The sequence below is a fragment of the Poeciliopsis prolifica genome, unplaced genomic scaffold (assembly GCF_027474105.1).
Source record: "Poeciliopsis prolifica strain line A6 unplaced genomic scaffold, Auburn_PproV2 SCAFFOLD005, whole genome shotgun sequence".
Lineage (NCBI taxonomy): Eukaryota > Metazoa > Chordata > Actinopteri > Cyprinodontiformes > Poeciliidae > Poeciliopsis > Poeciliopsis prolifica.
The window spans coordinates 5,605,846-5,663,484 of NW_026562380.1; the positions used below are offsets into that span (position 1 = coordinate 5,605,846).

At 37.9% G+C, this 57,639-nt stretch overlaps 3 protein-coding genes across 4 annotated transcripts; 1 reads left to right on the forward strand and 2 right to left on the reverse strand.

The window, feature by feature from the left end:
- Positions 1 to 352: 352 nt before the first annotated feature.
- Positions 353 to 3,005, reverse strand: mrps6 (mitochondrial ribosomal protein S6). Its single transcript, XM_055029607.1, has 2 exons — positions 2,517 to 3,005; positions 353 to 448 (listed from the first exon to the last, which is right to left on the reverse strand). Exon 1 carries the CDS (start codon positions 2,883 to 2,885, stop codon positions 2,553 to 2,555), a length of 333 nt encoding a protein of 110 aa, XP_054885582.1. The 5' UTR covers positions 2,886 to 3,005; the 3' UTR covers positions 353 to 448; positions 2,517 to 2,552.
- A 370-nt stretch (positions 3,006 to 3,375) lies between these two features.
- nolc1 (nucleolar and coiled-body phosphoprotein 1) lies at positions 3,376 to 10,356 on the forward strand. The gene is made up of 13 exons (XM_055029580.1): positions 3,376 to 3,572; positions 3,817 to 3,872; positions 4,886 to 5,024; positions 5,115 to 5,235; positions 5,315 to 5,415; positions 5,499 to 5,637; positions 5,880 to 6,023; positions 6,096 to 6,185; positions 6,267 to 6,638; positions 7,120 to 8,775; positions 9,155 to 9,285; positions 9,362 to 9,445; positions 9,541 to 10,356. Exons 1-13 carry the CDS (start codon positions 3,462 to 3,464, stop codon positions 9,697 to 9,699), a joined length of 3,303 nt encoding a protein of 1,100 aa, XP_054885555.1. The 5' UTR covers positions 3,376 to 3,461; the 3' UTR covers positions 9,700 to 10,356.
- A 3,423-nt stretch (positions 10,357 to 13,779) lies between these two features.
- micu1 (mitochondrial calcium uptake 1) lies at positions 13,780 to 49,319 on the reverse strand. 2 transcript variants are annotated; one of them, XM_055029595.1, is made up of 13 exons: positions 49,164 to 49,319; positions 44,890 to 45,054; positions 43,967 to 44,144; positions 41,182 to 41,344; positions 38,580 to 38,623; positions 35,879 to 35,890; positions 27,653 to 27,767; positions 25,520 to 25,602; positions 24,484 to 24,684; positions 21,766 to 21,903; positions 18,626 to 18,734; positions 15,969 to 16,058; positions 13,780 to 14,480 (listed from the first exon to the last, which is right to left on the reverse strand). In XM_055029595.1, exons 2-13 carry the CDS (start codon positions 45,051 to 45,053, stop codon positions 14,320 to 14,322), a joined length of 1,458 nt encoding a protein of 485 aa, XP_054885570.1. In that variant the 5' UTR covers position 45,054; positions 49,164 to 49,319; the 3' UTR covers positions 13,780 to 14,319. The 2 variants fall into 2 exon arrangements, with proteins under 2 accessions (XP_054885570.1, XP_054885571.1); XM_055029596.1 differs by lacking the exon at positions 35,879 to 35,890.
- Between the last annotated feature and the right edge of the window lie 8,320 nt (positions 49,320 to 57,639).

A 57,639-nucleotide genomic window follows, 5' to 3' on the forward strand; every position in this document is an offset into this window, starting at 1 on the left:
TCCAAATAAAAAAAAAAGAACTAAAAAACAAAGGCATATCTTGTAAGTACATCTACCTGGGTGTCACGGTTATGCTTTTTAAGGTGTGGCTTTCATCAAGCGTCACAACTGCCTGGAAACTTTCTTGGAAAACCCCAAGCAAAGCCCGGTTCATAATTAGCAAGACTGGTTTTCTTGAGGAAATTCTGAGGCAGTTTTTTTAAAAATCATTTCTTGAACAACTGTCATCTGGTATGGATGTCTACTAGCAGAGTCTTACATTTACAAAAAAGAACTACCCACAGAGTGTGTGAAAACATGAACTGGCTAAATATCACATGCCCCACACTGTCTGCAATAAACTTCAATCAGAGAAAAGGAAATAGTAATTTATTTCATTACATATGCAATAATATCACATCCAACAGCTGTGGGCAGCATGTTCTTCCATCCTCATGAGCAGTGAAGCCTGTGAAACAAACATTACATATAGTTAAAGAATAATAATCAGCACAGAATAAAGTAACAGCAGGTAAGAAAACATGTAAACATTTCTGTATAAATCCGTTTCTACAAGTGATTCAAAGTGAGCAACATGTTCATTTATAGTGCAGCACAAGAACTTCTTATTCTCAACAGCATAGGACGGTAAGTACATCTAAATTAAAACTGTGCAAAGAATATGATGAAGGGATGTGGTATCTGAAAATAAGAACAGCAACATGTGCTCCATTGTGGCTTAATTAAGAAGAAAACATCTTCCTGTTTCTTGAGGAGAGATTTGGTTTTCTCACATTTCTAAATCTGTCACAGCTGAGGTCATCTCTGCTTAGTGAGGCATAAAAGTCAGAAGAAACAGGAAATGTTGAATAAAATAGTCCATCTTGTCCCCATGTGTTTTTCAAACAGAAAAATTAGCTTTTTATAAATCAGGTAAAACTGCATCAATACATATTAATGACTGACAATCTCAGTTTAAACATAATTGTTTGATCTGAAAATATAAGTTTAGGTCCATTGTCTTTCTTATATTTGAAGAATGTCTCCATAACATTATGCTGATGGTAGAAGACGAATAAAGCTTGAGCATAATCTTCAAGGAAGCCGTATTTATATTAAACCAAATGTGAGTCAGTTTCACTCGGACTCCCACACTAAACCTTTTCAAAACATCTGCAAGCAGAAATTACATTTAGAAAGACTGTTAGCCTTGTACAGATGTTTATATTTTGATCAGCTTTAGAAGGAAAAATCTTGTAAATTATGATACACAGCTTGATACAATTAATCCCTCTGGCTGAGCTTTTCACATTGTTCACAGCCTAATAGTTTTTTGTTTTGTTTTTTATTTGCATCAGCTGATCACAGATTATACAGTTAAATGCCTTTTAATTATGTTTCTAAACCTGAAATATATTAAAAAAAAGAGATTAATGTGTGCCATGTTTACAAAATGCTTTACATAATTTCAAAGCAAATCTTTTAGACATAAATTCTGTATTTTAATTCAACGTTATGTGTGCCGTTTACCATCAAGCAAGCATATAGTTTACGGTTTCTACAGTTACAGATCAGATCACCCGCAAAAGCCTGCATGTCCGCCTCTGGCAGAGTTCTGATTTTTCAGCTTTGAGAGACTCAGATTATTTTTCTAAGGACCAAAACCGCAATCAAGCTCACTTCTATGTTGATCTGATAAAAAAAATTAAAGAATGTGCTGAAAGTTCCTTGATAGAGCTGATAAGAAAAACAAGAAATTACATTATTCGCTATTTATGCATTAAAGCAAACATTACTTTTATTTGACTTTGACTCAACTCAAAAGAAAGCACAACAAAGAACATATTGGTTTTTGATCTATTTATAGATTAAAATCAGTAGGAGTTTTAGTTTTGATCTATTCAAATGAAAAAAAAGGACAAAAATCTGATTATTTTGAATTTAATCTGTCGATCACTGATTTGAGCCTATCAATGGAAACTTGGATAATGCCGGGGATAAGTAAACATATTATAGGTTTCACTCTATATTTTTACCTCAGTTTATGCATCAAATATGAATAAAATATACATGTTAATGGTTACATTATTCCTACTGTTCAATAGATTAAACATTAACCATTAAAGGGCAGTGTAACTTGTAATATTTATTATTTTACTGATGTTCATCATAACTTGAGCATCTTATACCAGACCAAATTTGAATTTAAGAACTCAAGGAACACGAAATAAACACAAAATAAAAACTGAAAAGTGAAGAGAAAATTGTGTGCCTTTTTTTCTAAATAAAGTGCAAAATATATATAATTTGAGGGGAAATCTAAACAATTTTTTGAGGTAGTGTTGAGAAAATACAACTCTTTGCATAAAAATAATATAAAATGATATAATTCTATTTTATATCATTTTTATTATTATTTTTATCAATCCCCACACCTCTAAGGCAAGAGTTAAATTGGGACTTTCCACTTTTCTTCAATAGTTAACATCTACACAACTCAAATTAATCATTGTTTGTTGCTATGCGCAATTCATCACCTGCGTTATTGGAGAGATAAAAAAAAGTGAATGACGTTATTGTGAGGGGCCACAGCAGCTGCTTTTGGGCTCCTGCTCTTCCTTCTTCATCACCGTAGATCTCACCACGTCCACGTCACGATGCAGGTGGTTGAGCAAGTGGTCGAGGATGTTTGGAGAACAATAAAAGTCCACCAGAAAGTAAGTCCCTCTGCTGTGCCTCTGATTGTGTTTTGTCATCTTGTAAGGCAGCAGCCTCTCTCCCAGGCTCTCCAGGTCCCTCACCACCGCGCCGCGCTCCATCAGGGTCTCCACCGAGCGCCGGACGGCGGCCGCCGTCTCCGGTCGCTGCATCGCCTTCAGGATCAGAGCCAGCTCATAGCGAGGCATGGCTGCTGTGAAGTGGTCCTCTTTTCAAGGTTTCAGTCTGGTTAACAGCAAGTAGGTGTCATTGCAGTGAAGGCGACCATGTTGTGACACGAGGGACTCGGAAGGACTTCCGAAACACGCATGCGCATAACCTCCAAAGAGCACAAATAATTATAAAAATAAAAATGGAATTTGAAAAATTATATCAAACTAGTAAAAATGTATATCTAAGTAAAATCCTGCAGTAAAAATGTACCTATTGGAATAAAAATACATTCTGTGACATTCTTTGAAGTTCGGAAAATAAACTAGCGGTTGAGGTCTCACTCTGTCCGAAATAGAAAGAAACAAAACTTTTAAGAGATACTTCAAATAGAAAAAAATATTAAAGGCATCTTACATATTTTATTGAATGTGAAACACTGTTTGATTAATTTTAATACCACACTGTCAGCAAGAACTGTTACCAGTTTTCTGAAAATGTTTTTTTTTTCTCGAAAGGAGGCAGCCATCGCCTCAGAGAGTCGTCTGTTTACGTCATCTTGAGGCGCCTGCGCGCTTCGGTCACTTCCTCTCTGTCCTAAGAGCGTGGTAAAGATGGCGGAGCCAAACTCTGTCCCGAGTGATCTCTATAAATGCGTTTATTCGTTCCTGCTGGAGAACAAGTTCACCAAGGCGGCTCAGCAGTTCCTCAAGCAGACTAAAGTTGTAAGTATCTCACGTCTGTTGTTTTGCAGGGTTGAGGGTTTATAAACTGAACGCACAGGTAACGTGGGGGGCCTGGTGGAATTAACACGTGCAGCTGTGTTGTAGTCTCCACCTGTTTTAGAGAAAATGCATTAATTTTACGTATTTGTGAAAGTATGAAAAAGAAACGAGTCGATATGTGTAGTTGTGATTGAGACAATTCTTTGAAATGAAAAACCATGTTGCATTTTCTTGCTTCTTCCAGATTCCACAAGATCAAAATGAAGAAAGTCTGGTCAACATCTACAACTTCTGGGTGAAGTGAGTTGCCTTTCATTTTTACATTCTTTTTTATCAGTATTTCCTTTCTACTGAGAAAAGTCATCTTAGATCATACTGGCAATATCATTACTGCACTCTATTTGTTAAATATGGTAGAAAATTGCTGGTGCGCCCTTCATTTTCAGATTTATAAACTATCAAGAATGCTTGAATAAAATGCTACTGTTTTTCAGTTACTTTTGTAATAAAAATTCCAAAAATATTTCTCTGTAAAGTTAAATTTAAGTCCAAGTAAATACATTTTAATGCAGAAATTGTATGTTATGGCCATATTATGACCTGACAGTCTTCTTACAGGTTGACATTGACGCCATGTCTGTCTCACTGGTCCAATTAATGAAAAGCATCGTGGAAGGAAAAAAAAGTATGGCATGGAGAACCGCAGTCTTTAGAGCAAGAGTTTCAAGAGCCACAAGCCTCAACTATTACTTTTCTTTTTCTGAATTTTGGGGGTTTCATTGGCGCTAAATTATCGCCAATGAAACCAGATAAATTAGCGCTGGGTTTCAAAATTAGCGAAAAAAAGGACTTTCAGTATATGTAATGTTTTGAAGTACTGAATTGAAAGTCTCTTGTAATTTATCTGTAGCTTGCTGTATAGACTTGTGGACCTGAGGATATAACTCACTAAGGCGTTCTGTTTGAGCGTACCCCAATGGTTATAATTGGTGGTATTGAGTGAAATGAGTTAGTTGGAGCACCACAGGGTGCAGTGTTATTGTTGATGTATACAATGAATTGTAGAACCATTATGATCATTTTAAAATATTTGACAATACAAAAATTCCTAATGTGGGAGCTATATATTTTACAAATGGAGTGAATCATTTGAAAATTAAATTTTTTACTGATTTTATTAATGTGTTGAAAATCTGACGGTTTTGCCTCTTCTAAGGTTTCAACTTCGAGAAGTAGGAGATTGTGTAAATTCAAGATTTCCTGGTGAATAATCTAATTTCTCAGGAGTAATGGCATTCATTTTCCTCGATAAGGTCTCCTGAGGCCAGGAAACGGAAAGCAGCTCCAGCATCTGTTAATGGACCATCAGCCAAGAAGGCCAGGCCCACCGCAGAAAGCTCCAGCAGTGAGGACTCAAGTGACTCTGAAGAGGAGAAGAAGGCTCCTGCAAAGGTGGGAATCAAAACTTTGATTCTGAAACTCAACATTTTTGCAGGATTTTCAACTGCACTCAGTTTCTAAAATTAAATTTTACGTATGCAGACTGCGGTTAAGGCTGCGCCTGCTGCTGCAGCGGCTAGCAGCACGAGGAAGAAGGACAGCAGCTCTAGCAGCGAAGAGTCGGACTCTGAAGATGAGCAACCTGCCAAAGCTCCTGCAGCGAGTAAGTCAGAAGATGGCAAGAGTTAAACAGCGTAAAGCTCATAATGGAAATGACTTTGCATGCATTTTGCTTTTAACAGAAGTCGTTGCAGCAGCTAAAGCAGCTGCTCCTGCTCAGAAGAAGCAGGAGAGCAGCAGTGAAGACAGCTCCTCTGAGTCTGAGGATGAACCACCAGCAAAGGTAAACAGGAAAAAAGTTCTCCAACCATCATTGTAGAAATGTATTGAAACATTTAATAATGGTTGAGTGTGTGTTTCTGTAAGGCTCCTGCTAAAGCTGCTCCAGTAAACAAAGCTGCAGCTAAAGCTGCTCCAGTAAACAAAGCTGCAGCTCCTGCTGAGTCCAGCAGTGAAGACTCTTCATCTGAAGACGAAACTCCACCAAGCAAAAAACCCAAACCAGGTTTGATTTTGTTTTTAAACTTTTATTTACTTACAAACAACAATCTGTCCATCCATCCAATTTTTTTCCATCTACTCCATCATCGACTTCTTTACAGTTTTGCAACTTCCATAATAGAAGCTTAACCACTAGAGACACATCTGTGATAAATAAATATTAATGTCGATATGAAAAATGTAAAGGATGTTTGTTCCTGCAGTCCTTTGTGACCTGATAGTAAATGTCCACCTCTGTCCTGTCAGGACCGTACAGCGCTGTCCCTCCTCCTGCCTCCATCCAGAAGGCTTCTGCTGCAGCTGCTGCTAGCAAAGCCAAGGCCAGTGAGTCCTCAGAGAGCAGCGATGACAGCAGTGATGAAGAGGAGGAGAAAAAGAAGAAGGTGGCTGGTAAGTTTCTCAGCTTTCTCAGTCTGACTTGTCAAGAATTTAACTAGTGACTAAACGGTTACATAATTACAGTAAAACCTGCTCCTGTGAAGAAAACCACCACAAAACCTGCAGCGACCAAACCTCCAGCAAAGAAGCAAGAGTCCAGTTCAGAGAGCTCCGGTAATGATCCCAGAACCCAAACGTTTTGTACTCTAGTTCATGTGAAGCTCAACAGATGAAATACATTTTTTGTATTCTTAGATTCAAGCTCAGATGAAGAAGAAGCCAAGAAGCCTGCGGCTAAAGCAACGCCGGCTAAAGCAACGCCGGCTAAAGCAAAGGCGGCTAAAGCAAAGGACTCTGAGGAAGACTCAAGTTCAGATGAGGAGGAAGACGAGGTGAAGAAACCTGCAGCAAAGACTCCTCCTGCCAAACCTGCTGCTGCTAAAGCTGCTGCTACGAAAGCTGCTGCCAGGAAAGCTGCTGCTACGAAAGCTGCTGCTAAAAAGGATTCCTCCTCTTCCTCAGAGGATTCCAGCTCAGAGGAGGAACAGAAGGCGGTTAAAAAACCAGCAGCCAAAGCTCCTCCTGCAAAAACCGCTGCAGCAAAGAAAGACAAGACCTCGAGCTCAGGTGACGAATGCTGAGAAGGAGCAGTTTAGAGCTGCAACTAACAATTAGTTTAATAATCGATTGTTAAAATTGACACATCTGCTAATTTTTTTTTTCCTGATTTTTTTTCACCTCTTAAGCTATTTTATACAATTTTAGAAATGCATTAAAAGAGGCAGTTAAACAAATTTCCTTTGAAACTAAATATTTTATTTTCCTGCTCCGGGTGAAGCTAAAACTATGAAGCCACTTGAAGAGTTAATGATAGAACATATTTACAGACAAAAGGCATTTTTATCTTAAATTTGTAATGTGTATATATTTTGTACAGTTTTGGCTTAATTACTTCTGAGTGTGTTTTTTAGCAACTTGCATTTTTTAAAATCTGTATAGTTGAGGTAACGATTAATTGATTACCTAATTATTTACCAAGCATTAATCATTTCAGCCGTAGAGTATTTCATGTCAGCCTCGTTTTGATGCAAATGTTTTGTCTCCCCAGAAAGCAGCTCTGAAGATGAGGCTCCAGCAAAGCCGCCCACTAAGGCCGTGATGCCGAAGGCCCGTCTTGCTGCCTCTAAACCCCCCGTCAAGGCAGCAGAGACGAGCTCAGACTCAGAGGATTCCTCTGACGAAGAAGACAAACCCCCAAAATCTAAGCCAGCTACTAAAGCAGCTGCTACTGCCCCAAAACCTGCTGCCCCAAAATCCGCTGCCCCAGCTGCAAAGCCTGCTGCGGCAGCAGACAGCAGCTCCGACTCTGACTCCTCCTCTGAAGATGAGCCGGCGAAGACCAAACAAACAACCCCTAAAGTGGCAACACCAGCTCCAAAAGCTTCAACTCCCGCAGCCAAATCTGCAGCAGCAGCAGAGAGCAGCTCAGACTCTGACTCATCAGACGAAGAAGAAGAGCCAGCTAAGGCGAAGCCAGCGTCAAAACCTGCAACACCTGCAGCCAAGACAGCTACCCCAGCCTCAAAGCCTGCAGGAAAACCTGCAGCTGAAAGCAGTTCTGACTCTGACTCTTCTGAAGATGAAGAACCAGCCAAGGCTAAACCAACAGCAACAAAAGCACCTACTTCAGCCTCGAAGCCTGCAGCTAAAACTGCAGCTGGAGGATCAAAACCTGCAACACCTGCAGGAAAACCTGCAGCAGAAAGCAGTTCTGACTCTGACTCTTCTTCTGAAGATGAAGAACCAGCCAAGGCTAAACTTACAGCAACTAAGACATCTACTCCAGCCTCAAAGCCTGCTGCTAAAACTGCAGCTGGAGCATTGAAGCCTGCAACACCTGCAGCTGAAAGCAGTTCTGACTCTGACTCTTCTGAAGATGAAGAACCAGCCAAGGCTAAACCAACAACAACAAAAGCACCTACTTCAGCCTCGAAGCCTGCAGCTAAAACTGGAGCTGGAGCATCGAAGCCTGCAACACCTGCAGGAAAACCTGCAGCATCCTCTGAAAGCAGCTCTGACTCTTCCTCTGAAGACGAAGAAGCAGCTAAACCCAAAATTGCAGTGACCAAAGCAGCAACCCCGGCTTCAAAGGCTGTGACTCCTGCAGCAAAAACTAGTAAAACAAAGAGCAGCTCAGAGTCTGACAGCTCAGAGTCATCAGAGGATGAAGTAGCCAAGAAACCAGCCTCCAAACCTGCTGCCACTGGGAAGGCCTCCAAACCTGCTGCCACTGGGAAGGCCTCCAAACCTGCTGCAACTGGGAAGGCCACCAAACCTGCTGCAGCGAAAAAGGCAGAAGAGAGCAGCTCTGACTCTTCAGATAGCTCTGACTCAGAAGAAGAGGCCTCTCCTGCTAAACCTGCAGCCACCAACGGCAAAGCTGCGACTCCTAAAGCTGCGACTCCTAAAGCAGCGACTCCTAAAGCTGCGACTCCTAAAGCTGCGACTCCTAAAGCTGCGACTCCTAAAGCAGCAGCAACTGTGGCGAAGGCAGCTGGTAAGCCTGCCGAGTCTTCGTCCAGTGACAGCAGCTCTGAGGAGGAAGCAGTTAGTAAACCTAGTCAAGTTAAAGCTGCTGCTGCACCAAAGAGCAAGACGACGGCGGCAGCCAAAGCCAAGGAGAGCAGCAGCTCCTCAGACAGTTCCTCAGAAGACGAAGCTCCGCGGAAAGCAGCCACGACTCCCCCCACTCCCACAGCCAACAGTGAGTTCTCTGCATGTTTGTCTCCAGCATCACATCATTTTGATCATCACTTGATCACTCAGGTGTACAAAAACATTCATACTTCTAAACCATCTAACCCCTCACTTCTTTATTTCTATCTTCTAAATTTGCTTTAAATGTATTAAAAACATTAAAACCTGTCTGTTGTGCTGCTTGGTCTTCATAAAGCTGATTATTTTTTTCTGTGGGCATTTGGAGCACAGGATTTAATTTTGCGGCATCAGAGTTAAAGGGATCTGAACATAAATGTACAGCACTGTTGGAGAAAACAATCCAAACTGCAAAGATTGAGCATAATCACAAGGTATCAAGAAAAATCCAAGTTTGAGAATAATGCTGAAGCCTCTGATTCATCCAGATACAAATGGAAAGAGGAAACATGATGAAGAGTCATCAGAAAGCGAAGAGGAGGAAGAGGCATCTGCAAAGACGCCAAAAAATAAGAAAGTAACGACCACACCGCAGACTTTCCCCAAAGCCAACAAGAAGGTAAAACCCGTGAAACTGATGGCGATACATTCAGATTTTATTGATGAGAAAATTGATGGAAATAACTTTGTTGCAGTCCTCCAATGTACCGTTTCGTAGAATAGTCGAAGAACATGTAGAAGTCGATCCCCGACTGGCAGATAACTCCTTTGAAGCTAAGGTGAGTTGAGATTTTTCTCAACGCTTCAATTTACCGTGGAAGTCTCTTTTTTTTTTTCCTAGTTTTTACGTTTTCATTTCTGCTTCTTCTCCCAGCATGGAGCCAATGGGGACTGGGGACAGAGAGCTAATGAGACTCTCAAGTTTACCAAAGGAAAGTCATTCCGCCACGAAAAGACAAAAAAGAAGAGAGGGAGCTACCGCGGCGGAGCCATTTCCACCTCAGTCAACTCCATCAAGTTTGACAGTGATTGATCTCTCTTAATCCAGCTGAAACCCAGCTGTGTGCTCAGGAATCTCTTGTTTGGTCCCTCAGCCCTTTGAGACGGTCTGATGAGCATCACCTGAGCAACTGAGCCCAGTTGGCACTTACTGTACTCATCTACCTTTGGTCTTTGATCTGATTCAAGGTGTGATATTACTTATGGCCACTAGGTGGCTGCAGGCCACCAATTGATGGTACAGAGCTGACAGTTATGTTAACCTGCCCCTCTGTCTCAAACGATTCGTGTCCTGTAACTTTCATTCTATATATTTAATTGTCAATGATCTCTCAGTGAATGACAGCCATCCAACCTATCAGGCTCAGTATGTGGTTATTTTTTTTGGTAATGGATCTGAGGTATAGTTAAATTTAGATTTGGAGCAGGGAGTGTCTGGGCTTTTCCCCTCTTACAATCACAGTAAACATTAAAGTTTTATACTGTATTTATAGTAAAATTTTATTCCATGTGGGATTATTAGAGCCATCAATTTCTGCTCCATGCTTTTTCTAGAGGAACTTTTGTTTGGATCCTGTTTGTTTTGATGAGAGGATGCTCGTTAACCCTCCATTTTGTTCATTAGTGATAATGAATTCCTAGTAAAGTTGAGATCCATCTTTTCAGTGTAATGTTGGCGCTTCTATGTTTAGTTTAGTTTTTTTTTTTTTTTTTTTTTTTTACTATTCTAACTTTAAATAAAAGTCTGACATTCAAATATTTTAAGGGATTCTGATGCTTAAAAATGTATTTTTCATACTGAAACGAATTGAACAATTGTTCGAAACAAAAACGTCAGAATTGAATCAAATCTTTAAAATGAAATTTTATTTTTTATTTTTCAGATATCAAAATTTGACATTTAGTTTCAGTTTTTACTTCATATTTAACAATTAAAAAAATAATAATGCCTCTTTCCTGGCTCTCTTTCCTAGTTAGAGCAACCAAACACTGTTCTGAACAGTAGCAGTACTTCAAAGTAATGCATGAGTAAAACAAGTACCCTGCATTAAAACTGCTCAAACAGCTTTATTTTTCCAAAAATTACTCATGAAATGTACATAGTCACTAGCAGCCTTTGCACTGAACCTGTCATCTACAAGGTAACATGGTGGCAGAAATTATGTTGTGTGAATTATTGTCTTTATCAGGAACAGAAGATGAATTGGACTAAATAGTGTTTCCTGCACAAAAACCTAATGGTTGCGAAAAACTTGAGCTGCAGAGGAGGTTCACCTGCCAGCAGAACAATGCCACTAAAACTAGATTACATTAATGGTTTATCAAAGCATGTTCATATGTAAACCAAAGACATGGTCAAAGTCCAGACCTATATTTATTTGAAAATCTGTGGGAAATATTTCAGCCTCCAGATGTCTAGTGAAGAGTTGCAGCTGTTACTGCAACAAAATATCGTTATACAAAGTATAAGTTCCCTTCCATTTTGAAGTTACGCACCATTTTGATGTCCTATATGATGTAAAATTTTATGAAAAATTGTGGCTGTGACCTGACAAAATGTGAAACACTTCAAAAAGTGTAATAGTTCTTCAGGGAACATTAAATGTCTATTCTACAGTCTCACACTAAAAGAAAAACGAGAAGTTTTCATGGAGAAAGTACAAAATAATTTTAGGTCATTAAATGGAACCGTTTGGGTTTGTTTCCATTGGAGCCTCCAGGTGGCAGCAAAGCACTTCTGTGTTTCTGTTTACATGTGGACCAGAGAGTACAGCATGAACTCTGTTACCGGATGCCAGGGAGAAGCTCTGAGTGGGTTTCTGGGTCCAGAAACCCAAACTGTCTGGTTTCTCTTTCACTAACAAGCCTGTCAACACGTGACAGTACTCCTTTAGCATTTCACTTTAGTAAAACGAATAATTTGACCGGATCTCCATGACATTTACAGTTCCTGTCAGTCAGAATATCAGCACCTCGGCTGCTTTTCCTTCAATATTAAATGAGTATTTAGCATTAGATTGCACATTAAGCCACATATAGGTATAAACAGGTTTAATTCTCATCAGCATCATCTTCTCATTATACATGTTATTTCTGATGATGGGGCTCTGCTATCATGAAAACATGGACAACTTGACGGCTCTCCCTCCAGGATGTTTAATTTTGGGTGCAGCGGAGTGTTTTGCAGCACCACAGTGGAAAATCCACAATTATGCTGGCAGATCCTGTCACTCATCGCCCACGCAAAGCATATAAGTGGGAAAATTTCAGCGTTAAAAGTAAGATGTTGGCAAGTTCAGACAGGAATAGTTGTGAAATGTGATGCTTTATCAGAAAATGTTTCCCAGTTATTTAAGAGAATAGGTTTTGTGTTGATGGACTCAAACGAGATGACTGATCAAGAACCTAACTGCTTTACTGTGAAACTAAAGCCTTCCCATAAATTTTAGAAGCTATTAAGATCATTATTGTCACTACATCATCAAGCCAGGATACCATGGTGGCCCCGGTTTGACCAATTCTCCCAGATGAGCTTTGGCTGCCAGCGGGGCCTCCAGTTTCATGGTGTTTGATTTCTGTGTTCAGGTGACAGTTTTTGAGATGCTCAACGCCAAACCCAGTCTTAAATATCGCAAACCTTTGAATATCTGATCTTTCCTTTGTCTTCATGATGCCATTTGTTCTCCAACAAATCTCTGAGCCCTTCACAAAACAACTGGATTCACTAACCTTACATTAAATACAGCTGGACTCTATCAATTAGGTAGAATCTGAAGGTAGGCCAGTTGGTATCACTGGATTATATTTATGGGTATAATGGGTAGTTTTACCGAGAACAAGGAAATGCCAATTTCTCAGCCGGAAAAATCAATTGAAGCCGGAATTCCCAGTGGAAAAAAACTCTACTACCCCCAGTTACAACCTGTAAAAACTTTGTGTTTCAATATGGCCGCTTCTTACGTCAACAGTTGCTGTGGTGTAAATATATTTCACAAGACACATGTAATAATGGATGTGAAATATTTGTTACATGTAGCACCAGCAACTCTAAACACATTAAGTGGTATTTGCTTATGGAAACTTAAGATATGAGGTACTGCAAACATGGGCGTCGCCATTTTGAAATTTGACTTCTTCACTGTCTGCTACCTGTTAATATCTGAGTTCCAAGGTAACTGGAGTGCAGCTCAGGAGTAAAGGGCCGGGCACTGAATACAAATGGTATAAAATCTCAAATTTCTGGAAAGAATGTGGTTGAAACAGAACAGTTATAGTATTATAATTAATTCAAGAAAAGATCCTGGTGAGACACGTCTTCCTCATTGTAAATTAAAAAGCCATTAGCATTTCAAAAACAGTATTATTAATGTGTATCAGGGGTTTACTGATGTGAATGAACATGATGTAATTACACAAATGAGCTGGGCTGGCTCCGACTCAGAAAGCAGCTCCAGTGAGCAGTGAAACTTGACCGACCGTCCGTCCTTGCTCAGGGTTTACATGAATGGCTTCTTGAAATTCACTCTTCAGATGTGACTGTGTGCTCCCATTTCTGGGAGTTTTTGCACATCGGTTTCTCTAAAGTGATTTTTTGGGGGGGAATAAATGCCATGAAGTGAACACAATTTGAAATGAAACATTTTAATTTCAATGTGATTGGGATTCCAGACGTAAACTCCTGGAAGAAAACAGCTGAGGAATAATGATGAGAGGCCCCTGAACCTAATCTCCTGCCTCCCAATCACTGCTGAGCACCACTTCCGCCTGTCAGCGGTAAAACGTGCGAGAGAGAGCAGAGCGGCGTGTTTCAGGCCGATGGTGCAGTGCGTGTGTGAGGAAACTGCAGGACAATCTTTTAATGGGCAGCAGAGGCCGAGGACTGCCCATCCTATTCCACTTCAATTAGACAAAACTGCTGACTGTTTCCACACACACATCCATCGCTTTTATGTTTCTGAGTGTATGAGTTGGCAGATGTGAGCAAAACACAAAATTTTCGCATAAACATGTTATAGTACACTCCATTATGCGTGACGAATGACTCCAGATATTGGTGCCGTTAATCCCTCGCTGAGCTTTCCCTAAAATTCAGACTGAAAAGAAGAACGACGCATTCACATTATGAAAAAATCTTTAATAGGATTTTCTTTGAAGATTTATCTTTACAGAAAAATGTGTATATTTTTTATTCAACAAACTGGTCAGGAATATTAAGATAGGAGAAGCTGTGTGACTTGATTTGCTTTGTGCAGAACAAACTGAGCGGCTGGTGTCAGCCCTGAACAAACATATGTGGGGAAAAACAAAACTGACTTCCCTTTTACTGTAAATTGCAATCAAAAAGGAAACAAAATAGTTTCTTTTAGTGTTTTTAAGTCAGATAATTCAAAAGTTTGAATATGGAAAAAAAAAAAGCAGAAACTTTGCAATATTCTGAAAAATACAAGTACAATGCAATGCCTCAGAAAGGCACAAGAGCAGGAGCCGTTCAGGATGTTTCAGTCACGGTGGGTTGATAGCTTGAAGTACAGCAGCATGCAGTAATGACTGATGATCGTCCTCAGAGCTGCAGCCTCACTGAGTTCATGTCGATTCTCCTGAACAAGAGCGTCTTTGTCTCTCGCCACACAAAACGCCTCCGAAATGGTGTCCATTACGTCTTCGGAGCGGCAAAGTCCCAGGCGGTGTCCTGGGCGCATTTCCACATGGCGCGCACCAGCCGGGTGAAGCCCATGTCTTTGGGTTTCTCCAACCCACGCATCAGCCGCTGCTTCATGATGGCGATGAACTCCTTGTTGCTAAGCTCCCCGTTCCCTGGAGGAGACGGACAGGAGGGAGGTGATGAAATAATGAAGGAAGGAGAAGTAAGAGGACTTCCAATTTTCTCAACTCCGGAGGCGACGCGACACGGAAAATAATCACACCCTTTGAAGAGCACAACATTTTGTCACATTCAAACTGCAACGTATTCTATTCAGATTTGATCACAAAGTCGTCAATACCGCTAATTGCAAAATGATAAATGTAAAAATAAGCGGGTCGAGGCATACCCAAAACATGACATGGCAACCAAATTACTGACTCAGGTTGGCCAAACAAGATTTTTAAAACCATTTTTAAAAACATGTTTTTCATGTCTGATGAAAAACATTTTCGTCAAAATGTTCACAATAAGGAGATGCTTCACTCCTAACATTTTGCTGTCACACTGATATTTATCATCATTCACCCTTGGTGACAGAAACTGCCATCAAGCATTTGTGATACCTGGGAATGAGCCTTACCTCACAAAGGAGAAACTTTGTCTTTGGTTATTGTTTCAAAAATATTGAAGGGTTTCTACTACGATCGGTTTGTCTGAGGTCGTACTGCATCATCTCAGTTGGATTTAAGTCCAGACTTAGACTAAGGCTGCTTAAAAACCCTCCTGATTTGTTGTTTTTTGTTGGATCGTTGTCCAACTGAATCACCCAAAAGGCTGGATGTTCTCTCTCTTTTTTAGAAACTTTATGCATTTGATCAGAATTCATGGCTCTGTCAGTTATTTCAAGCGGTCAAAGATCTGAAGATGCAGACCAGCTGCAGACCACCACACCTCCACTGTACTTGACTCTAGTTTTGTTATATTTTCATTCCAGCTGCAGTAACAGGATATAAATCCTAAACAAAGTTCCACTTTTCTCTGGAGGATATTTTACCAGAGATTGGTCATTGTGTTCTTTTGGGTCAGATCTGGATTCTACCTTGGAAGTGTCATGGAGGCCATTTTGCTTCAGTATCTTTCTTATGGTTAATGAAAAGTGAACTTGACTGAGGGAAGTGAAGCCCTGCAGAGCTGGAGATATTCTTGGATAAATTTTGTTGGATTGCAACTCCTGGGAAGGTTTATTGCTTTTTGATGTTTTCTCTTTGGATTTCCAGACTGTTAGATGTCAATTACTGTGTTTCCGATTAATTTCTTCAGACTGATGTATGAGGTGTTGCTTTTTGAGATCTTTTGGGCTGCAACTCCATGATATCAAAATGGATGTAACTGTTGAATCTACAGGTTTGGTCGACATAAAGGGTGTGGCTAGTGAAATTGAACCAAAATTAATCAGAGTTAATTCAGTTTCTTTTCCACACAGGGTTGATTTGGATACCTGTTAAAATAAGCTAACACTGTAATGCAACTAAAATGTGACGAGTTCAAGGGGTGTGAAAGCTCCCATGACTTCAGTTTCTTCGTATCTAGAGGGACTATATGCCGTGTTTAATTATCTCCAGTGGAGGGATACGATAATGAAACTGTCGTGTGCTTACCGTCGCAGTCGAAGAGAGCAAACACAACGTCGCACACATGATCCGACAGCTCCACCTTGGCAACGGTGCGGGCCACCTGCTTCATGGTAACTGAGAGGGGGAGAGATTTCACAGCAACAAAGGTCTGAGCGAGTTCACATGGAGAGCATTGTGTACACAAGTCAAACTGCAGTGGATCAATACTAGGCAGGCTTTTCCATTCAGCAGAGACAGGAGAGAGGCTGAGAACGGGGAGAATCGAGAGAAAAGAAATATGGAGGCTGTGAGGAGATAAAGATGTTTGGGATTAGAAGCAGGTGAGAAACTGGCATGTGGTGCTCCGTAAAAGCAGTTTCAATTATGCTGGAATATTATGGAATCGATCAAAAAAAGTGGAGAAAAAATATACACAATTTTCAATATTTTCTACAAATGAAAGTATCCCTTCACTATAATACTTCTAAATATTATAATTTTCAAACTATTGCCTTTTTATGTTGCCTAATTATTAGATAGAGTCCACCTGTGGTGGCACTAGGGCTGTTGTAAATTACTATTTTAGCAATCAAATAACATCAATTATTATGACGAGTTACCGTCTAATTGCACAAAAAATTGTCTTGTTCTGCTGCGTAAGCTAGTTATTACTGTCAGGTAGCAGCATTATGCTGTGGGAAGGCTTTTCTTCAGAAATCACAGGGAAGCTCAGAAATGAGAGTTTACACCAATTCAGTGGCCTATTCAAAGCCTAAAATCAAATACAGAATGGAGGAATAAATTACAAATTGCAGGTCAAAGAGGCTTTTCATCCAATCCAACTGAATTTTAGCAAGACTGCAAAGAAGAAACATTTTAGTCTATAAGTATTCAAAGCTGGTAGAAAAAAAAACTAAATAGCAGTATTTAGTTAAAAAAAAAAACCCAATAAAAACATGTTTATCATTTTTGTAAATGACATTGTACCTGGGAAAGGAAAGATATAATAAATTGTAATCTTCCTTCCACATTACAATGACGCAATAGCGTCATGTGTTAGTCTGTCACATGAAATTAATATTTCAGCAAGTCAATGTAATTAGTAAAATAAAATGATAAAAAAGGTCCATCATAATGGAAAAAAAGGCAAAGCAAATGGTGAAAAAAAAAAAAAAAACCTGAGATAATTCCCACCAAGAAGCCCATTAGCGACCTTCTTTTGTACCTTTCAGAGAGCCATTGTGCAAGTTCCTCACTTAACACCCACATAGGAGAGAGAGAGCAGGGGAAGGGTGTGAAGTTGTTGGATTTGAGAGTGAGATTAGAGAGATGAAAGCAAAAAGGAGAAACAGGAAAAAAAAAAAAGATATAGAAAAGCAGCAAACGATCTGAGAGCTCCTGTAGGCGGGAAGAGCAGGGAGTTGGTTTCAGAGTGGACAACAGAGGGGAGAGGATAAGTTGCAGACTCATGCCTGGCAGCAGGCTGATGGTTTCAGATAGACGCTGGTGAGTTAATGTGAGTCCGAACTGTGGCACCTCGGGGCAGACTCCTCACCGCGTTAACGCAGTTGCTGCTGCTGCTTTTTCCATCAGTGAATAGATATGCAGACAGAAAACATAAGGAGGTTTATTCATTGTCTCCTGACAATAAACGCAGGAGACAATGAATCATCAAACAGTTTCCATATTAGAAAGCTGCAGATTCTCAGGTGCTGATGTCAAACTGTTCTAATTAGCATTTAACAATAAAACGTTCAGAAATTCAAATAACCTAATCAGTGATGAGTAATTCAGCCTCCACACTGATTAGAAACTCTGCTACAGATGAAGGAAAAGTTTTCAGCATCCAACATTTGGGAAAAACCAGTTCAATAAAATCACTGGTGCTATAAATATTTGCACCCTAATACCAGCAGGACAACACGTCTCCTTGAAGATTTTCCAAGGTGGAGCAAACAGAAAGAAAAATGATTCTTCTCCAATTCTTTCTGCTGGCCTCCTCTCTTCAGCTCGCCACGAGTTTAACAGGATTTTTATCTGAGGACTGTGAAAGGTTAGCTTCGTGTCCGGTGAACCACCTTTGTAAATATGGACATATGTTCTGGATCATTATCCAGCGGAAAGAGCAACTGATGACCCATTCCTGGTTTTCTGGCAGAGGTCACAGGTTGTATGTTTTTTCACTGAGGTTCATGATGCAGTGCATTTTAAAAAGGTTTCCCGTCAAAACAAAGTGAGTAGTGAACCCAAGAGGAACGTGTATGATTAATAGTGATGTATCTGAAAACCTGAGGTGGGTGTTACAAGTGCATTTTGGGGCAGTCTCCTCCTCTCTGTCTTTCCTGTACTGCTACTCATTTAAAAGCTGCTTTGACATGACTTCTTCTACTAATTGCTGCAAAATAAAAGCTTCATTTTAAAAATGCTTCATTTATTCTAAAGAGAAATTAAATGTTGTTGTAATCACATGACAGAAGGAAGTCATCTGTCATGTGTGGATAAGCAGGACCTGGATTTAAATGTGCTCACAGCTGCAGTCTTAAAGAGAAGTGGTAGATAAACAGACAGATAGAGAAACGAATGACAGAGAGCTGAGTGATGGTGGGAATGAAGCCAAGCTGAGAGTAGATTTGGTTTGCAGGGTTCTAACATCTCAGCGGGTAAAAGTGATAGTCAGACAAGTTGAAGCCAGGGGGGCGTACCTTTATCTATTGAAGCTCCAGCCATGTGGTAGAAACTAAGTGCTGTGTCCACATCGTTCACATTCTTTAGGAAGGTAAAGAAATTCTCCACCTCCTCAAAAGTGATTCCCTGTGTAGGAAAAAATAAATAAAAATTAGGGAAGGACAAAGTTTAGTCTGGCCAAAAAGAAAGAAAACCTGCCACAAACTGTCACAATAAGATCTGCAACCGTAACCGAGAGCAGCTCTGCGGGGTGACACAAATGACAAGAGGAAGCGGGCAGAAGCTTTAGACACACATGGATGATCAGCGTGTGGTGAACGAACAGGAGAACAGACGGTGTTAAACACACATGCATACAAACACAAACTCCCAGAATCACCACCAGACAGCTGCTGCTCCGGAGTTCATTTGCAAAGAAAAGCAAGCAGCTACTTTTCGGCAACATGTTTCTGTTTTCTTTATTTTATATTTACTTTATGGGTTAGTGGAAATCTGAACACCAAACAACAGGATGAGCGAGGCCAAGTGATGAAAGAGGAGAAACAGGGAGTGATGCTTTGTGAAGTTTAATTCCTTAGAGAGAGACAAAGCAAGGATTCATCTTTTTTATGAGTTGGAGGACCGTTCTGTTTATGGTCCTTTTTCTCTGTTGCTGCACTTCTCCATCAAATATGCCTCATCATGCCTCCCATATCTTCATTAAACTGACTGATGGGCTCATTACACTAAAGAACTATTATGAAACCAGAGCCTGAAGATAAACTGGATATGCCTTTGAAACTCTAGTCTGGTAACTACAGGGATGCTCACAGTAAAATCCTTTTTTCAGCTATATAGCAAATAAGCCCACATCACAATGCTGCCACCATCATGTCTCACTAAGAAACTGTGCTTATTTTGGTGATGCACAGTTTTCATTTCAAGGTTCATAGTTCAACTTGGACTTATAATAATTCTCCAGTAAGGAGGCCAATCTTCTATGATATTGATAATACAGATAATTGCTCTGTTTATGAAGCCTTTTCTAAGATAATGGCTGAATTTCTCCATCAGGTTATGCCTCATCATCTAACCCTAATGTCACTGAACTCACTGAGGGGCTCATTGCATTTAATGTGAACTAGTATGGAACCAGAAATAGACCTGAAAGAGAAGAAAGATGCCATACATGGTGGTTGGCTTTACAGTCCTAAAAGGGCTGCAAATAAATATTTTAGTGATTGACGATCAATCGGATTAAAACATTTACACATGCTACAGATTTCTTATTTAACCACTTAGGCTTTTTATATACAATATTAAAAGATACAAATAAACTACTCAATTTATTTTTCAAATAAGGATTTTTTTTGCCTAAAATTGCAATAACAGCATTCCTTTAGTGAAGCACGTGCAACTAAAACAATATTTCTATCATCAACGTCTAATTTACCATCAATTACATTTAGAGTTAATTTGTTGATTATTTGTTTTGGATTAACTGATTAATAATTGGATAGCAAAAATTGATCAACAGGAGTTATTTTTTGACAGATTTTCAACCAGGTGAAGATAAGACTGTACCACTTGAGGAGTTCTAGGTAGAACATATTTACAGACAAAAAAGTGTTTTATTTTTTTTTTATCTTAACTATAAATGTATATTTTTTGTACAGTTTTGGCTTAATTGCTGTTCTGACTATGTTGTTCTTTCCTCAAGTTGCCTTTTTAAATCTGTATACTCCAGTTGACAGTTAAATGATTACAAAATTAGTTAATCATTTCAATGATCAATACATCATGATTAATCTAATTACTCGTTCCAGCTCTGTAACCTAGCTATATTTTATTTCTCATGTTGTGGTTTTAGATGTTTGTTTTCACATGTCCAGATTTTCAGCAGACACCCGAAGGTTTTAGCTCAGAAGCTTAAAAAACCTATTTGAAATGGTGACCCAAAGTTTGACAGCCACTCCCTGAAGGGTTTCAGCAAATTTTACTCTGTTTTGGATGTTTTCTTTGAAATAAAAAGCTTTTATCTTGCAGTTTTTGTTCAGACAGACTAAAAATACAGAACACTGCTTTGTTTTTGTTCCCTTTTCTGAGATAATTTGCTGTTCTTCTCCATCAGACATGCTTCATCCTGCCTCTTTCTGGCATGTGGTTTTTAATACTTTACTGTGATGTTTGCCAGGTTTAGTTTCTAGTAGCTCCTGTAACCCTTTCAGGATGTAAAACACAATTTCACTAAGATGACTGATGAGCTCATTAGACTACAGAGGAGCTAGTATGAACGCAAATACAAAACAGAAGACATAAATTTGTTTTAATTTTCATCTATTCTTTCCTGTTTTTAGTGCTTTACAGAATGTGTCTCGGAGCAGTGAAAGAAAGTTGGCTCCGGTGAAAAAAAGTTACAACCTCCTTTTTGGAGCCTCGACTTAAATCAAACTGAAAGAAAGCAACTGAAAGAGAAATATTAAAGAAGTTGAACAAAGTCTGAAACAGTTGGAGTCTGTGGAGACTGAAATCCCAGAGAAGCTCAAAGGTGGATGAAATGTTGGCTTCTTCTATGCAATGACAGCTCTTTCTTTGATCATAGCTAAATGATGACTGGAATAAAAAGTGTTCTCATTTCTTATAGATGCCTTAGTTTTTACCTTGCCGTTCACAAACATGGCTGACCAGAAGATTCTAAGCATTTCTTTCAGGTTTCTCCAATTTTGTCAAATCCAGGAGAGTTCAGGTGAGACATTTGGAGACATGCATCACCAATTTTGGTTGACAACACCTCTGAATCACCTTGTTGGGTAAAAAATTGAAGAAGAAATTTGAGTTTGAATTTATAATTGGTTTTCTCTAATGCCAGGGCCACAATAATGCAGACTGTTTAGTTTTTTTATCTTGACTGTTAATTGTTTTTTCTGTGAACTAATTTGTCTTGTCTAAATGTGGACAGCTGATTATTTGAGTGAGGTTTGAAGGTATTCATTTTGAAGCAGGGATTTGTTTTTTTCTAACCATGGTGATGTGAAGCTTGCTTTAATGAGGATGGTGACGTTGTTGTTGTGTGGCAGCTTTAAGTTCATGGATATGGTGAACTTATGAGATTTATGCACAATAAAGCACAATGAACTTGATTATCTCTGACTTCAGATAAACAAAAAGACGGCTCCACCTGTGCATCTTTAAACATCTTCTTCAAGCCCTTCTGCATCTGCTTGAGTTTCCGTGACTGGACGCCGCTGTACGCCAGCAGCATCCCTCCAAACTGCCTCTCAGAGATCCTGCCATCCACTGGGTCGTTCCTCTCAAACTGTGGAGACAGACAAATAGGAAGTGAGCGTTCCCCAGAGGGACTGACAGATTACTATGAGCAGGATAGCGTGGGGGAGGACGGGGAACAGTAAATACTGGAGTCAGGCTTCAAGTTGAATCTTGTTTATAGACATTAAAGCTGAATGTGCGTTATGCTAACCATGTTTCACTGGATGACTTAACAACAGTAGGTTTCGGTGGAGCCGAGCAAGATTTGATGGTGTTGACAGCTTAAATGCTCTCTCACATGATTCCCTCTGGATGTGATGACCTCTGGAAATTTGCTGCACTTCTGGCATTATTAAGCTGCTGCTGTTCATGTAGCCAGAAAAGCTTCCTTAAAGTAAAAGAGACCAGAAACCTGGTCATTATTAAAAGCAAGACTAAAATTCTCCTTTGGGCTTCTGTTCACCATATCCGTAACTTCAATTTAAATTTTAGTCTTCTGACTATTTGCATATTAGTTTTTATTAGAGCAAAATCAAGCACTTCCACTCATGGTTTAAATCTTGTGGGATGTATCAGGGCTGTTAAAAGTCTTAATATTTCTTATCACTAAAATCCTTCTGTGATTTTAGTTTATTTAGTAAAACAATCAGGTCAGAAATTGTCAGTAATGATAATTATTTTATCAATTATTAATCAGACAAGCTGTCACATTCTACTGATTTTTTATTTACCTATTAAAATTAAATATGCTAATGATATGAGTTTAAAAAAAGCAACTTTCACAACAAGATTTTTCCTTTTTAACTCAAAAGAAATATGCAAGTGAAGCTAAAACTATCATTTCAATAATTGATTCATCTGGATTAATCCCACTGATCGTTTCAGCACTATGATATTGTGTACAGAAAATGTCACATCGTTTGTTTTCCTCTTCCTCGTCTCTTATTATTATCTTGACGTTTTGGGAAACTCCCAACCAACAGAAAACATGACATGGACTGAAAGCTTTTGAATACTGAAGCCAGCCAATTAATTTAATCCCCAAACAAAACCAGTCTACCAGGGTTGAGAAAACTATGTCTGAATCTATTGGAAACACGTCAGCCTCATGTTTGTGATTTTACTCGCTATTTGTTCATCAGCCTGGGCGCTCAAAATGTTGACAGCATGCATGTATGGCCAACACTGATTGCCTGTTATTGCTCTAACTCCAGTGCTGCTAGGGAAATGCACTGGTTTTCTTTGGTGCTTTGCTGCTCAAACATTAAAACCTTTGTTGAGCCCTCAAATTCAATCTCAGCGTTTGTTATTCTTTAAGAGGAGCTTGTCAGAATGCCAGATGCCAACATGGTAATATTTGGCATCTCTTTGTTGCAACAGTTTTTCAAATTAGTCCGATTTAGCTCTGGATATTCCCAAACTTTCATTTTCTTCTTAAGGTCATTCTCTTGCTCATCTATATCAGGGACCTGAAACATTTACAATCCAAAGAACAAGTTTTCCTAATTCCTCTGAACTAAACATTGTTTGGGGCCGCAAAACATTCACAATCCTTCAAAAGACACAAAGTACTTACTGCACAAGGCCAACAAAATTCAGGTGAATGTGGTGATAACGATATGACTTGCAATAAGTAAACAAATTCTTAAACAGTGTTCATATCTTTCAACTTTAGGTTGATGTAAACAACCCATGTAAATGATCCAGCTATTGAGAAATAACTTCAGTTCATTATTTCCATTCAATCAATATGAGATGAAAAAAAATTAACATATATTGTGCAAACTTTATAATTCAAAATTTGAATATTAAAACATTTTAAATAATTTCTAGTTATTTTTTGATTGAGGAAAACATTAAATATTTTTAAATAATACTCACACATTTTTTTTTGAAAATGATGAAACTTTTTTTTTTTTTTAAAAAGCACCAGTTTCAGCCTCATGACACAAATATGTAAAAACTGAACCAGAAGACAAAATTAATAAAATTAAAATAACCCCTCCTGGGATTATTTCAAAACACTGTTCAAAACACACGACATGTTTCTTTATATGATCAAAATTGTCAATAGTAGTTATCTTTATTCAAAATGTCAGGTAACATTTGTGGCTCTAAGCAGGTTTTATTTCACTGAACTGAAGACAAAAAATGTATATTATATATATATATATATATATATATATATATATATATATATATATATATATATATATATATATTGTTTTTTTTTGCAGACTCCTGATCAAGATTCCAGCTTGGGATTGATAAGGTGCTAAAAACTGAAATTTGTCTTCATATATACAGCTGACAACTAAAAGTTTTAGTTGTTGGTGTTTTAAACTTTAATTTCTAGTTCTTGTGGGGATGCAGGTGAGCAAATGTTAAAAAATGCACTAGATCAGCTGAATGTGTAAACTTTTCAGAGAAACTGTAAGATCACCAACAGGCACAAAAACTTTTGTACCTGTTAATCTTACTGGATGTGCTCAACAGAAATATCACAGTTATACATCACTGTCAGTGTCTACAAGGAGCCAGTGTACAGTTACTGATAAAAAAAAGATTACCCTGGAGCAAATTTTATTGATACATCAAAGTTATGCCTTTAATTTCCTTGTTTTATTACCTCTAGTTTGAGCACATCATGTTGCAGTTTCCTCTGAAACTCCAGAAAGCTGCCAATAGTGAGCTTTCCCTTCAGGTCCTCTCCAAAGAAATAAGTGGTGAGAGCAGAGCTGCAGCCAGCCGTCTTCAGAGTGTTTCCTGTGGTGGAACGGTCACGGTGCCGCATGCCCATGCTGGTCTGGGATCGAATGATGCTCTGGACCTGAACACAAAAGATGTCACTTGATATTAGACTGCAGACACACTGAGGAATCAGTTGGGGGTAGGAGTTGGTATCTTTTTGTCTTAAATCCTTTAGTGATAAGAATCTACTGTCTAAAAAAACAGAAGCAGGCAACACTGTTTCAGTCGTGTTAATTTTCTTAACTGTGCTTGCACAAGATGCTAAGTACTGTTCAAAACACACAACATGACATCAACTCTTCCTCTAATGTAAAACTTTATGCTTAGAGCAGGATGGATATTAAAATTAGGAATGCATGATATATCTGAACTAACTTTGATATGTGTCCGATATTGTCATTTTTCAACATATTGGTTTTGGGCCGATAAATAAAACTAAGTTGATATTAACAACCAATATTTATTTCCATCTTGTTGCTATGTGTTCCTGAAACAAGGGGAGGAAGTTGGTCATGTGGTATTTGTTTAGTCATGACAGTAATAGTGATGCAGTGCAGGTTTGCTTCTCTGTTTCAGTTTAACAGAAACAGAGAAGCTTTTTTTTTTCAAGGAGTTGAAAAGATAATGAGATATATTAGTAAATATTAACATTAAACACATGTTTGTGCATCTTTTGTAAAAATATCTAGAATGCTGTTCTTGCAGAAATCTGGATACAGATGTTGACTTATAGCACATAATTCCTCTAATTCATTCATTTATGTATCTCAAACTTAATTTCACTGGCAATTAGTACCAACTCTATTCCATGTCAGTGTTTTACAGTTCAAATTTGTAAAACACAGCAAAAGCGTTTGAATATTTTTGCTGAGTATTCAAACGTTTCCCATTTCTTCTGCTGTTAACAGTCTGACCTGTTCAAACTCCTCCAGGTCCACTTCTCCATCGCCATTCAGGTCAAACATCTTGAACGCAATCTCAAAGTTCCTCTGGGGAGCTGGACATTGCACAACACGAAGACACAAAGAGATACGCTGTTAAATCAGTGCAGCACAAAATGAAGAGAGGAGCAGCAAAAAGTAATGACATATTTACTACGGAACAGCTTGGGTGATCACACCACTGGGGATGGGCTTCAGGTCAAACATACAGACACATTCCTCTGAGCACCAAACAAAAACTGCACAATTAACCTCTCCTTCTGCCAGCAGTGGTGCTGCTGCAACATACAATGCTGAGAAAAATGTTGCTTAAAGACATATTGTGTTATATGACAGAAGACGTATTGAAGAAAATGTACTGGCTCAATGCTCAAACCAGTAGGTGACAAATCCTCTAAACATTTAATGTTTTCATTTCCTAACATTACTGCTGTTGCTGCAGGATCACAGGCTCTCAGGTCACCAATTCCCACATGTAAAATGAACCTGTAGCTACCAGGATGCCGATTGGTTTGAACTATACTGCGTAAGCCCCAGATGAACACCCAGGTAAACGATTTCAGCATCTTAACAGGGATCCTGTGGGACTCTAGATGCATTTGAGCCTTAAGCAGATCCCCCAAAAGTGGTTTATAATCTGACCTTTAGCAGACAATTGCTGCTTTGCACAGAAATCCTACAGATATGAAACAGCTGAATGTAATCTAAGTTGGTAGATTTAAAAGACAGATTTGATTTATTTAATATGAATGACCAAGATGGAACAAATCTTTGCAAAAAGCAACCATCATAGGTTTATATTTGTATATAAAATGGATTGCAACCTGACTGGTTTTTCGCATTTCTCCTTAAAAATGACTCAGCCTGACACATTCTTTATACAGATTATAATGAATGAACTAATTGCAAATGTAAATTTAACAACCTTCAAGCTGAAATACTCAGAACAGAAACATTGTCATGCAACTTCAGTTTTCGTTTGATTCAGCTGCTAATTTCAAAAAAACTGTTCAGCTGAGCACAGGAAACCTGACAGAGGAAGAGGTTATATAACGCAAACAGAACTGACCAAACTAACATCATCTTACTGGAAAAGGTCAGCTTTCATAATGAGTCTCTTCTGCCACATTATAGAACCAGAAAAGATGCGGCATCTTGCAAAAGTATTGACACGTTTTTAACCTTTTCACATTTTGCTTCATTGCAACCAGAAACATCAATGAATGTATTTGGGATTTTATGCCTGAACATTTTATTAGGGCATGATTGTGAAGTAGAAGAAGAAGGTCTTTACAAAAAACATTTACACTCTTTTTTGTAAATAGAAATTTGAAGTGTGCATGCTTTTTGTTTTAAGACCCATTTTTCTCTGATACCCCTAAATAAACTCCAGTGTAATCAATTCCCCTAACTTAAAATCTGAAAAGTGTAGAATGACTACAAGTTCATTTCAGCTTACTAAGATAGAGCACATTTATTACGTATCACCAAAGATTCTCAACTGGATTTAGGTTGGACTTTGACTAGGGCATTTTTTATATATATGTTAGACAAAGTGAATCAAAGTGTCAGGTTTTCTTCCAGCATTGTCCTGTATCTGGCTCCATCCAGCTTCTCATCATATCTGAACAGCTTTCTTGTTTCTGCTGAAGAAAAGTATTCCCACAGTGCAATGCTTCCACCAATAACCTTCCACATATGGATTGTGGCTTCAATGTGAAGTGTTCAGTTATTTTTTTTTTCTCCCACATATAAACAACCAACAGACTGAAAAAGTACATTTTCATTTCATCTGACCACAAAATTTTCTTTACCACATTTGCTGTGTCACATCACTTGAGGCAGGTGGACGCCATCTTTGTAGGGATATCAGAGTAAAAAGGACTGAAAGAATGTGTCAAGACTTTTCAGATACTAAAATTTGAACCTCATTTTTCTTACAGAATTATTTATTACCTAATTTATGCACAAATTCTAATAAAGTCCCTGAAAATCTGTGGTTGGAACATAGCAAAATGTGGAATGATGGCATTTGGTGAATACTGTTGCAAGCCTCTGTGAACTTGTCACCCACAGGCAAAGGGAACAGATTAGCAAAATACTTACTGGACAGCACTGTAGTGAGAAAAATGTAGTCAGAAAAGGAGATGAGGCCACATTCTCCTAATGTGTAAAATATGCTGTCCTCATCTGCAAACTTCTCTCTCTCCTGGGCAATTTTCTGCTCATCCAGGTCAGGACAGAAAAAAAGGGGGAACAAAGTTATAAACAGCACAAACTTTACATATTCTGCAGCGACGGTGTGTTTCAGAGTTGAAACAGATAGCATGTACTGTACACAATGGACACATAAGCATTGTTATTTTTTTCCCCACACACATATGAAAAAAAGTCACAATGCACATAAGGGTTAATTACATCCAGACGGATTATGACAGGAGTCATGCAACTGCTGCATACATGTGAAGCCATTCAGATGGGTGAGGGCAACATCGAAAAACAATTAGTGAGTGGTCAGGTCGGGGTGGAGACACATTATCCGCCAGAGGCTTTACTCACAGTGTGAAGGTGACATAAAAACAGGGGGAAACATCATGAGAGACTGTAGCACAAACACAGTTTTAATTAACCATCTCTGAAACCCGACTCAGACATAAAACATGTTAATTTAACTCCCTACACACAGCTGACCTGTCAGCTGACCAGTCAGTGTGTGTATTAACAGCACTGCGTGAAAGTCCTTTATTTACATGCACACACTCAGAGAAAGACTTGAAAGACAGAAGTGGGACGCTCCACCACACAGAAGAACAGAGCATGCCTAGAGGAGGAGTGACGGGAGGGTGCGGAGGGTGGAAGGATGGGCCACACTGAGCCCTCGTGGAGTTACCTCCGTCTGCAAACGGGTCCATTTCAGAGGAGGAGGAGGGAGGACAAACAACTGTTAGAGAACATTGTGGCCTCTGCTGCTTTTAGCAGGGCCTTGGATGACAAAAACACGCATGCGGCATTTACAGAATCACACAGAAAACCATCAGACATGAATGTAACCAATACAAGAGCGCTGCTGGAGGCCACTCAAAGTTAGGCATTTAAATATGTCTTGTCCGGATGGAGCAGAAGTATGATGGGAGGGTCAGAAAAATCCTAAACCTGCTTTCTCTAGAGTAAGTGGGTTTGTGAAGAAGTTCTTCACATTTAGTAATGTTACAGCTGTCAGTGGATATTAGTCTTTTTATTTTAAATGTCATATCTGTGTGATAAATAAAACTGGAAATTAACTTATATTTCCATCTAGTTTCCAGAGGGGAAAAGATTGCAGCAAAAGATTGTTGGGAAATTTAACTGAAGCAAAGAAGCAGTGGTGAAGTCAGCAGTGTGGTAGTTCTCTATCAAGGTGTCAAAAGGGTTAAAATCAGTTGTCAGCCATTACAGCAGTTTTAATCTTGAATGTCAGCATTCAAGATTACAATTTTCACATCAATCATTACAACAACAAATTTCAATGTATTTTATTTGGATTTTATGCAAATATGTAATGTAATTGTGAAGCAGAAGGAAAATAAACTTTTTGTTTTGCAAAAGGTTTCATTTGTTTGCATTTAGCCACCTTAACAGATATATGCCCATTAAATATAATAATATATGATCATTAATGTGAAAAAAATAGCTCAGCACTGCATGTTTGTTTCATCATCAAAGTGATGAAGTACTAATCAGTTTTATTTCCCAAACTGAGTGCTGATTAAATCCTGGATAACAAAATCCCACATCTCCACTTCCAGCCCTTTAGAAAAAAACATAAATAAATGCTTAAAATTGAGTGGTCCCCTGTTCATCGCATAATAATTCATTCACAGTCTGTCCCCAAGAACCAACTCCCTCCTCGTAACATACAGAATGTACAGTGGCTGCTAAAGACAATCGAATTGCAGTTAACAAAAATTTACTCTTAATTTAAGCCCAGTCTGACTCTGGCAAGTCAGCAATGCAGGGACATAAAAGAGCAGATTTTACTGTGACATGTATTATTAATGCCATCTATATTAGCCATATTGGAGAAGGAGGAGGGAGTGTGGGGGCAAACACGAGGTAAGAGAAAGAATGCTATCATTGGAGCGGTGCTTGCATCTGATGGAGAATGAAAAAGAAATATATCAGATTTCCTGAAGGTCACAGACACAGAAAACAATTCAGAAAGGAGTAAAACCAGGAAGAGCAGAGAGAGGTTGTATTTGTAATAAGGAACTGAAAGGAATCCGTCTTGGTTTGTGTGTTAATGCCAGACCAAAAAACCAAAAGGGCAAACAAACAAACATTGGTCTAGTAGAAAGGTATCCTACATACAGCCACAAATATCCAGAGACACACTGGGCCTCATTATTATTATCATTATCAGAACTGAGGCACAGAGCACATTAAATATAATAGCTTACTTTCCCCCTGGCCTGAGTCAAGGACAAAAACAGCCCCACAGAACAGCCTGACTCACCTTGACAAAAAGCAAATGCTATAAAGATCAAAGAAAGGGAGCAAATGGCATATTTATCTGGAGAAATAAGAAATCTTGGACCAGTTCAGGGCCAAGCAAAGCAGTGAACTCTCACAGATCTTCCTTTTCTTTTCCTTTTAAGATCCCGATCTGGAGTCAGTCTATTCTCTCTCTTACACTGAGAGCTGTGAACACACATCAAGCTATGCATCATATTTATCATTGGCAAGCTATATGAAAGCACCATTGTGCAGCAGTAAATGTAAAGATGCTTTCCAGCCTTTCATAGAGGAACTGGAGTAAAAATAATAGTGAGAATTCAGCTCTAACTGCTGAATGAACCTCTTTGAAGTTCATTTCACCTACAAGATTGGTATTTTTATTCAGAATTTGCTGCTATGAAACTGGATTCATTCTGTCAGCAGCAGTAAGGCTGCCTGGCTCACATGCATCAGTTATTTCTATTAGGTCTGATCCATACAACAAATACTCCAAAAGCCTTTTAGTTGATCATCATATTTAGCAAACTGGAAAGAGGTAGCAGGGAACATTTTGGAAAGCAATCCTTAAATACAAAGTGAAAAAATAAGGCTCTAGAACACCAAAATCAATATACTTTAATTATTAAAATTTTGCTAAAAACTAACCCTGGGTCTAAATTTTTTTAAAGCCACTGATGCTAAAATGAAAGAGCTGATAAATTACAGTGTCATTTTTGATTGTTTACTGGCTGAATAAATCCTCAGGGATGGTGATGCGCCTCATACATCTCTTCACATGCCAGCTAAGTTATAGCCAAGTCCACCAGCTGCACACAGATAAATAACTGAGCTGGCCCTCTAGCATGTGAGATGAGGCAGAAACATAGTGCTGACAGAGCTGCAGGCTGAACTCTGAGCTCTGCTGGAGGTTGGACAGTGAAATGTACTGTCATATAGACACACAGAGGGTGAAAGGTTTGGCCGGGTCTAACCTTTCCACTGAATGTCAGCACATTAGGCCCCATCCGGCCAAGATTCAAGAGGAAAAGGAAAGAAACAAATTAGGCTCATGTGAGACTGGATGAATGTCTTAGGACTTCGATATGACATTCGCCACATTGATGTCATACTGGAAAATGAGGCTAGAAGACTCCACATTTACTGCACACCAGGGCATCTGGCTAGGGTGCCAATGGCTGCTTAAACTTGGCTTTCAATGTGTGGAGACTGCAGTGCTTTGTCACAGATAAGATCTGTGGCCAACACTGCAGCAGCTCAGTAGAAGAGCAGACAGGAAACTGAAGGAAGGAAGGAAGCAAGCAAGGAAGAAAGACATTAATATTCAGGTTTTCTCAGTGGTTTTAGATGCAAGTTGAAATAACCTGCTAAACTGAAATATATGCAGAAATAAGTCCAACTGGATCAACATGTACAGCATGAGTACCAGAACAAAATGACTGAAGGACGTAGTGAATAAAAAGGCTATAAAGCAGAATCAGCACCTGTATGTCCCCTGTGCCACTCTGTGTGATGTGTTAGCTTAAGGGTTTCTGTCACTTTATCCAGTACAATACAATACACAGGTTTCAGGAAAAACACAATTCAGAATGACCTGCTTGAGGCTAAAGGTAACTGTTGTCTGACTTGGATATTTCTGGACCGTGGCTCAAAGCTCTGACTGTGTAAGAGAAAAGCTAGAAAGCGTTGTGCTGAAAAACACTAAAGGAAAACCATGAAGCCTCTTTCACTACCTTAGAGACCAAAAGTCAACATTTACTGATGCATACTGGTGCATGATAATAAATTGGGATCAAAAGAGACTACTGTTTGTAAGTGAACAGCTTGGTGTGTGTGTGTGCGTGTGCGTGTGTGTGTGTGTGTGTGTGTGTGTGTGTGTGTGTGTGTGTGTGTGTGTGTGTGTGTGTGTGTGTGTGTGTGTGTGTGTGGGATAAATTAATGCATTCACTCTCCACCTCTAATCCCTGGGGTAAATGGATAGCAGGTGCTATGCTAATAACTCTTGATTACTCAGGGAGCACATTTTGAAAAATGGCTCCTTATATGGAACACTTATCAACAAATTTTACTTGCTTGAGAAAGTGAAGCGTCTTATCACAAAGAAGAGCAAACAAAATGAGCCGAGCAGCTTTATAGAAAACCCAGCGTCTAATGAGTTCAAAGAGGACACGCAGAAAGAAAGAGTTAGCTTTGACAGAGAGAAAAACAGTCAAAAAGGTTAGAGAAAGACAGAACATTAAACCAAACACCATGTCATGAAAAGTTCTTCAGCCTTGCAGATTTGATCTTTTTTTTGCATTTGTTTTATATCACCAAACACATTTTAACATCAAATAACATGAGCAAATACAAACCATATTGTTCAAAAGATCATTTCATTTATTAATGTAAGAATGCTATTGAAAACATAATGACTGTATGTGAAAAAGTAAGGTAATTGCAGTTTTAGCAGCAGTGTCAGCAATCAAGTGTTTGCAGTAATTGGAATGACATTTTTTTACATCACTATGGATCAATTTTGACTCATTTTTCAAACAGTTGTGGAGGGTTTTCAAGTTCCCATTTGATCCATCAGACCGTCACATTTTCACTATTATTCTTGACTTTCCAAAATTCAGATTTACCTCAAATGTGATGGGGAACACACACTCAAATCAATCTCCACTTCTGTCTCAGCAATTCATAGAATAGTTCATCTAAAGTCTTGGGGATTATCAGAATATTTTTTGGTCTTTATGGGTTTTTTTTGGTCTGAAGTGGATTTAACCTGGGAACTCCTAGACAGCTGGTATGTTAGTCAAGCTTCTTTCTTATTGTTGAGTCATGAACACCAACTTCAAATTAATTCTGCTAGCATATGAAGATATTGTTTGGGGTTCTATTGTGCTCTTCTAGATCGAGTTGATGTGCTCAGAGTTTTCTTTATTTGAGGTTTACAGGAGTCCCAAATCCTCAAATTGTGCAGGTCAGGCAGTAATCAGGCCTTGCAGAGGTAATAAGGACATTTTCTGAAGATGTCATTTTGTATTTACTAAGGTTATCTTTGTCTAACTTAAAATATGTTTGATGATCAAAACCATAGCAAATCTGGAAGGGGAAAATAAGTTTTTCAGACCCATGTACACATATTTTAAAATAAAATAAAGTTGTTTTGATCAAAATGGTTTTCTGGAAGCTTCCTGTAAAATCAGAAAAGATCAGCACGACATGAGTTGATGTAAAGAGAGGCTCGTTTTCCATCCAAACTCCACCAGAGTGACAGCAGTGGATTCTCCATCTTAGCAGGTCACACTGAAAATAGTTTAGCTCCATAAAGAGAAATACAGAAAACCACAGCATGAACACTGGGAAAACATTTTAGATGAACAGACCAAGTCCTGGTTTCAGGAGCTCTGAACCATGCTCTACAAAATAAGTAAATAAAAAAAAAAAAAAAAAAAAACTCATGCAGGAATGACATCTCAACAATCCAGAGGATGGATTTGTGAAGGCTCGCAAGCACATCAAAACAGCCTTGACATTTGCTAACAAAGCAGTTTCCTAGATCCAAACCCACGTCGCGATGCCACCATGCGCAGGAAGGAGGCGACACCACCAGCTACTTTCCTCTGAGACACAGGCAAAAAGAGCAGTGCATGCTGGAGAGAGCAGCTGGCGCACCAAAGCGTGTGGAAAGTAGAGCTGGTACTTCTTAGAGGAAATGACAGGATGAGGAGAAAAGGTGTGTTTCCAAAGCAAGACAGAGGAAGTGCAGGGGAACAGCACAGCTATGATCTGTCATCAACTTTATGAATTAGTCATTTTTAGCTGCTCTTTGCATCTCAGCTCGCAAGTATCGTCTTTCTTCATAAAGTTCCAACTATACACCTAGAAGACACACACTTTAGGGGAGTGACCGCTATCATGTAAATTATGTAGCAGTGCTGCAGCATTTAATAATCCCTGAAGAGGCAAAGTATAGTGCTCACTTTCAATAATTCAGCACGGCAGGTATGGCACGCAGCTGCCGGAATAAGCTAAACAAAAGGGCACCTGGAAGGTCGCCAGCACAATGTCAATGAACAATGCAAAGCCTCATGCAGGCGCACACATGGTGGGGAGTACAGCCACTTCACTGGATGGCACCACCTATTCTTCTCATGGTGAACAGGTTACAACCTGGCCTTTGCTGCGCTTGCCTTATCTTCTCATTACCCAGACTGACAGAGGTATTCAGACCAGGAAACAGGTCTAATCACTCTGCTTATAAAGCAGTAGGTCAAAGCTCTCCTTATTCAGTATAATTGATCACGTAACGCTTATAGAAAGTATTCACCCCCCCACTGGGATTAGCAACACTAAAAGTATCACTTTTACTGTTGCTGCTCCCAAATTATGGAACGACTGTGTTCTATATGTTCCATATTTTGAATGTTTATTGATTTTAATCTGTAAAGCATTTGTGACTGCTGTTGTTTTAAAGTGCTTTATAAATAAAGTAGTAGTAGTTGGATGTGTTAACCTTTTACAAATCAATCATAAGTGTTTTCTGAAGATGTAGTTCTCCTGCAGATAAAACAAATTGTCTTCTAAAACTTCATATTTAATCTTCTACTTTTGCAAGCCTTCCAAGGCTGCTGCCGAGAAGCATCCCCACAGCATGATGTGGCCACCACGTTTCGCAGTGGGGACGGCGTGTTTATGTTGATGATTGACAGTCACAGCATCTTGTTTTATGGCCAAAAAGCCATAAAAAGAACTCTCTTCCACTCGACTGTTAATTCTCCTACATGTCTTTAACAAGCTCTAGTTGAGCCTTGATGTGTGATTTCTCCTTACTTCTCTCCCATAAAGCTTTGACTGGTAAAAACCCAAGCAACAGTTATTTGCTGCATTACCATGTCATCATGGTAACCTGGTGTCTGCTCTGATTATTTAGGCCAGCCACTTTAAACAGGGTGAATATTTAGTGTTATATTTGTATCATTTTGTAGAAATCAGTTTACACTTTGACATTAAAAGGTGTTTTGTTTTGGGGGGGTTTCTGTCCCTAAAGCAAAGTTTTGTTGATTATAAGTCATTTGTAGAAACAATTATGCAAGTACTTTTTTGGCACTATATTAGAAAATTATGAAGGGATACCGAGTTGTGCATCTATATGATGTAAGCAGCTACACAATCCCTATATCTAATGCTAACGCACAAGACCTTTGAGAGCAATTTTTAGGCTTTTCTTCAAATAATTCTTTCTACCCTTTAAAATAAAATATTTTATTGCTGCATCTTACATTGGATTTATATAGAAATCCAATATTTACAGCACTAAATCAGTGGCGAGTAAAAAATACCACGTAAAAAAAAATAATAGGTTTTTGTAAAGATCCCCAGAGCAAAACTTATCGCTAGCAGTTTGTCATCTATGACATTTCACAAAGTTGGAGCACACAAAGAGGGATATTGCTGACCATTTCTCTTAGAACAATCTAGATTATTCTTATATACATATTTTAAGTTGCAACCAAGTCTTTCCTGGTTGGAAAAACAATAAATGCACTGTCTAGCTGCAGTCCTGTCCAAAGTAACCATAAACTAAAGTGAAGCCATAGTCTGCTGCAGTCTTACACTTGCTGAAGCTGAGATTTGCTAAAAAGAAAAAAAAAGCACTAATTCAGCTGTTCCCCTGAACTAATAAAAGTGAGACGCTACACTCTTCGTTGTATCAAAGGTGTGAGTAATCAAAAGAAGAGGAAGTTCAGGCTACGAGGAGGAAAAGTACACAGGAGTAAGAGTGGAGAAGTGGTGACTACAAAGTGCAGTTAATCATTCAGGTGCAACACATGCTCCCCGACACACACCCCATACCTGCCAGAAGTCCTGCAGAGAGGGAGGGACAGAGCGACACGGAGACGAGGACGGAGGGATCGAGGGAGGGAGACAGAGGAGAATTAGAGGAGTTGGAGAACCGGGAGGGGAGGGAAGTTCGTGGGTGGAGATTGGGGTAATCGGTAGGCAATATGATTTGGAGCACAGAAAAATGTATGGGGTGGTTGAGAGATTTGGAACCGAGGATGACAATTTTTATAAGGGAAGGAGGAGAGGAAAATATGGAGGGGAGGAAACATTGCGGGGGGGATAAGAGAGGGTGGCTTATTAGAGCAGGGGAGAGTAATCAACAGTGAACAAAAGCAACACGTGTTCACATTAACGTTTCTGGCAGCTGAAAGCTGAGACGCACCATGATGGTGGTACAGAAAAATCCCATTACCAGCTGAGAACAGCACAACAATTTATGATCACATAAAAATCCATTTATAAAGAGAAAACACACATAAATGGGGACAAAATATCCAGCTCATGATGCTAATTTTTTTAGACTGATCATAAAACGAAATGTTCAGTAGGTAAACAATATTTATAGTCTGCACTTATAGAGATAATATATTTTACCTCTTTAAATGTTCCATAAGATGGAGAATAGTTGGCTAAAACATTTTTAAATTCAACCATAAAAAGGTCAGAGAGGGGCAGGTGCATCTAAATAATTTTCATCATGAACTATAAAGTCAATCACTTCCAGACAATCAATAAAAAAGTGAAAATTGAATTGACAAATTTAAATTGCACAGATTTATTATGCAACAAGTGACATATTTTTTGATGATTATGGCTAACAACTAATGAAAAGCCTGCAAACTCAGAAGTGTTGTTTATATTACGTTCTACATATTCATGGCATTATACTGTAAATGGAAATCATTTTCAGAAGGCAAACATCTCTGCATTAAACTTTTAGTGTAATATTATTATTATTATTATAGAGAAACGAACATGTAGCTGCAACAGAAATAAACAAACAAAATAAAACACAATATGTGATGTACCTGTGAGGTTTACTTTTTAAAGTTAATTACTGGAATTAAATAGAAATATTGAGTCACCTTTAAAGCTTGCATAGATGAATCATGACAAAGTATTTCAGAATGAAAGCAATATTCACTTGGTTGCATTTTAAATTTCTATATTTTAACATTTAAGGCTTTCAATAAATATGAGATAAATTTTTTTGGCCAAAACATTTTTAAATGTAACCACCAAAAGGCAAAGAGGCTTCCTCAAAAAGAAAGCTCTTGTTTTACCCACATGACATCAACTTTTGCGTCTGTAATCACTCTACCCCGAGCTACAGCCCTCTTTCTTTCCACCTTTATCCTCAAACCTCATTTACTCCCTACTGATGTTCCACCATTGGCTACTCAGAGTGTAATTTCTTGGCTTTATTATTTTGCAGCTTTTTTTGGCAGATGATCACTTCCTCCAAATAGTTAGAAGAGCTTATAAAGCTGCAGAGGAATCACGTGTTGTTCTGAGCGGCCGGGTGGGTGCAGCCGGTCACAGAGGGAAAGAAACACACGGGGTCCCTCTGGTCATGGCAGCAAATTCTCCTGGGTCAACCAAAGCTAAATATGGTACCACAGTAAAAGCCATGTGTCTGGAGATTTGCATGGCAAATAAAAGAGACATGTGGTCTTGAGATAAGGCAGCATTTACATAAGGGCTGTAAATGAAAAGTATGTCACTTTGATTTTTGGTATTCCTCAGAATTAACACTTTGAATTTTTGATGGATGTATGCCACAAGCTCTTTAGATATACATTTTAAATAGGGATAATTTGAAGTTTCATCAAAAACAAACATGGGCCTTGTCAAAGACACTGACTCTTTGGGGCTTAGTGGGGTTTGTCATTATGGAGATTAGGAGCAGATTTATTCTCTGGCCCGAAGGCTGATAAATTTCATAATGAGATTGGCAACTACAATCTTCACACTGATGATTCTCTATTATGAAATGAATAAGGATGGGCAGCTCCTGGCTTGGAGGAAAACTCATTTATATCTATGACGACATTAAAAAAAAGAAAAGAAAAAAGTCACAACTCAAAATCAAAAAAAGCTGTAATTGTTATAATTATGGAAATGATGACTCATAATCATGATTTCTTCCTTAAAGATAGTAAATAAAAACAAAAAGATTGTTTGAGGCCTGAGGTTCAGTCAGTCTGTTGGCAAGATGAGACAGCTACAGACCCCATTGAACTTTTCACATTGTTTTTGTAAATAAACTTATATATTCTTACTTAAATCTTACAACAGTAGCATATTTATGAAGTGGAAGAAATTGTATGAGATAGAATTTGTATTTGAATTTCACCTGTGCATTTTTGTGGCAGGTTTCTGAAATTTTAGTCCATCTTCCATCACTGTAGTTCAGGCTCAATGTTTAAGGGTATCAGAGTAAAGGAGTTGAATACCAATGCAGAACACAATTTTCAAACTTTTTAAATAAAAAAAACTCATCACTTTCATTCCACCACATATGTAACATGACAAAAAAACCAATGGGAAAAAGTTCAAGGGGTCTAAATACTTAGCAAGGTGCTTGGCCCTTTATCAAAAAGCGTACTTAATGACACAAATAACTTAAATAACTACATTGAAATAGAGCATTCATGATTGAATTAGAAATGCAGTTATTTTTTTCACAAATAAGACTTATGCTTCTTACCTTTCCATCATAGCGTTTCACAATGAACTGGTCAAGGCCGAGATCTGAAGATGACACATAAAACAAAGACATGCAAATGATCAGAAACAATCTAAAAATGGATATTAGGAAAACATAACAGCAGACTGAAGCTAGGAGATGATACAGTGTCATTACTGGTCCTCCTGTGATCAATGACCCACGATGGAGATGGATAATAGCCATTAATAAACCATTTCCACTGCTCCAATTCTTTAAAGTAAACAGTCTTCTGCATTCAGCTTTTACTATCTTGATGATTAAAAGTTACATATAGAATGACAAATATGAGATTTAAAATAAGCACTTAGAAGGTATCTCTGGACATGATATGGGAGATTTGCAGGTTTTATTCAAATTTGGGCTATCATGACACATATCCAACAATAGAAACAAATTGTGTAAAGAAAACATTTTGAAGCCTCTTAAAATAAGAGATTTAGAGCTGAAATCTTAATTTTCAACTAGAAAAAATTGAATTGTGGTCAGAAATGTACAGATATTTTTTTCCATGAAAATGTAAATGTCCCATGGCTTGATGGTGCCACCAGCATTTTTCACAATGGTGTTGATCTGCTCAGAGTTGTTTCCATAATCATTTGAAAAATTTTCATTTGGAAACTATAAACATTTTATAGTTTTCAGACCTTCCACTTCATGACTTCTGGCAAACTGCAATAAGGAATCTTTTTCCAACAATTAAAAATATCATCCATAAAGGCCAAATATGTGGTGTGCATGATTAATTGCTTGTCCAAGTTACCAAGAACCTTTTAGCTGTTTCTCTGATTTATGTTCTCCCTGTGCAGCTTTTTCAGATGGACAGCAATTTCTTGGTAAAAAAAAAAAATATTCAAAGCTTTGGTATTATTTTATTACCTAACCTAGCTTGAACTTCTTTACTGATATTTGAACTTGTTCATTAATGTTCTCCAACAAACTTTTCGGGCTTTCACAGACCAGCTGTATTTATACTGGGATTACATCACACATAGCACTTACATATTAAGAGATTTATGAAGGTAATAGATTTATTCAGTGGTAAAAAGAGTAAAAAAGGCTGAACATGTACACCTCATGTTCCAGATTTTACTGATAGTCATTATAGAAACCACAGATAATTATTTCTTTCAAGTCACAATTAAGTGTTTCATTAAGTTTGTACATCACAAATTATCTCAATAATATATATACAAATTTGTGGTTGTACTACTACAATCACTAGTTGTAGTAGTTGCAACTACTTCACAATTAGTACTTGCGAAGTAGTTGCAATTACTTTGGAAGTATTAAATAAGTAGTATTAATACTAATATGATTTGTATTAATACTTCCTTGTGAAGTATTAATGCTTTTGCAAGGAATGATATTTAGGGAAAATTCTCCAAATTTGTATTTTATTTAGAAGGAAATTTATGTTATGTGTCATTGAAAGAGAAAAAAAAATCTCTTTCTGTTGAAAAACAAAACAATAGAAGCAGAATAAAGTTGGTCATCTGCAGCTCAGACCTTTTTATCATTTCTATACAAATGTACGGTTTGTACATATTTGGGATATGGGCCAAGAGAAGCCGAGAGTGAGATGGTTGCTTATAATGAGGTTGGGTAAACTATATTCTTTTCTAATCCTGGGAGAACTGCAGTACCACAAACCATGGAGGAAAGGTATTAGATCCAACTACTGAAGTTTAATAAGGGGCCAAGCTAGGAGCAGCCTTGAATGCGATTAGAAGATGAAGGCGGTGGGGTGAGGAAGGTCAGTGTAAACGTGTCAGGCAGTGTTAAATCCTTATTAAGAGGTCTTGGATGTTTATTCTGTGAATGAATCTCCTAGGGTAACATTCCTCACATGCTGTGAATTCAACAGCAAAATGCATGAATTCAACAGCAATCGCATCCCATGAAATGTCACTCAAATCAAACAGTTTTTGCATTGAATAATAAGGATGTGTGGCGCTGAAACATGTGTTCATGTTCGGCTTCCCGTGGTTGAAGATCAAATCTCTCTCACTGGGTGTCCGCTCAATGCCTGAAATCTGCTCCAGGTTCAGCCGGCTAATTGAAACAGCAACTGCTGTGTCGTGATTCCCTGAACTCCACCCTGTCCACCCGCCTTCCTTATAGCAACGGGTATCTTTATAAGAGCTGTCATGCAGTCTGAGTTAAGAGCTCCTGTAGCTAAAATAGAGCTGAAGGAAAGGGGAAGGTATTCAGGAATGCTGATACAGTAGTTTTGACATTTATTTATGACATTTTATTAGAAAAGATGTACGAAAAGAGCCTTTAAATTAGTTTGTACTTGTATCGCATTAGTAACATTACAACTAATTACTTAGCATTTAAGTTGAGTACAAAATCACTAGAAATCAGAAACATTGATGTTAATCCTTTTGGGTGAAGATGTGTTTTGCCACTTGGCTAGATGAGTAAACCCACATAACAGTAACTTTCCACGGGTTTGTCATGCAGGAAGGGCAACGTTTTAGAATCTCAAAGCACTTAAACTTATTCTGCTGTTATAGGAATTACTTGAAATTATTTTTCGTTTTATATTACTTAGGAGAGAAGTCGCAGAGGAACTCACTCTCAGGCTGCTTCTCATTGGGTGTAATGGACCGGATGAAGTCCTGGGGGGTCATGTAGACCTCGGCATCCCCATGCTCGTTGATGACCTTCAGAGTGGCGAAATAGCGGAAAATCTTGTCTGGAGTCGAATACGCCCTGATTCTGTTCTCATATTCCATCACCTGCCAAGAGATCAAGAGTTAAAAATTAACAAAAGCTTAAAACATTTTTAAGCAGTTTATTATTAATTGTAATAAATCCAGCTGTTCTGTGAAGGCCTCAGGGTTTAGAAGACAACATTAGTTCAGACACATCATCATGGACACCAGCCAGAAAAACTAACAGTGCACTCTGACTTTGAATGCACCATCCCCAATGTGTAACATGGTGGAGGCAGCACAGTCGATGCAAAGATGGAGTGAGCTAAACAAAAGGTAATCCTGAATGAAAACCTGATAGGACTTTGACTTGAGACTGCGACAGAATTCTCCCAGAAAACCAAGTCCAAACATTCGGTTGGAGTTAATAATGAAAAAGTTTAGATCAAAGAATATAAATATTCTGTATAACCTTCAACCTGTATATATACAGGTTGAAGATTGTGACAGTATTCAAACTGTTCTTGAAAAACAATCCTATTTGAAACAGGCATCTTTAGGAGACTATCTACTTAAAAAGTGCTATTTATATCACTTAGCTGCACACAGTAGCTGCAATTAATCATATAGTCAGGTTTACTGATATTTTAGTGATGTTCTTGAGTAAAAACTGTGGCCAAAATAGCAAAAATAACATTTCTGATTATACTGCCAGTTTAGTTTTTTCACTTACAAACAATAACTGAAATTTATCATGACTGTGAGGAATACAAATTGTTTTGTAAATTTTCACAATAAATGATCAACAAAACGATAACAGCCCAACGCTACTCCACATTCTACAGTGAGAAAAATCTCTTTGAAGAGTTTAAAGAGCGAGTGAACAGTGAATCAGAGCGAAGAAGCAGGAAAGTTAGCCGTCAGCTCAGATGGAGCAGTTTATTAACCTCTTTCCTGAAGCAACGCATCATCAGAAGAGGAAGTCGGTGCTCTCAGTGTCACTATGACTGGCAGCTTCAAATGAACGAAGACTCTCGAGTTATTGCAGCCACACAATCAGCACTGCATCAATGACGGCTGATTCTGATAACAGAGCTAATTTATTCAGCTATGTTGCACACATTAGTCACATGAACTGTTTGTTTTGACCATCCACTTTCAGCAGAGTATCTGAAACAGATGCTGCATTGCTGAAAAACTGACAGAGCGCTGCGAGTTTAGAAGCTAAGTGGTCCTTTCATGTGACACAGAGCAAGCTGTTTACAACAGATACTTCCCGTGGAAAAGCACAACACATTTTACAGCTTCAGGTATTTCAGACTGTCATTATGTTCAATTTGGTAAAAGGGTGTTTGTGAGACAGATACACAGACACAGATCAAGTGCAGAGGAGAGGTTTTTCTTCTTATGCAGTGTGCTTCACCACTTATGAGAACGTTGAATCTTTTGGTTTTTCACTCACACTCAAGTATGAGTGAAAAACTAGCAGATATCAGAAGCTTCTGAACTCTGAAGCAGAACTATGACTTGTTTACGTAATGAAACATGAGTTTCACCATTAATTTGAAGATCAAATTTTCAACATGAACATTGACAGAAAGCTCCCTGTTAATAATTAATCCCAGTTATTTGTAACTAGCAACCAGCTAAAGAGTTTTACCTTGAGGAGTTCTTTTTAGGAGTATTTTATTCAAGGGAATAGATAAAAAAAGAAGAAACATTCTGTATTTTTCTGCATTTAAAACCAGTTCTAATTGCTCCAGTTAAATCTGCAATGCATCAAAGGCGGACTGTAGAAATTTAAATGCCTGAGTGACTGAGTGTGAATAGCCGCGCTCTCATATATTTGAAGATTAAAAATGTAGATTAAAGATTTAAAGTACATCGAGATTTAAAGTATTTCTTTGCATTGCAAATAAAACCCACTATTCATGACACAAATCTGAGGAGAGGTGTGAAAGGGTATAGCAGGTTTGGATTATAATTTTAAAAGATTTTAAGCCATTGTGCAGAATTAGCAGCTTGAAAGCAATGTGACGAAACTGCAAAACTTTATTGCACAAAGTAAAAAATTTAAAAAGGCAATTATCAAAACATACTGTTCACTTTCTCAAAAGTAAAAGGAAAAAACTTAAGCTTAGAAAACTTTAAGGTATGTTTAAGGTGTGTGTACTTTCCACTGCATTGTAAATCTATAAGTTGGATCACTTCAAGGACGGTGAGAGCATAAATTGCTTTTTGGACCTGAGAGTTGAACTAAGTTTTCTGCTGCTGCGGAGGGAAGAGTGACTGCGCAATGTTCTCATCTGCAGTCATAATTCAAATATGCCAGCAAAATGGCATAATATTTCATCTTAAAAAATGGCCCCTATCGTTCAGAGTCCTCCTCCTCATTCACTTTTAAAATAATAATAACAATAATAATAATAATAAGTAACAAAGAATGTTTATTTGGCAAGAAAACCTGTCACTGTTGGTCCCCTTTCTGTTTTCGTGTTGTCATCTGATGCCTAATTAAAAGCAATAAAATCCTCAAGGACAATAACTTTCTGTTGTTTATGACAGTGGAAATGCATGCTGATTACCTCCGTATGTCACTTTAAATGCTTGCTTAAAATACACTAGCGTCTGCAGATCAAACATTAATTATTGGACGTTGTTCTGGTGAGTGATTGAACAGCTGCAGGCCTATAGTTTATTGATTACCTTGCGGTCACGGAATCCTGAGCGGGGTTTCTTCTTCTTCCCCTCTTCGTCTTGCGTTCCCTCGTCTCCGCTGCTGGACTCCACTGACTTCTCAGAGTCTGTGTCCCTCACGAAATCGGCTTCCTCTCCAGCCACTCGCTCAGAGTGCTGAACAGAAGGTCCTGCATCAGCATATGCTCTGGTGTTTAGGGATTAAAAAAACAAAAACACAAGAGAAATCAATCTTAATACCACCAAAATGGTTTTATGCTGCCTGCATGATTATTTAAAACTATTTATCTCCATGCTTTACAAATTGGAGTAGAATTATGAAGAGGAGATCAGACTTTAATATGAAGTTTAATGTGAACTATGGCAACGAAGCAAAAAGGAGTTTTTCCACAGGGGTAAAGGCAAAGTCCCACTTGACCATTTTTATGCGACTGAACTGAAAGTTGAAATAATAATAAAAATAATAATAAAAAGAACCAGAAAGGCTAAATAATTCAAATTAATGCGACACGAGGAGAATGAAGTGTGCAGTGAAGGTCTGGAACCGTCTCATCCCATCAGTCTAAAATGCCCTGAGGGTCCATCAATCACTGCGCCTGGCTGCTGCAGCTCAGTCGCTCTGTCCCTAAAGAGTTTTAGACCCCCACTGTTCTCTCCCTCCTCCCACAATGCTCTGCCTTAACTAAGCACCAGTCTTCTGTCTAATGGACAGCCATAAAACACTGAGAATAATTACATTATATTAGAAGTGCTAAAAACTAAAATAGCTCATCGGAAGGGGAAGCCACTTCACAAAGGTGAGGAACTACCTTTAATAGGTAGAGGAAAAAAAGCTCAAACTTACCATTTAGTGAGAAGCAAGACCAAAGTCTTAAAAGCTGGTCACTTATATTCTTATAAAAAAGGCAAATGTGGGCGATGAAGTCGCTTACCTGTTCCAGAGAAGTCCAGCACTCGCAGATGCACCAGTTACACCAGCCAAGGCGACCAGCATCAGCCTCCTTCGGCCAGACGTGCTGGCCGCCCCGCTGTGATAGCGGCGGGACAGCTGGGTCAGTCCCACCGAGACTGCGGACAGAGCCCGCAAGCGGAACATGCTGCAGAGAGGGAAGACTGAAGTTACTAAGCGTGATGACACGGATGCGACTGTGAATATAACAGTTGTTATTATTCAAGGTTTCTTTAACTGTATGAACTGTAACTGTAAGTGTGTCCGTTTCAATTGAACAGACTACGGAGTTTCAGGTTCCAAGGATGGATCCAAGGACTCCTACAATGAAGCATAAAGGAAGAAGTATGGTGTTTTTGCTGTGCTTTATGTAATGTCTTGAATCTGATTTGCAAAACATTAAAAATGATGTCCTAGCCTGGTTATGTTTAAATGCATTTTTGCACAAGCTCTGGAGTGAGTTTATAGATTTTTGCACACAGCATTTAATTATGAATCATACATTCACCCATTTTACTACAACACCTCTTCTGTAGAGATTATGGCTCATTTTGGCTTGATTTTTTCAAGCTATTATCTTCTCAAAAATAATTTACTACTCTTAGGAACTTTTTGTCTGCCACATAAATAGCCAATAAACACACATCTGTCTTTTTAGATTATATTTGAGTACAAATAAAGACTTCCTCCAACCAAAAGTGAAGATTTGAACAGTCGTACCAGGAAAAATATTTATACAGCACAATTAACATTTCCCTTTGTGAAACTGTCTTCACGAAGCACTAGAGGCAAAATGAGACATTATTCAAATCGGTGCATAAATATACTGGAACCTTCCTTCAACACAAAGCAATGCTAAAACTAATTTCTAGCGGTGCGGCTAAGCTCCAGAACTCCGTTTTCAGCGGTGCTGCAGTCTCTTAACTCCTGTCACGCAAAGATGATTAACAATTAAGCAGAGGTCTGCAGTGGTGCATAGCTCCCATGTGGGCATTTTTTAAACAGAATGACAGAGAAGTTAACATCATTGAGGCCTACAGAAACCACCTAATAATGTCCCTTTAACAATTGGATTTAGCAGGATAAAACCAAGACATTGAGAATACTATTTGTAGCTCTCTGTAGCACGCCATAATAAAGGTTGAAGGAAACAGAAATACCCAAAATGAAGGCAGCTGTAAGGTCATACCATTTTAGAAAATCATTATTGCAAATATTCTTCTTTCCTCTCTGTTATGAGAATTTGTCTAACTTGCTAAAGTGGCATAAAAATTAAAGTTCATAACACTTGGAAAATGTTGGCCAAAATTAATGTCACTCCAAAACAGTGTGACATGTTTTCAGATTCCTCTGAACAACTGATCAGAAGCTAGATAAACCAAAACCTGAGTGTTTGTCTTGATCTAATAATGTGTCTGCAGCCTTCAAAGACAAGACACAGGATTCACAAGGTCACTTTTAGACTCTTTAGAAGTAGAACAACACAATCAGACAGTTTTCCTTCGACTTGATTGATCAGCAGACAAACATTGAATGCCACCCGGTGTCCAGAGCTCAAATCAACAGAAACTCTTTGGCGGCTCCTCGAAAAGGATTTCTACAAGAGAGCCCCCACAGTCTCAGAGGCTTGTACTTTTGTAAGGCAGACTCAGCGATGCTCAAGAGACAAGATGTGGGTTACTTTGTTTTATAAAAATGTGCTTTAGCAAAGATTTAGTTGAAATTTTACCAACCTGAACTAAATTATTACACCTTTTTATTTCATCTTAGCTTCTAGGATATTCATTTTTCAGCTGAACTGTATCAGAAAACTTACATACACATTACATTGAGACTGAAAAGGTTTTAAAATGATTCACCAATGTTTCTTTGTTCTTCAGATCCCAAAACAGTTGGTATTTTAAAAGGAATATGTGAATTTTAGTGAGCAACTGCACCTTGATAATTATTTTTTTAATAGTGAACCTCTAAAGCTCCAACAGTTTGATGCCTAAGTCAAGATGATCTTGTAATTGAATTTATTTCTTAATTTCTAACGGATTTCAAAGCACCTGTAGCCCATTTTCTTCTATTTGTTACAGTCCTTCTAAATAAAAAAAAAGGATGATCCAAATGAGAATCAGAAGGTCAGTTAAAACTGTAAAATTGTTCACAAATTGTGCATAAAACTCCAGAACAAAAACATTTATTTTAACCTACATATCCCAAAAGAATCATGAAATATACATATTCTAATCTGGAAGTCTGGCATTTATGGCTGTAGTCTCAGGTGAAACTTGTGATTCACTCACATATTGGTAAAATATGTATTGCTGGATGTTTCCTTCCTCCATAAATAGATAGATGGGTTTAATCTATGGAGAAGCAGGAACCAGAACATGAACAGCTTTTTGTCTGAAGGCAATGCTCACCACCACCAACCTACAAAGACATCTGGACTGATCAAATAATGATTTGGAGAAAGCTAACCCAAACTACAGCTCAACAAAAGCTGCTCCTCAAGCTGAACCATAGCAACAATCTTCCTGAACACGCAGCAGAGGGTGGATCAACAATGCTTGGTTAGCTTTGTGACATTAATTGTTAGCACCGGAAATAATGCCCACAAAAAGGAGCTTTGTCAAATTGTTCCCTTTTTAAATCTGACTCTTTAAAACCAGCCTGCTATAGATAGTGGAAGACAGATGGTTCATCCAATCCACTGCCAAACATGCTTTGAAAGAGAGGCTAAACAAGCCAAGACGACTCCTCATAAGAAACCATATGGTGCATTGGGTTATACCAATTAAATCTATTTCAGACTTTACTGAAGTATTGGCAGGTCAAGAACTTATTAAAACCAACTTTTACAACATTAAATCTGAGCAATGTGTGTTTAAAACTGGACATCATAGACAATGGCATCATAACAGACGATAATAGAAGCAGTATACTGACTCATGAGAGTCATCACTGACTATATCTAACAGGAAGATCTCCTTCATAAGTAAAACTGGTAACTGTACAGCAGAAAATATGATTCAAACTCCTAAGAGATGCGACAATCAGGCTTCTTCTGGCTCATTTTGATTAAGTTTTATTTTATCATGCAAAAATATAACAATAATTTCATCCAAGAGATAATACAGTCAAATATGTACTGTGAGTTCCTTATTTAAGGTGCACATTTCATAAAGAAAAAGAAAAGATTACAACATTAACCCCATGCATCAAGTCATATACAACCAGGGTATGTTTGTATCTGCTTTTTATCCGTTTTGATTGTGTCGTAGTCTTAAGTCAGGAAAAGATGTAATGCAACTCTATAAAAAAGATCCAAGAAAAAAGGTCACTGTGAGCTACTTTGGATTGATCAGGGTTAATAACCTGATCAAATATGTTGTAATGTAAAATTTTTGGAAAATAATTTAAAACCAATTCCTACTTATGTAAAAATTTAACACTTTTATGACTTCTTACCTGCAAAACTAAGCAAAATACTCAACTGCAAAGAAAAATAAATTTATATTTATTAATGGTTAAGTTTGTAGGAAACAAACAACCCTAACAAACAGAAGCAAAGTGACATAAATGGAAATGTAATTAATCACACAAGGTCATGCTTTTTCCATTAGTCTAGTTCTGATGCTTTCATGCCCCTTGTTGGTTCTTTATCATAAACATGATGCTTTATGACTGCATGCCATTACCAATCAAGCACAGGAGGAAAAAAATCCCTTTTAAAATCTTTTAAAATTTATACTTGAGGATCTTTCTTTACATTAAAGCAGAATGAGGTTCTTAGTTTTATAAATCCCACCAGTGTCTGAATGTCTTTTCTTATTTGCTACACATGAGCTACACATGTCTACAAACATAATGCATGTTTTTTTTTTTTGTTGTAACCTTTGATATCCTCTTGTCAACAATGAAGCCCCAAAGTTGTTCTGCTATAAATAGAAACCTCGATGTTTTGTTTTTAGCTGTCAGCGTATTTAGCAGCAGTCTACGGTGACCCAAGCTTTATGGTTATCTCACTGATGTGTACTACTGAAAACATAATCGTTTTTAAAATCAAATTAAATCTTATAAGCCTTGTCATAGCTCAGGTGAGGCTTTCTCGACAGGTAACTATCATCCTTCGCGGCTAATGCTAGTTAGCTTCTCAGTGAACGCAGGGATACATTAGCGCTGTCAGTTGCTATTTTACCGACTAGCTAACAGCACAATTCTGTTAACAGGCCGTTTTATAGCTACTAAAATATTATCGTCACTCACATTGAAGGCGACTACACCACGCGTCAGTCCAGGTATGATGAAGTCTTCTCCTTAGGGTTAAACCTCGTCCCCTTTCAGAGATACAGCAGCGAGTTGAGTTCCGTGTTCAGCAGCAGACAGCGGGGAGGGACATCTCTGCAACACCGCCCTACGGTGCTCCACATGCGGGCTCCCCTGATAACAACCCCCCGTCCCGGACGGAAGAACGCTCTCAAAAATAAGGAAATACGATGTGTGTTTTGTTTCTTGTTGTTTTGTTGTTGTTGTTGTTGTTGTTGTTGTTGTTGTTGTTGTTGTTTTCCAATAATGCTGTTTACTGATCAATTGTATCGCACAAAATTGAGATTAATGACAAAAAAAATCTCATGTTGTTAAATTGTAACACTTTTTAACATGAAAAATAGAAAAACCATAATGGTGCTTTGCAATAGTTTGTATATTCTTTAAGCACGTTCTCACCAATCTATCACTGGGCAACACAGGACAAACAACCAGCCATTATAACAGAGACCAGTTAGTTCTGCTTTGGACAGTGAGAGGAAGGGTAACTTCTTGTCACCGTCCAGAGAGAACCCACAGATGGAAAAGCAATACAAAACGAAAGTCTGGGTGTATTTGTGTTTAGCTTTCTTGCATCAGAGTTTTAAAGAACCGCCTTTCACTGCAGTTCTAACTGCAAGTCTTTTGGACTCTACCAGCAAGATTGGCTGTACTGTATATTTAAAGTGTTTGATGATAGTCTTTTATAAACTCTATAAGGTGTTCTGGCATTATAGTCCTCTATTTAGCTATATTCATCTTCCCGTCATGTTTTACCAGCTTAACCTAGCTTTAAATTTCTCCATAACTTATCCTTGACCTGTCGGTTGTGCTATTTAGTCATGAAGATGGTATATGTTGTCTAATATTGTTTAACAATCAACTGAGGCCTCCCTTCCCACATGTATTTGTAAGGAGAATAAATTACACAGTACTGGACTTTGTGTACTAATTAGGCTGGTGGTTGGTTGGTTTTATTTACAGGCATCAGAGTAAATAGAGTAACTCCACCATCGCTTCTCATAATTTTATTTTCAAAAAACATTATGTATCTTGTTCCTTCCCCTTCACAGTTGTGTGCTAATTTTATGTCACATTATTAGTTTTTAGTTGTAATGTGACCAAAAAAGTTCAAGGCCTGTAAATATTTCTGAAAAGCACAGCTCTTTGTATGTGTAGCAGCTAAATATAGATTATACTGGTGAGATTCAAAAGGAAGTGGCCCTTTCTGTGACAAGAAGACTTCTGCCTGTCATGCATGTCTTGACTGACAGCTTGAACTGTACTTAAAATGTGAATCTCCCTTTTTACACCAGAGGAGTGCAGTCTTCGTGTTGTCTTGGATACACGTCAGTGGAGTGAATGCAAATGTGAGGGATAGCTGTGTAGCTTCTTGAGGCTGTCTCCTGGATAACAGTAGATAGAGGGACTTGACAGAGAGCACTGATAGTGCAAAGCACATTTCTGATTTGTGCGACCCTAAATCGACAATGACATGATGAGCTTATGAATGGAAAAGAGTCAAAGATTATGAAATTGCACAACTGAGCAAACACATGGGAATGGCAACACAGTCCTTCCTTACAGTCTGTGCGTCATTACAACTTATAAATATTTATCACCATATATTATTATACACTGTATAAAAAGACAACATTCTTTTTCTTCCTCAGATATTAAATAAGACTGAAGTTTTCTTGTTTTAGGTCACTTGGGAATTACAAATAAATATTTCTATTTAATTAGTACCAGAATAATACAGGAGATGTTTCTAGAGAGTATTATTTTGCTTTCTCTTTATTCAGAAATTTATATAAATTAAGAGTGTGTCTTAATATGACAAAGCCCAAATGATGATGATGATGTCATGACTTTGTCAGGTTCAGATTGGTTAAGAACATATTAAGGAAACAGAGAAGTTGGCAAACCTGAGAACACCATCCTAACTGGGAGCTATGGGTGTGGCAGTATCATGTTGTGTCTTGTTGTTGTATGTGGCACTGATGCACTGAATAAAATAGATGATATCACGAGGAAAGAACATTATATGGAAATATTAAAGCAATGATTTCAGACATACATTAAATTAGTTGCAAAGTGACAAAGAACAACAAAGTCAGCATTTTGAAGTGGACGTCACAAAGCCACAGCCTAAAACCCTGACCTACAACGGAAAATGGTTTCATTTAAAAAGCTATATGTCTTTTTTTTCAGTGTATGCAAATATCTGATTTTAATAGTACACATGGCATCACAACAGAAATTTCACATTTATGCAGTCCTATAGTCTGGAAGAACCATAAAAAACTGTGCATATCAAACAATAAATTATTTGGCCTGTAGGTTAAAACAATAAATTTCATTGAATGTCACTTTGTTAGATTTTCTTGCGTGGTCGGGAAATGCAATAGTCCTAAATTACTCTAATGTATCAGATCATAACATTTATATGGGATCATCTTAAGCCTTGGTGCACAGCACCGTAAGGTTTAATGGCAGTAGATTGATGAATAAGCTCTATCTTGGAGAAAACTGAGCCAAGTGTTAAATCTTCAGTGTTTGTGATATATAGGGGGAATACAATTGGATCCCTTTTGAATGAATCATTCTACTGTAATTACTGCTTGCTCAATACAGCTTTTACAAAACCAAATGGCCAGAAATGTCAGAGGATACTTCAAGTGACAGCTTGAAGGGAGTTTTGTTTATTGCCCCATTACATGATTAGGATTTACTGTTTTCAGAAATAAGCTGTAAATAACTTAAAATAAAAATGTTGACATATAGTGCAGCACTGTACTGAGTAATAACATTTGTCTGCTCCTTCTCTTCATTCCACAAATATATAACAATATACTGCAATTGCATTGCTTCTCTGCAAGACTTATTAACATAAACTATTTGTAAGACATTAGTTAAAGAGGCAAAAATATTTAATTGCTAGTTTTTATATTGGACCGTTGAGTCCACAATGACTGAAAAATGTTTCACTAATTCAGAGCTATTCATCTTTTTCACATACGCTATTCACCAGTCTTCTAATAATCTTATAAATATGCAGGCCACAAAGCAGGTCACAATGCTTTGTGGCAAAATCTCAAAACGAGAACTTGGAAAATGAATTTTTCTTTGTCAGATTCATTCAAGTGACAACTTCTAGTAATTACATCCTCAACAAAAAGATCTGAATGTGTCCCGCTCCCCATTGAATACTCGCCAGCCCATTCTGGGAGAAGCCAAGGCATCATTAACCCAAATAGCGGTGGAGGTATTTAGCCACAGCCTTCCTTTTAGGCTTTTTTTTTCATACATTCTGAGTGAAAACAGTGTGCTTTCTCACTTGTTTGAGATAAAGCTTTTGCATCTCGATTAGATTTACATCCAGACTTTAACTGAACCGCTCCAAAACCTTGTTTATTGAGGTAAACTTGCTGGTGTGCTTCAGAATTTTTCCTCTTTGAGACCAGAAAACAGGATTCATGAGATCGTCCAAAGAATTGGGGATCAAGATGTTGTTTGACTTCAGTTTTTTAGCCTTGGAACTACAATGGATTACATTTTTCCAATACTCTTGTCCATAGCTGAATCATAGCTGAAACAAACCTCAAGTGAACAAACCTCTTGTCACCTCTGCTGTCACCTCTGCTATTGAGGTTTGTTCTGGATTGTTTGGTAATTAGTTGATTCTCTAGATCTTTTACATAATGCAATCAGAGAGGTGATATTTAATTTCTAGATTAAACAAGAACCACAATCAGGCTGAGGTATGGCTAGTGAAACCAAATTAATTTAGTTCATGATTTAGCAAGGGGGCAATTATATTTCTACATGTGGCAATACTTTTTCACAGTAGGTGTCTGCAGGAACAATTTAATTATTTATTTATTTTGACTGTCTTGTTTATATTACTGTAGATTATGGCTAATCTATCTTCTGCTCCATACTGCCATCATTAATGACCAAAGCACCTTGAGGGAGTTCAACCCATCCTGGAAATAAGCTTAACTTTGTACCAAGAATGTGAACACATCACTTGCTTTGGGTATTCAAGGTCCAGCATCCCAAAATCTCGTAGCAAAACTCACAAAGTAATTTGAGGGACACAATATATTGTGGATATCAAAACTCCCATGCCTCCCTCAACAATTTCTTGTGGGTAGAGATGTGGTCAAATTTTTTTATGGCCAGGACAAAAGCTACACTGTTCCTCTTAAATCTAAGGGCCGATAACTGGTCGGATTCTCTTCCCCAACACTCTGGAGAAAGATTATCTGGTGTGGCTGATTGCTTAAAAACACAACTTTTCATCCCCTTTAACAAAAATTGGGAACACCACTCTGCAGACATGGAGTGAAGAAGCCGAGTAGAACAAAATGTTCTTATACATTTAATTTTAAGTTTCTCTAACATGTCCAAGGTGCTTTGTGTTTACTGTTTTTGCATAAAAAAATATAATAAAGTATCTACTTAACGAGTCCCATTTGGCACATTTTAATGTTGGTTAATAGTTAACAAGTTGCGAAAGTAAGGTTTGTAGTTTGCCTTTTCGTCTCGCAGCAGTAAATGTAACAGAAAGGCAATTTGATTGATGTCATGCTGTTGCAGTCCGAAGGTTGAGCAGAAGATAAGGCAAGCCTGCAGAGTCTCAGACCATCTTTGGAGGCTGTTTAAATTACAAACATCATTGCTGCCTATGAAACAGGGTTCGGTGTAAGACTTACTCTGAGGGCTACGTGAGGAACATTTCTGTGCAGTGGCTCTCTTCAGCCACAGCACATTTTGTCCCAGTTAATCATATTTGGCTGTTGAAAACTGGTGTAACTTGATCCAACAAACTTCCTTTGTGAAGAGGTGAGGAGCAAAACATGAGCTGCAGACAATTGCTAGGTCATATTTCTGGGTTGTCCATAAGGCTTTGTCCAACGGCAGTACACCCTTCCTTATTAGGACTGTGTTTACACAACCCATTAACTACTGATGACAGAACCAAAATGACACACCCAGAGGGATTGGCCTTTCTGTTCCACTGTAGGTGTGGCCCTATCTCGCTATTTCAGATGTGCAGAAACATGCATACACAAGCAGGAACACAAAGCACCTTGCCCATCTTATTTTGTTCTCAATTTTTCTTTCCCTCACAATTTCTCAATCTTGACATGTCAGTACAGAGGGTTCGGAACTGCACATTTTACAACTTATATGTTATTATTTTTAAGTTGTAGAAAAGCTGAAATAACAAAAATAGTGCCAAGAGATTTGTACAATGTTTGAAAAGTCAATTAATCTTACTATGACATGAGCTGTAATGATAGTTAATTAAGGTGCTAGGTTAAAGCAGTAAAGTTTTAAAGAACTGGAGCCACTCGGTTGTAATCTTGAACTATTATACTTTGCCCTGGTGATCAGATAAGGGTTAGATTTTAAAAAGAAAGTGCAAATGTGTTTTATCTTTGGTTTTTAATCCAGCTCAAGTTTAATATCTAATTTAAGATTGTTTTGAAAACTACACTCCATTTTTTATTTATCCAAAGACTGGGTTTATACTGTTTGAGAAGAAGTTGGGTATTTTCAGACAAACTGGTAGTTTGCTAGGTATAGCATTTTAATTTTTCTTTTATTTTCAAATTCTGTTGTTTCTCTATAACAGATGTTTTTATCTGAGCATTTTCTGTTTAAAACATAAAGCATTTTCTGTTTAAAACATAAAGGATCAGTAGGAGCAGTAGGATCAAAACACAGGATGGCTTTTCTATCCTTTTCTGTGTTTAATTTGCAGGTTTTCTCTGTGCAGGTGTTTGCTCAGGCTTTCTCCCACCATTTGGAAATATGTATGTTAATATAGCTTGATACTTCACTGCTGTTTCATACCTTCCTGCTGCTATTTCATACCGGTAAAACAAATAATTTCTAAACAATTTCCTTATAAAAGTGCATATCAATATACTTCTCTTTGTAGTTATGTATTTCAAGAAATTATGGGTACAAATATTCACAAATTGCTGAATTCTCACTTAAGGTTTCATTTGTTTTTATTAGGACTTTGTATTTCACTCTATTTCTATTCATTTTAGTTGTAATTCCAATATGGACCAGTTGTTTTTTATGAAATATGACTAATTGTGAATCCTAATAGGAATAAAAATTCAAAGAACCACACTTATAACAACATTTGTTGCAACATTTTAATACTGCAGACTATGATTATTTTACCCATCTGTTGTCAAAGTCAGAACAAACTGTACCTGAGGTGGGTAATAATAATAAGTAACACATTTTATTTGTAGGCGTCTTTCTCGACATTCAACTCACCTTACATGGATATAGTTAGAAATTAATGCACAGCAGCACACAAGTGGCTATGTTCCAAAAGTCTGGTAAAGCACACAAAACTACAGGGTTATGAAATGGGTGAAGAAAATAAATAACCAGCACCAACAAGTTTTCCTTGTGTCTCCATGTGGTCGTCAGGTTGACTTCTGTGGCCCTCCCTCTCGCCTACTGATGTTCGGAAATAAGTCTACAAGGATAAAGCAGGAAGAGAGGATGGATGATTGCTAAAAACAAACAAACAAACAAAAAAAACAGATATCTTAGCCCAAGGATTAGATACTAAGTTATAGAATTTGTCAACTATAATTTCCAACTCACTTTTTGGTGAGCTTAACATTAGCTTTTGGGAACTTTAGCCATTTATTTGGGTGTGAACATGTAATTCAGAAAACAAACATGTTGTGTTAAACTAAAGGAAGCCTGGATCCAACCATATTTGACAACACAAACTTATTTGTTTTCAACCAAACACTTTTTAGAGCAAATTTGATTCTGTTTATTGGTTTATTTAATTTTTAGAGTACAATACAACATCAAACAATATTTCATACCATGTTTTAAGACATAAAACATACATTAAAATCTACATTTACAGGAATTTCAACTTAATTTGTGGTAAACATTAAAATGCATAGGTTTCTACAAATATAGTGTAAAATGTGTTTGTGTGCTTGGTAATATTTAGAAAACCACAGAGATTTTCACTTTATGAATCAATGCAGCTTTAAAGCCTTGCTTGAGCAGGTCATGGTCCTTGGCTGAAAATTAGCATTTAAATAGCGTCGCCCACATGGGTCTGATGTTTTGCACCTGAAAAGGAAGAGAGGAGACTGGGATGAGTTCAGGAGAAATTAAGTAGGGCTATGTTATTGCAACAAAATTACAATCAACATCAAGGTAACCAAACGCCTGGCGTAATATGTGTTATATTTTTTTAAGGAAAAGTAATGATAAGTAGCCCTGTTATCACACAAATCTGTTCCTTGAAGTTACACAACATGAGTTATTGCAGTATCAAGTTTTTTCTTTGACCAACACAGGTGCGGCACATGACAAGTTTAAGACAGGCTTGGTGAAAGATTAAGAAATACACATTCCTCAGAGGGGAGTTTCCTTAGCATTCATTGACAATACATACCCATTACCTCTATCATTATCAGCATTTGCAAAGGTTTAGTGATTCTGGACACACACAAAAAAAACACACAACACCTCCAGCTTGACTTGCTCTATTGATTATCCAAAGAGAATCAGAAATCCTGAAACATATTCAAAGTAACCCTAGATTTTCAAGTTTCTCTTTGAAAGTGGCAGATCTTAGATCTGATCCAGTTGTATTGTCGTTTGAAACAGTGTAGTCACGAGTCACTGAAGGACAAGCTATTTTTATGTAGCTGAATGGGTGCTGTGGCTACTGAAGGCACAGTCATTCAGGTTTTTTAAATGTATTCCCCTTTTGCAAGGCAGATATTTAAAACAAAATTTTCTAAATTAAATCATACGAGAAGTGTTGAACTAATGTTTAAAGCTTTATAGGTCATTTTAAAACCATTCAACATCACTTTAGACAATGCTTATCACTTCTAGAATGCCCTGTCATAATTATTTGTTTTATTGTCTTGTTCTCAAAAATGTGTTTGAGATAAAGTCTGCCTTTCTGGGAAGTGTCCCAGAAAGGCAGAACAAAGAAGCAGAACAGAGTTTTATTGAGACAAGTAATTAAAAATTTGATTGTTACCCCTGCTATTTGCCTGTTTTTGATAAAATATTTAAAATGTTTGTTTTTATGTCCAGTAAAGACATCTATTCAAGACGCTGTTGCAATCTGTTAAAAGTTGTTCCTCTGCTGTCCTTTGTTTGTTGGACTTGCCAGTTGTCACATAAATTATTTAACACAGACAAATTTTTTAAGGAGTGACCAAATGAATGCATGTAGAAATAGAAAAATGCATGTCCAAGTATTGAGCCCTGATGCACACCAGACGGTCACATAAAAGTTTTGGTTCTACACATAGAAGATAAGCCACTGAAGAACAACACCAGAGGTTCCAACAATTTTTCTGCACAAGAATAGCAATAGTATATAGAAATTACTAAACCTAATTTA

What these genes read in the sequence shown, in the direction of transcription:
- mrps6 (XM_055029607.1), bottom strand. Translation starts at nt 2,885, where the DNA reads ATGCCTCGCTATGAGCTGGCTCTGATCCTGAAGGCGATGCAGCGACCG.
- micu1 (XM_055029595.1), bottom strand. Translation starts at nt 45,053, where the DNA reads ATGTTCCGCTTGCGGGCTCTGTCCGCAGTCTCGGTGGGACTGACCCAG. An exon ending in CAATGAGAAGCAGCCTGAGA is followed by an intron (nt 38,624 to 41,181) that starts GTGAGTTCCTCT and finishes TGTCATCTTCAG; the next exon opens with ATCTCGGCCTTGACCAGTTC. An exon ending in TGCTCTCTTCGACTGCGACG is followed by an intron (nt 14,481 to 15,968) that starts GTAAGCACACGA and finishes CGTCTCCTCCAG; the next exon opens with GGAACGGGGAGCTTAGCAAC.
- nolc1 (XM_055029580.1), top strand. Translation starts at nt 3,462, where the DNA reads ATGGCGGAGCCAAACTCTGTCCCGAGTGATCTCTATAAATGCGTTTAT. An exon ending in GAAAAAGAAGAAGGTGGCTG is followed by an intron (nt 6,024 to 6,095) that starts GTAAGTTTCTCA and finishes ACATAATTACAG; the next exon opens with TAAAACCTGCTCCTGTGAAG. An exon ending in TCCCCAAAGCCAACAAGAAG is followed by an intron (nt 9,286 to 9,361) that starts GTAAAACCCGTG and finishes ACTTTGTTGCAG; the next exon opens with TCCTCCAATGTACCGTTTCG.